General features: G+C 33.3%; 2 protein-coding genes and 2 non-coding genes across 6 annotated transcripts; 3 read left to right on the plus strand and 1 right to left on the minus strand.

Moving 5' to 3' along the window:
- The first annotated feature begins 936 nt into the window (after positions 1–936).
- LOC108450145 (uncharacterized) lies at positions 937–9,378 on the plus strand. Of its 2 annotated transcripts, XM_053028753.1 has the most exons (22): positions 937–1,072; positions 1,342–1,557; positions 1,788–1,873; positions 1,992–2,093; positions 2,945–3,051; positions 3,142–3,242; positions 3,546–3,633; positions 3,809–3,897; positions 4,123–4,262; positions 4,355–4,517; positions 4,637–4,772; positions 4,924–5,020; positions 5,115–5,244; positions 5,573–5,632; positions 5,727–5,845; positions 6,454–6,578; positions 6,960–7,184; positions 7,358–7,518; positions 8,136–8,299; positions 8,427–8,509; positions 8,599–8,684; positions 9,169–9,378. In XM_053028753.1, the coding sequence occupies exons 2-22, from the start codon at positions 1,345–1,347 to the stop codon at positions 9,310–9,312; spliced, it is 2,619 nt and encodes an 872-aa protein (XP_052884713.1). In that variant the 5' UTR covers positions 937–1,072; positions 1,342–1,344; the 3' UTR covers positions 9,313–9,378. The 2 variants fall into 2 exon arrangements, with proteins under 2 accessions (XP_052884713.1, XP_017603131.2); XM_017747642.2 differs by having other exon boundaries at positions 1,016–1,557.
- A 10,762-nt stretch (positions 9,379–20,140) lies between these two features.
- LOC108450171 (U-box domain-containing protein 6-like) lies at positions 20,141–25,033 on the plus strand. 2 transcript variants are annotated; one of them, XM_017747681.2, is made up of 6 exons: positions 20,141–20,387; positions 21,462–21,538; positions 21,850–22,035; positions 22,236–22,343; positions 22,623–23,809; positions 24,061–25,033. In XM_017747681.2, the coding sequence occupies exons 2-6, from the start codon at positions 21,488–21,490 to the stop codon at positions 24,857–24,859; spliced, it is 2,331 nt and encodes a 776-aa protein (XP_017603170.1). In that variant the 5' UTR covers positions 20,141–20,387; positions 21,462–21,487; the 3' UTR covers positions 24,860–25,033. The 2 variants fall into 2 exon arrangements, with proteins under 2 accessions (XP_017603170.1, XP_052885026.1); XM_053029066.1 differs by having other exon boundaries at positions 20,386–20,513.
- Positions 25,034–25,104: 71 nt separating this feature from the next.
- On the plus strand, positions 25,105–25,177 carry TRNAK-CUU (transfer RNA lysine (anticodon CUU)). The gene has a single exon. It is a non-coding gene; the product is annotated as a tRNA-Lys (tRNA).
- Positions 25,178–44,485: 19,308 nt separating this feature from the next.
- On the minus strand, positions 44,486–44,592 carry LOC128293378 (small nucleolar RNA R71). Its single transcript, XR_008283562.1, has one exon. It is a non-coding gene; the product is annotated as a small nucleolar RNA R71 (small nucleolar RNA).
- Between the last annotated feature and the right edge of the window lie 27,497 nt (positions 44,593–72,089).

Below are 72,089 nucleotides of genomic sequence, written 5' to 3' on the forward strand. Positions count from 1 at the left end.
ATAAGTATAACAATAATATAAGGTTAGTTGACAGTTTAGGGTTTAAGGTTATGTATCATTATTATAAAATGTCCATTATAATAACATATATGCATATACTATAGAGGGTTACACATAATTACTAATCTACTTTAATTATATAATGTTAATTGTATATACTACAATCTATAATAAAGTTAATTACATATAGGAGTAACATGGATTTGTTTCAATTAGGTTTTAGAGCTCTTTGAAGCATTCATCGTACTTTAAATTTTTTGTTTTGAATTTTTTAAAATTTTCAAGAAATTTAAATTATTTTCACTATTTTAAGTACAAAATATTTAATGTCATATAATAAAAATAAAAATAATTTATTTATAAAATAAAAAATATAATTCGGTTTGATTTCGAAAATCGTAGTTCTTAAACTTGTATTCCATAAACCGTCCAAGTACATTGATTCAAATAATCGAGTTAATCAAATAATAAAAGAATAATCACAAATCTAAAAGTTTTGTGTTTTTTTATATTATTGTTTAGTTAGATTTAGGATAAAAAATTAGATTTAAGTGAATAATTGAATAAAATATTAAAGAAAAATATTTTTCTCATAAAGAAATTAAACATGTTTAAAATTATTATTTATTATTTTAATTTTGAATAATATTTACATTTTAATAGTTTGTGTATATTATAATCAAAGTTAGATACTAGTTTTGGTTTTGGGATGGGAAAGGATGACAAATGAAAGTAGATTTTGTATAAAATGTAATAAATTAAAAACTTCAAATTCAAACCACAACTAAAATAAAATTATATTTATACAAATTAAAAAAAATATATATATATATATAGTGGGTTTTAAATGAATAAAATTCTATTATATATATATAAAAGTATTAATGTGTGGGTTTTAAATAATTATAGATAAATAAAATTTGAAAACCTAATGTAGGAAGGAATCCCTCACGTGGGGAGAAATGAAGAAGTCAGTAGTTTAGTTTAGTGACGGCTTTTCTTAAAATTGTCTCTCCTTCCCTGCTGTGCTGTGTTTACAACGTTTTACAAATGTGGAAGCAGTTTTAATAATGTAAACGGTTTACAACGTTTTCTTCAAGTTTCCTGACTCTCTCTTCTCTGCTTTGCTGTGTTGACACAATACAAACAAAACAAAACAAAACAAAACAAAACCACCCCCAGCTACCTTCTTCTACACTTTCCTATAACTTCATCCCTCTCTCTTTCCCTTCTCCATTATACACCTTTCTTTTGACTTTTCTGTGCTTTCTTTTGAGGTAAAAACAAGGGGAAGGTAATACTGCTGTGAAGTTCAGCTTTGGATTTTCTTTTTTGGTTTAGGTAATGGCGCTAAGGCTCGATGGCACAGATGTTTCGGGGTTTAAATTCCTCTTCTCATTGGCGGTCATGTATGGTCTCATGTCCATCCTTGTTCACTCCGTAATGTACAACAAGTTCATCACGCTTTTGGGGATCGACGCGCCTCTCGATCGTTTCTCTGAAGCCAGAGCTATCGAGCTTGTTCGAGTCTTAGCACATGAAATCGATGGTCGTCAAGTGCGTCGGCTTATCTCTTTTAACTTTCTTTCCATCATGTCCTGTACTTTTTTTTTTCCTTTCAATTTTACTGGATAGCTTTAAATCATTACTATTCTTATTAGTTTATTCTCACTGCTTAGATTGAAGGTAACCTCTGGGGTAGTTGAAATGGAAAAAAAAATTCAAATTTATTGCTGTGGTAGAGTAGGACTTTATGTTAGTGATTATGGGTTTTCGTTGTTCAATAGGAAGGGCGTCAGGGTTTGAGAGAAGCAGCAGAGTATATTAAGGCACAGTTGGAAAGGTTGAAGGAGAGAGCTGGGTCAAATTTCAGGTTTGTATACACTTGTTTTAAGGCTGAATTGTTTTGTTTCAAATTGGGTTTTTATATTTTTCATTAATTTTGTTCAAAATTTCTGGCTTTAACTTTATTTAATTTCCTTAATTTGCAGGATTGAGATTGAAGAGAATGTTGTTAGTGGGTCATTCAATATGATGTTTTTAGGCCATGGTATATCATTTGGTTATAGAAATCATACAAATATTTTGGTGAGGTAAATCTCTGAAACTGAATAGGGTTCCTTTGATTTTGATTTATATTGTAGTACTATGTCAATCATTCCTGGGAATGATTAGGAGATTTCTTTACCTTCCTTTTGCCTGCATCAGTTGTTGCTTATTATTGTAAGCATCCTTTGCATGAAAGTAGGGGCTACTTTCAATGACGGGTCCACTTAACAAAACAGCCATCCATTTTGTTGAATCCCTCCTAAATGTAATGATTACTGGAAGAAATAATAGTTGGGAAAATCCATGTCCTCTTTATAGTGAAAACGCTTCTTTTATAAATCAAGACTAAGCCATAGTTGTGGTTGCTTTTACTCTATTTTTCTTGAAGTACCCGTGTCCTACACTTGTTTCTAACACATATCCAGACATAGGTATGGGGATATGACCTTCAAAGGACCCTTTCTAATATATGTAAAAACCTAGAAAAATCTAAAAATACATGTTTTAGATACCTGTATTCACACAATCTCCCAAATCTGCGTAACATTGGTTGCATGTGCATGAAACCTTGTTATTTTATAAGCTTGGCTATGGATTTAAAAACTTGAACGTCATATTGGAGAGTTTTAATGTGTTTGCCTCATGAAAAATGAGGGAAAGGAGTTATTGATTGCATCGTTTAAGGAATTCTAGAAGTGGTGAGTAAATGGTGTTTCATCTCTTAGGTCAATGTTAAAGGATTGATTAGGCTTAAGATTCCCAAAATTTTGTTTGTTTTATGCTTTAATAGGCAATAAGCATTTGCATCTTTACAGTTGAACATAGTGAAGCAGTCTGTTTTAGTATGCACCTTTCTGGTGAATAACATTACCTTCTCTCTTTTATATAATGACAGGATATCCTCAATAGATTCACAAGAAACCGATCCATCAGTTTTAATGAATGCTCATTTTGATGGTCCACTTGGTTCCCCCGGTGCTGGTGATTGTGCTTCATGTGTTGGTAAGTACATTGAATATTTTTAGCTTGATTGCTGAAGCTACACTGGCTATTTTATTGAAGACATTTTCTTGATGCTTTGTGTTTTTGCAGCATCGTTGTTGGAAATTGCGAGGCTAACCATAGACTCTGGCTGGGTTCCACCTCGGCCTATAATTTTTTTATTCAATGGTGCAGAAGAAGTTTTTTTGTTGGTAAGGAATATACTAATTCTTTGTCTCAAAGTAGGGCATTATTTCAATTGAGATTGCTGCAATTTTAAAAATTCAAAAAAAAATTGTCATGAGTGATATATTATGAAACTTGAAATTCATATTTTGGGACATGTCAAAGAAGAAAATTGGTTCATTCTTTTGGAAGAATGGGAGATGTAAATCAAACTGACAAAATCAAACCGCATACTGACAGTATTTTGTTAATTTTGCTGAAAGATCCAGATCTTGTTGAATATCCTACATATAGACTTATATGAAACGTTGTTGCTTTTGATATTTTAGGGTGCACATGGTTTCATGAGGACACATAAATGGCGTGATTCCATAGGAGCTTTTATAAATGTGGAAGCATCTGGGACAGGAGGTCTTGGTAGGATATAAACCAATGTTATTGTTTTTTATTTCCTTGGGACATAAGAACATTATCATATCATTTCTTAAAATGACCTTGATCAGGATAAATATTGAAATTTTCAGTCTATAGACATTTGTGAAATTCCATTTTTATTTTCCATGCCTAAGTTACGTATTTGTTGACACTACAGATCTAGTCTGCCAATCTGGACCTGGTTCTTGGCCTTCGTCCGTCTATGCTCAATCAGCAATTTATCCCATGGCTCATAGTGCAGCCCAGGTTTTACTTCATTCTTTTATGTATCTATGCTCCAATTAGCATTTATTTTCCTGGACTACGTATATTACAGTATTCCTTTCATTTATAGTTCAAACATGTCTCCCTTTGAAGGCTGTCACATCATATTTTATTTTTGCTGACCCTGAAATTTGTGTACTCAGTTCCTATTCTGCTTATATTGATGGCGTAACTAAGACAATTATGAATTTTTCGTTATTTTTGCAGGATGTTTTCCCTGTTATTCCTGGAGATACGGATTACAGGATGTTTTCAGAAGATTATGGCAGTATTCCTGGTCTGGATATTATTTTTCTTCTTGGTGGTTATTATTACCATACTAACTATGATACAGTGGACAGACTAGTGTATGCATTACATCTGCTTCTGTGGTATAGGATTCGTTTATGGGAAATTTACATATTTTGGTATTAAGCACTTGCTTCTGCTTCCAATGCAGACCTGGTAGCATGCAAGCACGTGGAGACAATTTGTATAGTGCGGTTAAGGCCTTTGCTGAGTCTGCTAAGCTTAGAAATGCTCATCAAAGAGAATCCCTTGGTGTCAGTAATGGAAGCGATGATGGACAAGCTGTTTTCTTTGATTACTTAGCTTGGTTCATGGTAAGTTTTGTATGTGTATAATACGCTCTTTGATCGAGAATTATTTATTCCTGGATAATATTTGTCTATCATCAAGGATGGGTATATAAATTGTTTTATTTTGGTTATGAATGTTTCAGATCTTCTACTCAAGAAGGATAGCTATGGCACTTCATAGCATTCCCGTCATCATCTTTCTCGTTATGCCTTTCTTTTCACGTTTTCTTTATTCTGGGTTGTGGTGTTGTTTTGCAACCTTCTATGATTTTGTCAAAGGTAAATGACCACAGCTCATTAATCCATTTTTAATTAATTAATCAACAATTTCCTTTTAATAAGTTTTGCTTCTCAGTTCTTAATAGCATATTCTAGTTCTCTTCAAGCTATATTATAATGCCATAAAATTTTCATTTTTTTTATTCTGCAGGAATGATCCTTCATACTACTGGAATTATGCTGGCTATAATTTTCCCAGTTTTATTCTCCATCCTGAGATTACTAGTTTCTAGTTATGGAATGAACTGGTTGGTTGTACATCTTAAGCTAGAATATTAACATGGTAGTGATTGAATGATGAAATGTTTGAAATATCTGTTGATGCACTGAAATTGTATGCAGGTTTGCGAATCCTTTCTTGGCTTTCATGATGTTCATTCCCATCTCACTTGTTGGTCTATTAATTCCAAGAACGGTTTTTCATGGTTTTCCCCTCTCCCAAAATGTTTCAGTTCTCAAGGTGCCAAAGGAGGTAAACTTTGTAGATACAGATTTTGTTTAATAAGTTGACTGAGACCTAGCTTATTGCATGTTCTTCTTCTACAAAAATTTTCCACATGGTTTTGTCATGTAGGAGTTTATACTGTTATATCCCGTAAAGTTTCCCAACATTCAAGCTGAAATACCAAACATATAATTTTAAGCGGATCTGAAAGACTTGGTAATAGATTGAATCTTGCCTACTCATGTATAAATCATATGATGTCCAGTTCAGCTATGATGCACGCAACGATTTTAGTATGTTTGAGTAAAATTGTTTGTGTTTGCTGAAGAAGCATATGACTAAATGAATCTTACAGGCACTATCTGATGAGGCAAGATTCTGGGGAGCATTTGGGTTTTATGCTTCAGTAACTTTGGTACGTGGTGTGATCACTGACATTTGCTAGTTCAAATCATGGGTTTCCATTTTATTGATTTTCTCAAATTCTGTGAACAACACTAAAATTGCAGGCTTATCTTTTAGCTGGGTTAAGTGGGGGTTTCTTGACCTTTTTTACATCTGCATCTATGCTTCTTGCATGGATCTCCTTTTGCTTATCAATAAAGTTTTCTGGTCGTCAATTGGCAAGGTATTGTTTCCAATGAATTTGCAATTGCATGAACTATGAGCATATGGTAGTTTTTTTCCGAGCATTTATTCACCGGAGTTCTCAATCCCTCTCTCTTTACTCCTTCATACCTGTCATTGTCCTGCCCATGTATCTTGGTTTGCATCTCCTCTTTAGTGTCTTACTGAAAATCAAGGAAAAAATGTAATGATAAAACTGTACACTATCTCATAAATTCTTGTTCAATTTTCAAGTGCCTTCTCTTTATACCCATTTGTTAGAACAGCATTTTAGGTATGATGAAAGATAGCAATCTGTTTCAGTATTATGGAAACTAAACCTCCACGACCTATTAAGTTTGTACCTTAAATTTGTCAATAAAATTAAGTGAACTTTGGTCCAATGACTTTAAGTTATGATATGACAAAGTTCTGTTTACAATTTCATTTCTTTGAGCTTCAGATTTGGAGGTTTGACATTGTTTATTTTTATTCGTCAAAGTTTTTTCTCGTTTTCGGATGTAAAATTTGTCTTTCACTTGTCTACATATTTCTTCAGTCTTAAATTTCTATGTTGTACATCAAAAGATTATTAATATAGTAGTAAACTGATAAAGTTATTTCTTTCAGGTCATCGGTTTTCTATGTGATACCTCTAATTCCATGCCTTACATACTCTGTTTATTTTGGTGGGTTTCTTGTTCAATTTTTGATTGAGAAGATGGGTATGATGGGCTCTCTTCCACCACCTTATGGTTAGTTCTCCTCAACTATTATACTTCATACCTTATTTTGGTTATGTAAGATGCATACTGATCTAACTCTTAAATCTTCATTTTTATTGAAGTACCTGTGTCCGACTCATATACGAACATGGGTATGGAGATATGACCTTACATGTAAGACTTAGAAAAAAGTTTAGACATACCATTGCCAGATACACACCTGTGTATGACACATATCCAGAAATGGATATGGAGATATGACCTTCCAATGTATGAAAAAACTTGGAAGATATTAAACATTCCAGTGTCAGATACATATTGGCATCTAACATTCTCACCTGAGTACGAGCGACATTGATATTCATAAATCCACAATGAAAAATCCAATGATCTTCAGTGTTTTGCCTGCAGGGAATTATGTTCCTGATATCGTGGTGGCAGCGATAGTTGGTGTTGTTACCGGTTGGTGCATGGGCCCCCTAATGCCTATTTGTGGCAAATGGTTAGCCAGGTCATCCATCTTGCAATTCTTACTACATTTTAGCGTGATTGCTTTGGCTTTGTCATCTCAGTTCTTTCCGTATAGTAGAGATGCTCCTAAGAGAGTTGTTTTCCAGCATACGTTTCTGACTGCAGGTATTTAAGAATCTACAGTTGCTTTTCAGAAGCCTGTTGAAATCAGTACGAGCTAATTTGTTTTATTGGTGATGTTCATGACTTGAACTGTGGTTGATGTTTAGAACTCTAATATTCCCTATGTTGTAAAATTTTAATGCTGTGATTTCCAAACACCATTCTGGCCTTGACAGATGCAAATCAGATTGTTGATTCAAGTTATGACTTCTCCGTGGTGGATTCCAACTCTTTGCTGTTTCTTTTTAAATATGCACCTGAATTGGCAAAGGAGTTGAACATTGGTCCTGAGTTTTCTTTCGAAACCGCTAAAATGTCTAACCAACGGACTTTTTTGGTATGTCATCTTTAGTTCTCGTGCCAATATTTCTCTAAACTTCTCATTACCATAATATTTTGTCAATTAGGAAGAGAAGAAATAGCATCCCTTTTGATACTTTGATCCATATGCATGCAATGGTTAGTTCCTTACGTGCATCTTCATTACATAACTGCCTTTTGCCGCTAGCTTTCAGGGCAGTTTGGTGTCATATCATTTTCTTTTAACTTCCAGAAAGGGAAGTTCCCTGTATATCTGTTAATTTTCGACCCTAAACCAAATGATTTCTACACATTCTTTAATAATATATAGAAAGGCTCTTCAGGGCTTCCCTGAAGGTCTGTCCATAATAATGTTTACTTTCATTTCATGGCTGTCTTTATTTGATTTTCAGTTCGAGGTTTTACGTGTCCTTCATATTAGTTTCACTTGTGCTTTCATATGTTTCACTCATTAAAGTTTATTACATACAATAGTGCACTCTGAATCTTCATTTCTCTTGAAGTATTCATACCTGACACATTTGCAAAGGTGGATATGGGGATATGATCTTCTAAGTTCCCTCAAATGCATGGAAGAACTTTGAGAACACATCATATGTTTATATAACAAACGGAAATTTTGTTTCTTTGCAGACACTTTTTCCGGTCAACTTTTTGTTCTCAAGAAGTATGCAGTTCCCTGCAAGAAGTGATGAGATTTTGAAGCAATACAGACAGTTTCCTCATTTGTATACTAATAAGCCACAAACAATGTCCAGTGATGGCTCTCGGAGAGTTTATTTGGAACTTTCCTTAGGGTGAGACAAGGCTTTCAAAATCTTCAGACTGTTTTCAGTTTGAACATACATACAGTAGAAATTTGATGATGCAGATTCTTACGTTTTAATGACATTATTATTATATATTACATTTTCATCTTTGCAGTTCCTTAAAGGAAGTATGGGTTGCAGTTCTTAACATTACTGGTCCTTTATCCAGTTGGTCATTTGCTGACACTAAGCTACCAGGTATGTGAAAAGATTTTAATTCTATTTGACTTTTGCATTTAAGCTTAATCCGGTTTTCGTGATTTTCATTGTACTGATAAATTTTGCAGTTCCGGAAACCGCCGAAGGTGGTCCACCCTCATACATATGCAGACTTACTGGATCCAGTCACGAGAAATGGAACTTCTGGTTAGAGGTACAATTTCTATTTTATGAGATCTGCATCAAAGTTGATCCTCCACCACAAGCACTAAAACAAACTTAGCTAAAAGAAAACCCTAAACTATTTCACCTATACATATATAAGGTTTATTGGTATAAAGAATGCCGCTGCTTGGAAATACCGGAAGGGTTTGCAGATTTCAGGATTCGAATCCTACAACTGCAGAATTCTACCTTTTGAACTAATCTTTGTGTTCATAATCCAAAAACAGGACCAAGCAGATGGTTTCTGATCCGATTTTTATTCCTTGTTTGCACCCAAACAAGTTCTTTTCTTTTTCCAGATGAAAAGCTAAAGTAGGTAAAGAGTAAGTCCAAATGTAAGATTAAAGAATAAATTTAGATGGAAATGAACCGATTTAGGTTCCATAAAAGTGTAGGGGCTTACTTAAAGATTCATAAAACTGTAAAGTTAGAGGACTTGTTGATTAATTTAGCTGACAAACTGGGGATTGCAGGGAAGAAATGTTGAAGATATAAGGGTGGATGTGGCAGTGCTTGACCAAAATTTGGTAGAAGAAGCGAAGAAGTTGAAATCAGTATTCCCAGAATGGACAGATGTTACTGCTTATTCCAGTTTTCTGTCCACGTATGTCTTTTAGCCATTATACTCATGACCAGTGTGTGTATTTTATATCCCTATATTTATTTATTTTTATGTTTATACATATATAGCTTTCAGGCCGCCACATGCAATTTTGTTTTTTGTTTTAAATGAAAAGTGTATTTTTAATAATAAAAAATATTAAAAATAATGAGCTTGAGAGTATGGTTATGCATAATTTTATTTATTTATTTTTGGAAAAAGGATAATCTCATTTTCTAAAAAACCTAACCATGCAAAAAACTCATTAACAATAAGCACTCAAAAGAAATTTAAAATAACAATAATCTCATGGATTTTTTTAAAGAAAATTCATTATAATGATGCAAATTTGCAGCACCCTAAGGAACGAAATGGGATTTATATATTTGTTTAAAAATTATTCCTTGAAATCATTTATTCAAAATTTAACATTACTATTTTACCCAAAAACAATATTATAGCAAGTCAACGAACAATTGAAACGAAATAATTAACACCAAACTATGATCACATTAACACATCCAACAGAATAAATAAATAAATGTCAAAGGACTACCGCAATAGTTTGAGTCAATTAGTCCAGAAGTTAAATTAGAAAAGGTTTGGCTGGAAAGCTCAGCTTTCTTTTTTTTTTTTAGGTAGCTCTTAGAACTTTAAAATAATAATAATAATAATAATAATAATAATAATAATAATAATAATTAAGCCATTATTTTTTTATTTAATTAGGTACTTGAACTTTTAAAATGTATCAAAAGGCCCTCAAATTTTTTCAAAAAAAGCAATTAAGCTCCTTTTTTTTTCACTCAATTGGATATTTGAACTGTCAAAATTTATCATAAAGATCCTTTGACCGTTTAACTTTAACAATTGATTGTTAAAATTAACTGCCCCTACTTCTTTTTAGTTAAAGCTACCTGTGTAACAACTACAATGTGACATGTGGCAAAAAAATTATAAAAAATAAAAATTAATAGAAGTTATAAAATTATTAAATTTTAATAAAATATAAATAATATTTAAATTTTATTAAAAACAAGATATTTTATAAAAATCATTAAAAATATAAAATTTTATAAAAAAGCATAAAAAAGGCTCTTTAACTATTAACTTTAAATGTTGATCGTTAAAGTTAACGACCTTGTTTTTTTCAGTTAAAACCATCACATCCATCATGTGTCACAACATAACGTAACATGTGGTGAAAATGATAAAAAATAAAATAAATAAAATTTATAGAAAAATTATAAAATGTCTTTTTGGTATAATAATTTTATAATTTTTTTATGAATCTTATATTTCTTTATATTTTTATAATTTTCTTACGACTTAATAAAATTTTATAATTTTTTCTATATCTTACATATTTTATAATTTTTACGATTTTTGTAAAATTTTTAAAAAATATATAATTTTTTACAATTTTATTTTTTCTAATTTTTAATATTTTTAGTAAAATTTAATAATTTTTATAACTTTTATTAAATAACACTTCATTTAATTTTATATAAATTTTGAGTAAGATAATTATCCTAAAATTTTATTTATTTTATATATGTTATTTTTGATACAATGTCTAGAACTATTCATAGCCCCTTCCCAACCTATAAATAAGAAGATAATGTGCTTCAGTGCACTCAAATCCATGTCTTCCTGAATTGACAATAATTATCATGCCAATCGAGCTCATACTCAATCAACCACTAAAGTAATAATTAAATCTAATAAGATAGATATATTTTCTTTTTAGGGTAAATTACATCAATAGTCACGCAACTTTGGGGTAGCTGACAAAACAGCCACTCTGGTTTCAATTCAGTCACTCAACTTTAAAAAAATAACAAAACAGTCCTTTTAACCATTTTTCGTTACAGACGTAATGGAAAAGTGACAAGGCATCCTACTATGTAAACGATGTTGGAAAATTTGGACATCACATATATAATAAGGATAATTACATATTATTATTTACTATCATGATAGGTTAGCCCAAATTAAAAGTGATCCAATTTAGTTAGAATTTTATTCGGCTTTTAATTATTAAATAAAATATGGGTCAAATATGTGTAGATACTCTTCTAATCAAATTCTAATTAATGATGGGCTAATTAGAATTTGATTAGAACTAATATGCTAAGGTTATAAATATTAGGGTTATGGTCCCCAAATTATACACAAGATATCTTTTCTAATATCCCATCATTAGGAAAGAGAGAGCAGATATTCTCTGAATTTCTTGTGTGCTAATTTGGAAGATCAAATCCCCAAGTTCCAGAAAGTTTCAAGAAATCCATGGATTCAGGTACGCTTCTGCATATAGTTCTGTTTTTTATTTATTCTTGATGATTTGATATGATAGATCTTGGTTTATTAAGTTTTATTTTAGATTTATTTTATAAATTCTAACAAACGACCCCAATTTAAAACCCCAGTTCGGTTAGGCAATAAAAGGAAAAGAAGAAACAGATAAGAAGAAGAAGAATAAGAAGTTGCTGGACAGTAGACAATTTCATATTAAACTAAACAATTGCAAAGTTATACAGCAGTAAAAAGAACACTTGATTAGCTATTTTGATCTATCCCCTTGAAAAAATAAGGGGCGATTGAAGATTAGAGAACCCAAACAAGAGATTAACTATCTAACAACAAATTCAGTCAATCACCACCCTCACCGTTATTATTTGTTTTTTGGTTGTGGCTACAAATCTAACCTTAATATCCTCCTCAAGGCACTCGTAGCGACGTCATCCTTCAAAACGACCCTAATCTTCTTTGTGAAAAACGTCTGTAACGAAACATAACTTGGAGGGGGCGATGTTATAAAGGCAAACCTAGTGTAAAACGAGACCGAAACAACCTTACTTCTATTGTTTTCTAACTCGGTGAGTCGGATCTGGATTGGGACTGACCTGGGATTTGAACTCAAATAGTCAATGGAACCCAGATCTACATCAACGTTTTCCTTTACAAACCTCACATGCTTATCCGGCTTAGATTGTTTAAGATCTTTGCCGCATTTGAGGATCTTGACTTGACCCATGACGAGTTTCTTGGCCGGAGCTTTGGGGCGACTGACGGTGGGATGAGGAGGGGATGTTGGGAGAATGCTTCTTACGGTTCCCTTGTGAACGATTCGTTCAGTTAGTGTTAAGATTAGGATTATGCCAAAGGTTTTGAGGGTGGAGAAGAAAAAGTATAAATATATTGGGCCATTTACGCAAAAAAAATAAAAATATTGGGTCATTTATTTAAAAACGAAAAAGGAATGATGAAAAAAAAATAATCACTCAACTTTGTCTCATCCAACGTGGCAAGTTAACTGGCCACATCAGCAGTGACATTAAGGTAGTGACGGAAAAAAGTTAATGAGTGACTGATTTATCACTTTTTAATAATGTTAGTGATTGTTTTTGTTATTTTTCAAAAGTTGAGTGATTAAATTGAAATCAAAGTAACTGTTTTGTGAACTACCCCAATTTTGAGTAACTGTTGATATAATTTACCCTTCTTTTTACTATATCTTCTTCTTATCATAAACTATATATATATATTTTTAGTTACTAACATATCAACAACAAACTTTTTTATCACCTTTTACTTAAAATAGCCAAGACTTCATTGTATTGAGTATATTATGCTTTTTGCCTAGTTAATTTGTTATAAAACTATTTAAGTTTCTTGGTTTCATCGGAAATCTCACTTTTTTTTACGTAATTTATTATTTTGTCAGTATATTTTAATGTTAATCATACGTTCTATAGTTGTTCAATAAAAATATTGTAAAAGGTTTTCTATGGAGACTAAAAGCGTTATAAATAAATGAACATGATGTATTGAAAAAAATATAAAGTTGAAGATTAGAGTAAATTCGATAATTTTGAGTATAACGATAAATGGTGGTTGGTTAAGTGGAGAAAGGAAAATATGGTTAATGAAAAAATAATTTGAAAGAACTTTAGAGAGTTAAAATGTCAAAATGTCAAGTCTTTTTATCAGTCCTGAAAAATTATTATTTATAGTGTCCCAAAAATGAGAGTTACAAAGCTAACAATTAATAGGAGTAATGATTGATATTTTTTCAGTTACAAAGACATTAATCGCTCTTCTTATTATGAAAGGATTTTGTAAGTGATGGTGAATAGTGAATAAAAATTCACTCTTTGTCTAAAAGAAGAGAGAAAAACTACTTAATGTTACATAGAAAAAGTTAAAAAGGAAAGTTTCTTATCTCTATGTCTAATCTATCAAGGCACTTTTTGAAACATCCCAAGAATGAAGACAACCCAATAATTTTACCATATTCCAGGGTTATTTTCACTTCTTCTATTTCAGTGAAGCAGTATTATGTAAAACATTACCTTGAAAACTTTTGTTGAAATGCAAAACTATTGTTGTTCTTGAAAAAAACCTTTTTTTTTTTTTACTTGTTCTAAATGTGCGATGTTTTCAACATAGTTATTCTAAACAAGAATTACTGTGTGGTGATATTTTTCTTGATAGAGTTTGTTTTAAATATCGACTCTTCCGGAAAAAATACAATTGTTTTGAATACACATTGTTTCAAAACAATGGTTGTTCAAAATATAATTATTCTTGAAACACCATTATTTTAAATGAGAGCTGTTGTTATCAAGTAACAACTATACCAGATGATAGTTGTTTTAACTAAAGCCCAACTCTAAATATAGCTATTTTGGACATAACTATTTTTGAACAATAAATGTTCTAAACAATTGTTTCAACTGTTGCTTTAGAAAAGATATTAAGTGAAATGTTGATGCTATTTGTTCCACGCTTAGTAGTACAGTTCCCTGAAATATAATATTATTTATCTAAAGGAAGAGATAAAATATTATTAGCCAAAACTAAGCATCTACAAACATAATAATAAATTTATCGCTTAATGTTACATCTTTTGTCAATTTAACTCTTATTCTTTCTTTTTTTTTGAGATAATTTTGGCCTATGATCTTTTAAAAATATTAGAATTTGACCATCAACCTTAAAAAAAAAAAAGGAGTCAATTTGATTTTTTTAACGAAAATACTAACTAAAACATAAAAGCATGTATGACAATCCACGTGTATTTCATGCTAATTTTTTGAATTCTTATGAAATTTTTATTTTAATTTTTAATTTTGAATTTAATTTTATTTTTTAATTTTTTATAAAATTTTAATTATTTGTTGACATATAAAACAAATAATGTCATTTCAAAGATAAAGCACACATAGACTACTATGCAAGTTGCCATACCAACATCATTAAAAAATAATATTTTAGTTAGTATTTCTATAAGAGAGAAGCGATTTGATTCTTTTGAAACGTTAATGGTTAAATATAACTAAAAAATAATAATGACCAAATTGAAAAAAATATAAACATTGAGAGCTAAATTTATCTTTATGTCTTGAATATTGAATATTGTGCATTAATGTTATTTTTTACTATTATTTTTAGTAACGTGTTAATATATTTTAATAAAAGTTAAAACATGTCTTAAATTTATGTATTTTTTATAAATTTGGAATTCAATTACTATACTTTAATTTATAAGAATTTATTTTGTTTATTTTTAAATTTCAAGTTAAATAATTATTAAAATTATTTTATTATTTTATTTTAAGGAATAGATTGTTTTTATTTTTATATGTTATATCATTTATATAAAATAAAATTAAATATTTAATGCTTTATGTTTAAATTTTTAACAAAAGAAAAATATATAAAATTAATAATTAATAATTAATACAATTTTATAAAAAATTAAAATTAACTAACAATACACATGATGAGTAGGGGCAACAGTAAATGACCGACAGTTTGATTGAATACAGAAGAGAACAGACTATGATGGAGCGTGAAAAACACGGTCCTTGCAGTTAAAGCAGGTGACCATGGTAATTTTTGAACAGCACGTGGCGTGGATTGCGCGTCTGATTGGACGTCGTTGATTGGGCTGCAAGCGGTGAAAAAAATAGACATCAAGGAGTTCCGTGAATGTCGGGACTTGACTGGTCCGTAAAAAATATTGGTGGATCAGTTACATTTGATGATTCTAAAATACCCACGTGGACGCCATGGCGGACATTCCCGCCAACCACTGCTATCTCAAATAGTTTTATTTTTTAGAAAATATAAAATATAAAATTTATATATTATATATTTTTCAGGTTAAATTATGGTTTTAAGTATTTAATTCATGTGTGTTCCTCTTTGAAAGTTGATTCATGTGCTTTGATTTGGCACGATTAGGCCGACCTCCTATTATTTTTACTTTTTTAATTTAAATAATTAATATAATTATATATTTTATAAAAATTATTCAATCAAGTAATAATTTTGAATAAATTGTTCTTGATTTTTTATTAAAATTACATTTCAATCATTCAATTTTTAATAATTATATAATTATCATTATATTTATCGAAATGTTATATTTTTATCACTCATTCGTTGACTTCCATTAAGAGGATGACATGGCACGTTAATTTAAAGGTTAATAGCCAATTTAACCCCTCAACTGTAATTAAATTACCAATGTGATACCTTTAAAATTTTTCTTAATAATAATTTTAAAAAATTTAAAAGGTAAACTATTCAGATAGTCACCCAAGTTTTAACTCGTTCCTATTTTGGCCATCGATTTTTTATTATTATTTTAGTTACTTCCATTAGATTAATTGTCATTTTTAGTCCCTCCAACGTTAAAATATCTTGGTCACTTAACAAAATGCTGACGTGGTAGTCTTTTGATTGATATAATGACAAATTTAGCCCTTATCACTTTCACATTCTGTCAAGTTGGTCTTAATTCTAGAAAATTTCAACAAATTTAACCCTCAATGTTTACACATTTTGTCAATTTAGTCCAAATTCAAAAGTTTATAATTTTAAGAACTTGGAAAATATATGATTTATTATAAAATATTTAAAATATATAAAATTACATAAATGCTCGATTGCTTGGTCCTAATTCTTAAAATTTAACAAATTTTACCTTTAATGTTTGCACGTTTTGTCAATTTAGTTCAATATTTAAAATTTATAAATAAAGTATTAAAAATATAAAATATTCAAAAATAATCAATCGAAGTCCAAAATCAGAATAAGTTTTTCTTAGTTTTAATTCAAAATAATGAAAAACCCACAAAATGCCCCTACTTTTGATATATGCAACTGCACAACATTGCAATTAAAAAATTACAAAAAAAAGCAATTTCTTTTTACTGTTATTAGATTTTTTGGTCAACCAAACAAAAGAGAGAAACTTTGTAAAACGACATTTATCCCTTCATCTTATTCCCCGTTCATCTTCAAGCTTCCTTTTGTTCTCATACCCTCGCCAAAACCTCACAATTTCAAATACCATACTAAACTTTACTAGACAAACTACATCATCACTTTATCATCGAGTACTCACCATTAAACCCATCCTTAAAGTCGATTTTTTTTATAGACATACCCAAACTCAGTTTCACGTTTTCTTTGAATGAGAAAAAACCGATCAATGAAGCATTGGTTAGCCTTAAGCATTTGAGTCCTTCAAAAACCTGCAATTTGCCGCTGAAATGGAGCCAAAGATGTTTCTATAAGTAAAGGCTTTTTGGTTTGAATCCCTCAACCAACTGTTTGATCATGGTGCCAGTTGAATTTGGTAGTGATTGATTCAAAAACTTAATTAAAAGGACTCTTTTAACTCGGCGGGGTTTAAAAAAATCAGAAATATTGATTAAAAAAATTCAAGAGAAATTGATGGTTAAATTTTATTGAATCTCTAAAAGAATTATTAAAATTCAAGAAATATTTATTTGAATCCTCAACCAAATTCATATTTAAGCCTTTATGTAACTATATATATATTTTATATTTTTATAAAATTTTATAATATATTTTATCTTTTTATAATAATTTTATATATTTTGAAGTTTTTAAAATTATAATTTTTTTGCATTTGGACTAAATTGATAAAATGTACAAATATTAAGGGTTAAATTTGTTAAATTTTAGAATTAGAAACAAACTAATAGAATGTGTAAAGTGTTAAAAGGCTAAATTTATTATTATACCAATAAAAATACTGCCATGTCAACATTTGTTTAGTGACAAAGGTATTTTAATGGTGGAGTGACTAAAAATGACAATTAACTAGGGTGACTAAATTAACAAAAAAAAAAAATGGTGACCAAAATAGGAACGCATTAAAACTTGGGTGACTATCTTAGTAGTTCACCCTTTAACTTTTTTAGAATTATTATAAGAAAAATTTAAACATATGACAATGATATTTTAGGGGCTAAATTGGTTATTAACCCTTTAAATTAATATGCCAAATCATCCTCTTAACGGAAATTAACGGATGAGTGACAAAAATGTAACATTTCAATAACTTTAGTGATGATTATGTAAATTTTGAAAATTGAGTGATTGAAATGTAATTTTAATTAAAGGTTAAGGACAAATGATGTAGTTTATCTAATAATTTTTAACCAATGATTTAGACTTAAGAAATAAGATTAATAACAGTAGAAGGAATAAATTATGGTAAATTAAATTACGAAAAAAATCTCTAAATTAAGTATAATACAACGAAGCTATATTTTAACCATATTTTTAATTTTTAAAATTGTATAAACCTATTTAAGCAAAATTTTCTTTATACGTATAAAAAGTATTAATTTTTTTTCACATTTATCATGTTTTAAATTTTAAATTTTAAAATAATTATTGTTGAATCGAATTTGAGTTCAAGAAACTCGAACTATTTAATATGTTAAATTCGAGTTTTTATGTTTAACTTTAAGTTAAAGTATTTGCAAGGAGAGGTTGTTAAGAAGAGAGATTTAAAGTAAAAATAAAATGTCAATTGAGTTTGTAATGTAATGATGAAAAGAAATCATTTAAATGAATTATTGGTTGACATTATATTTAGGATTCAATTTTAAAATATTGAAACATTTTCAACATTTATATAGTATTCTAATAGTTATAAATGAAAAGTTATCAGCAACTAAAAGTTATGTCATTTGATTATTAATAAATAGTCATAATTATTCAAATAGATATTTATTGAATAATTATATTTATTGCTAAAGATAGACCATCTATTTGAAGAGTTATGCCCCTATGAAAAGACATGAGGCCTCCTATTTAAAAATAGGAGTAAAGTTTCATTTGCATGACAACCCAAAAATATATATAAAAAAAGTTTCCTTTAATCTCCCATCATCTTTTATATTCTTAGACTGTTCTATAAATTGATACCATTGCTATGCTCCTCTTAGTGCTCATTTGATTGTTTCTGTCAATACAGAACGTAAATAGTTTATTGAGATTCATTTGCCAATAATTTTTTTACACACCATAATATAGTTGAGATGAATAAAAATATTGATATACGCGTTAAAGCCTTCATTAATTTTTCAAAAATTTATTTTTATCACCACACACCTAACATTAGATATCCCTCCTCTTATAAAAAAAAAAGTAAAAATAAAATTGTTATGAAATACTTATAAACAAATGTTGTTTACTAAAGTATAGTTATATTATAAAAATAATTTATTAATATGAAAATAAAAATCAAATCTCTATTATGAACTTAAATTAGCTTTCTATTACTAACTGAAATTCAAAATTTGAAATTGTAGGTAAAAGAATTTCAAATAAATAAATAAAATTAATGGAAGAAATTTAAATTGTTAGATATTTTTATCTAATTTTAAACTTAAATTTGTTGTCATCGATTAAATGCAAAAAGGAAGAGTCAGTGAAAAAGGACAGAAAATAAAAAGAAAAAAGGAGAAATGAGTAATTTGATAGCATTTAAGGACAAAGCATGAGGTCGGCAATTGTCGGCCGGCAAACCAGGGTAGACACAAACAATGAAATTCAAACCCCAATCATTTACGTTTTCACCTTTATTACCAATTTAAAAGTTAAATGAAAATTTAATTTAATTTATACAATTTTAATTTTAATTTTAAAACTAAATATTAAATTAATTGTTTTGAATCTGATTCCAAATTAAAAGTTTTAGAATTTAGTCAAATATCAAAAGAAAAGAGAAAGGAATTTAGTCAAAATTTAAGCACTTAGTCAACATTTGATTCCAATTTATTTCATATCCATTTTTCATACAAAATTTATTTTCTCGTAATTCTATTTTTTAGACGTGTTTGATTGATATAGTTTAATTTCTTATGTCCTATTAAGTAAGATAAATTGTAATTATATAATTTATATCTTTAAAAATATTAGTTACTATAAAAATAATTTATAAGAAAGTAATGAAATTAAAATTAAATCATCGTATGTATTATATTAGTCTAAAAAGTATTTAGTAACACGATTACTAATAAAAATAGCAAGAATTAATTTATCTAATTGTTCTAATAGATATTTGTTGGGTTATTCTTTCTTTAATATTTAACATATGCTCTTTATCATCATCTATTTGTCTTTAACTAAGTTCAAAGATAAACTGGATTTGAATTTGTATTATCAAGATTATCAAGATCTTCTTTTTCATATCAATCATCTCAATTCCACCTATGATTGAAATTATTAAATATGTAATATGTTAGTACGAGCCAATCTTATTTTTATGCTATAATAAAACAATTTTTTAATATAAAAATAATTTTTAGAAAAATAAATGTTTTGTCAACTGCGTTTTAAAACTTTGAGTGTATCAAATTAAAAGAGTTGGTAAAGTGTGTATAGTATTCATTGAATAAATTAAAAGTTGTAAAAATAATTATATTTTAGTTATTTTTATTTAATTATTTATCCACCTTGAACAAATTCCTGGCAGTTACTTTTTAATCCCGCTTAAAATAAACTGTCTATTTTTAAACATTTCCAGGTATTCCTTCTTTTTTTCATTTATCCCCAGCTTTCAATAATAATCAAACAGCTTTTCTCTATACTCCGAAAAGTTCGCTGCTTTCAACAACAAATCTTTGAATCCAGAACCCCTAATTCAACGATGAGATTGCATCACCGGAACCCTAAATTCCCTCTTTGGACCTTCTTTCTCTGAAACCATCTTTTATATGAAGCCTCCTTGGCTATCTCCGTCTTTTCCTGGTATGTTCTTCTCTTTTTCTCTTTTTTTAGAATTTAAGTTCGAACCCTAACTCAGATTCGATCCCGTTTGAATTTTTCTTGAAGAAAATAGGAAGCATTTCTTTTGTTTTCGTAATTCCTTGTTTGGTGCGTTTTCTGTTTGTTTCTGTTTCTAATTCGGATTTCATTATAGATTTTGCTTGGTCTTTTAATTGTTACTGTGTTTTTGTGTTTCTGGATTTTTGCCTGTTTTTGGAATGTCGATTAAAGCTGATGGTGATTCTTGTTTCCTGTTCCGGGTAATGATCTCTGGGATTTCTTCAGGTCATTTTCCAAAGATTCTTTTGATTTAACTGTTTCTTGAATTCTGTTGAGATTCTTGAACATTTCAGTTGTTTGATGAGATGTCTAAATCAGATTTTTTTATTCCTTAATAAGAATAATAAGTGTTTTTTATTGGAAAAATAATCTTTCTTGGTTCCATCTTCCGGTGTTTGATGAAATGTCTACATCAAAATAAAAAATTTGCAAGACCCTTTTGTGTTTTCTTCCATAAAGATTTTGTTTTTCCATTTGTTTCAACATCGCAATGATGTCCAGATCAGTTGCTTATTCAAGAATGCTTATAGTGCGTGTTGTGTTTCTTATATTTGGAGGTCTTTTCATTTCCAATTTCACGTATGTGTTCTTTTATTATTATTTTTATAGTATTGCATAGCAGATGGGAAATGCTTGAAAAGTACGAACATTTTCTGAATAACATATTTATTGTTTATCTTAAAGAAAGTATCGAACTGAGACTAAATTTTCGAGGTACTTCTTTTTAGAAAACTGAAATACATAAAGCTGGATTTCATTGCAATTCAACTGAAGAGGGGTTAAGAAATTCTTTTTGGTATTCATGATGCATGGTCGGTCATAAATATTTGTTTCAAAGGGGAGGGAGGGGGAGAGAAGTTTCAGATTTTTATGTTATTTACAGGAATAGAATTTTAAAGTTATCTTTGTAACTTGAACTGTCTGCTTATTGTTTTTTTTAAATAACTTTTTTATGGTTAGTTTGTAACCATGTTCTATTTTCTTTGTGCATTTTAGTGGTTTCTTGCGGTGAATGCTAAATTATGGATATTTCTGAGGTGGAAGAGAACCTGTTTGCAGCTAGTGATGCCAAGGTATGAATTTGAAAGCGTTTGGATATGTTTAATGTAAAATATCAGAACCTTCATATTACCTGTGCTGTTTCTTTAATTCTAGTTAACTTCACTAAAATGGGGGCATGCCCGTAACTACTTAGTCTACTTTTGTATTTTGTAAATGTACTTTCTGCATGATCCTTTTGTTGGCATCAATCTATCTCCTAGGTTTATATACTTTTCAACTGTTCTTATTATCGAAGGCCTTTTGTTTTAGAGAAGCTGTAATGGTTGAATTTTGTTGCTTAAGGTTCACAGTTTTCCTACTTACATATTTTTTTCTTATGCAGTTACATGGGGATATGTGCAAGACACTTTCAGCAATTTATTGCAAAGTCTTGTCAATATTCCCTTCCTTGGAATCAGCACGGCCTAGGAGCAAATCTGGCATTCAGGCTTTATGCTCATTGCATCTAGCTCTGGAGAAGTCCAAAAATGTTCTTCAGCACTGTTCTACATGTAGTAAACTTTACTTGGTAAGAGTTTATTTTCTGCACACACACACACACAGAGGATATATGCATCCATAATTGTATATGTTTCATGTGTGATTCTTGGTATGGTGGTTTTTTACACTTGTTTGATGCATTCACTTAATGACTTTTTATTCGTTTCCCACTATTTTTCCTCTGTCGTATAGAATCTTTACTAAATTGTGGTGTTTTTTTTCATGTAGGCTATTACTGGAGATTCGGTTCTTTTAAAGTTTGGGAAGGCAAAATGTGCTCTTATTGACAGTCTTAAACGCGTTTTAGAAATAGTTCCAGAGTCCATTGGAAGTCAGGTAATAACCGCCCTCTTCTGGTTTGAGATTGCAAAGATTATTTCATTTTTTGGGTGTTAAAGCAAATAAGGGCCTTTTTTCAGCAAGCAGTTTCAACAAGATTGTTCTGCTGCTGGTATTTTTTTTATCCACATTATTTTTCTTAAAAAATTCCTAGTTCTTGTTCAAATTGAGAAGATTATTTTAGTTTTAATGGAAATCTGCCATGTCATGATGGTATTGGATTTACGTGCAGTATGATCCTTCTAATATATTTCTGATTACTTGATTGAACTTCAGATTTTAGAGATTGTAAGTCAACTTGAGGGGACTGCTTTCTCACTTGATCCGTCTGAAAAGCAAGTTGGTGATGAAATAATTAAATTACTTCAGCATGGGAGAAAATTTGATGACTGCAATGACAACAATGAGCTTGAGTCTTTTCACCAGGCTGCTATGAGGCTTGGTATCACTTCTTCTAGAGCAGCCCTAACTGAAAGAAGGGCTCTCAAGAAGGTGATAGAAAGAGCTCGTGCTGAGGAAGACAAGAGAAAGGAATCTATTGTGGCTTATCTTTTACATCTCATGAGGAAATACTCCAAGTTGTTTCGAAGTGAGGTTTCAGATGATAATGATTCGCAGGGTTCAACGCCTTGTTCCCCAACTGTTCTGGGTTCTCTTGAGGGTGGAGGGGCAAGTGGTAATGGTCAGGCATTTGAGCGGCAGCTATCGAAGCTCAGTTCTTTTAATTTCAAGCCAAATATTAGGAGATCAGGGCATATTCCCCTTCCCCCTGAAGAATTACGATGTCCAATATCATTGCAGCTTATGCATGATCCAGTCATAATAGCTTCTGGACAGACATATGAAAGGATCTGTATTGAGAAATGGTTTAGTGATGGGCATGACACCTGCCCAAAGACTCAACAGAAGCTCCCACATCTCTCTTTGACTCCTAATTACTGTGTTAAGGGTCTCATTGCTAGTTGGTGTGAACAGAATGGAGTTCCTATTCCCAATGGTCCCCCAGAGTCTCTTGATTTTAACTACTGGAGACTGGCCTTGTCTGAGTCTGAGACTGCAAATTCAAGATCAATGGATAGTGTCGGTTCATGCAACTTAAAGGGGGCTAAGGTGTTTCCTTTAGAGGAGAGTGGTAACGCTGAGGAAGTGGAAGGAAATGAAGCTGAAAATGAAAATGGGTCTCCGTGTCCACAGGAGGAAATTTCTGAGCTTAATGTGCTTGAAAGTTATCAGGATTTCCTCTCTGTTTTGAATGAAGAAGAGAACTTGCAGAAAAAGTGCAAAGTAGTGAAACAAATAAGGCTTTTGCTGAAGGATGATGAGGAGGCAAGGATTTTTATGGGGGCAAATGGCTTTGTTGAGGGATTATTGCGGTTTCTAGATTCAGCTGTGCGTGAAGGAAATGCAATGGCTCAGGAAATGGGTGCAATGGCTCTCTTTAACCTTGCTGTCAACAATAACAGGTTTGTTACTCATGTTTAATGCCTTTTCTTAGTTAAATCCGGACATGGATATTTGCGAGCAACTGCTGCTACCCTTTCATTCATTAATGGATGCACCAAACGTGTCAAATTAATAGGAGGGAAAGAGCATCTTAACATCTTTCATATATAATGCTGTTATTCCTTGTGATTGATTGTCATTTTATATGTAATTGCTAAGGTGAATCTCATATAGTTTTCTTTCTCCATATGTTTTCAATAACAAAAATTAGGAACAAGGAATCGATGTTAGCATCTGGAGTGATTAAATTGCTGGAGAATATGATTTCCAACTCTGATGCTCATGAACCAGCAGCTGCTCTCTATCTTAATCTCTCTTGCCTCGAGCAAGCCAAGTCTGTCATTGGCTCAAGCAAGGCTGTGCCATTCTTAGTCCGGCTACTGGGCAGTGAAACCGATCAACAATCCAAGCTTGATGCCCTTCATACTCTTTATAACCTTTCTACCGTGCAGTCCAACATTCCGAGTCTTCTTGCAGCTGGCATAGTTAGTGCCCTCCAGTCACTCCTGGTCTTGGGCGACCATACCTGGACGGAGAAATCCATTGCAGTTTTGATAAATTTAGCTTCAAGTCCAGCAGGAAGAGACGAGATGGTATCAGCCTGTGGTGTCATAAGTGGTCTGGCAACAGTCCTTGATGCAGGTGAATTGATTGAGCAAGAGCAAGCTGTTTCGTGCCTTCTAGTTCTTTGTAATGGAGATGAGAAATGCAGTCAAATGGTCCTACAAGAAGGTGTGATACCTGCATTGGTGTCGATTTCAGTAAATGGGACAACAAGAGCGAGGGAGAAGTCACAAAAGCTTCTGATGCTATTCCGGGAACAACGGCAGCGAGATCATCCGCCTGCTGCTGAGAAAGTCAAACAAGTTGAAATCAATGAAGATCTCATGCCCGCTCTTGCCTCAGCTCCGGAATCGAAGCCGTTCCTTAAATCGGTATCGAGAAGAAAAATAGGTAAAGCATTTAGCTTTCTAAAGAAGAGCAAGAGCTACACAGTTTATCAGTGTTGAAAAGAGGCAAAAGAAAAAAATGCCAATGTAAATGCTTTTGTTGTATTTTCTTTTTCTTTGGTCATCACAGAGAAGCAGAAAATGTACAGGCCCTTTGTAACCTATATATGGACATTTTGTCTTCCTTATTTACCTTTTCTAGTTTATAACTAATTAACCGATCATTAATAATAAGCCAGAAGAAGTGGTGTAAATCGTTGAACTGACTGATTTTCTAAAAATAAACCAGCGAAATCCATTAAATAGCCCGTCTAGCTCAGTCGGTAGAGCGCAAGGCTCTTAACCTTGTGGTCGTGGGTTCGAGCGCCACGGTGGGCGTCGGAGTCTGCACTATATGTATATTTTTATATTTTTCATTGAAGACCATTTAATACTTACGGAGGATGATTAGAAAAGAATAAAAATGTGAATTTATTTTAATATTATCTAACGCAGAAAACATGTAAAAATGTGGGAAATTTAAATGAAATATGCTGAACGCTGAAAGCCGATAAATCATTTATATTATAATATGCAGAGGTTTAAAGAATTAAGAGTATACATATTTTTGGTGAGAAAGTTACATTATTGGATAACTTTAAATTTTGCATTGATAATACCTACCTACATATTTTAAGGTTAAAGTTTGATTTTAAGGAAAAAAAATAGTTAATTTTTTTAAATTAAACCAAAAACAAAATTAGATTTATTTAACAAATTTTATTATATTTAGATATTAAGGTTTCATCAACTTGTAATTATTAACAATTTTAACATTTTACACATTGTAATTTTAGTTTGATAATTTTATTTTTAAATCAAAATGAATGACAAGATCTGTCCTGTAACAGACATTTTCATCCCATCAAAGACATCTTCTTCACGCACTCCATAATGATGGCTAAATGACAAGTCCAACACATTAACACCATCTTACATGGGACCCTGCCTATAAATACCTCCAGGAACAACAAGGAGGGGATCTACTCTTCAATAATACCAAACTTATGCTCTATCAACATACCTTTAGCTCCAAACCTTCGCATTCTCCTGGCCTTCACTATCCATAACCTCCAGCCTTTTGCCCTGATTGGGTGATCCAACCTCTGCAGTAATCACCACTACCTTTTCTATACTCTTTCCTTATTGTATCATTGTATCCACAATTAGTGCGGTGAGTGTGGACAACTCACAATACCAAAGTGGCATCCCCGCTATTCAAATCAACTATACCAACAATCCTATCAACCAAGTCAACTCTTCCATCCCACTTATCACCCCCATTTCACCAGCCTCAAGAACTCCCACTGGCTTAAACTTTACCTAGATTCCTTCTCTTTCTACCCTTGCAGGAACCCTTCTACTGTATGCAAACATCCTCCTCCTCACCTTAGAGTAGCTAGTGAAGGCCCTGAGGGATCCTCTAGCCACTAATTTTGTGACCTTTGCTACACTAACAAGTACTACACGCTAAACTGCCTTGATTCCCCTGATTACCATGGAACACCAACCGTTTGTTGCTGTGTCTTCTCTTGGGTCATTTGACCACATACCTCACTGTTTTGAAGAAGCTATAACCTGTCTCACAATTATGCCTCTCTCACAAGCTGTAACTTTTGTCCCGCTAGACCAAGGCTATAACACCCCTCACTTATCTCTGTCATCAGAATAGGGTTACAGAAAGTTACAAAAAATAACAAAACAAACATAAAATATTTCAATTTAAAAGTTTACTTTTAAAACAATCATCAATAGTTTCATTCAATAAACTTGTCATTCAAACATTAACAAGACTTAATTTGAGCTTACAAGGCATAAAAAATATTTAGAAACAATTTGGGATTAACTTGAATCAAAACATAAAAATAGAGTAAAAACTGAAAATAGGGGTCACACGATCGTGTGGTACAGATACATTGCCATGAGGCCAGACCATGTGGAAAGGTAAAGACCGTGTAGGAGGAGACATATGGTCGTGTCCCCAGACCGTGTACAATTCAAATATAGGGTTACACAGCCGTGTAACTCTTTGAGACCTTGTGAATAATCAGTGTTGAGATTTGTGTAGAGTCCAATCCCTTGAAAAGATTGTCTTCGGTTTCTTGATTGTCTTGCATCAACTTCATTTACCTTCGTATTGCTTTTATGTGATTGAGCTTGGGTTGACTGCAAATTTGCACAACATATTTCATAGCTTGGGTTGGTTAATTTTATGTCACAATGCAATTCAAATGCCAATTTGCATTTAGTTATACCTGTTGAGGGACTTTTCTGTTGTTGGTTTGATCGGACCTTCTAGCAGTAACATTTGAATAAGATTGGGATCTCTGCAAAATGTTGGGAGATAATAATTAGTAGAAAGTATCAATTAAAAACAATGTTTATTCAATTTTAATAACCCAATACATTTTCACCAACTCAAGGTTTAGGACATGCTTTCTTTTTGTGACTTACTTGCCCACAATTTTTACAAGTCATCCTAATCCCTTTCTTATTGAGATGTCCAGACATTGGTTTCTTATGTTCATCTTTTGACTTCATTGTTATTTCTAAAAAGAAATTTTTTTTATATTATCTGATAGAAAAACTGAAATATCATGAGAACCAAACAAAGAACTAAGAAGAAACAAAAAATATACAAGGTTCTATTGTTCTAGAATGAAGCTTCCCATTTTCTCGGCACAAAGCCATTGTAGAACCAAATAGAGTATGTCATTACAGAACCAAACGCGAAAACACTCAATCGCTCACACGTACAAAGATAAAAAAAATTACAGTATCACCTTAAACAATTGATAGTGGTTGTGGCTTGTGGGACCGTGGTCGTGGGATCAAACAAGAAGCCAAAAATGGGTAAACAATTGAAAGTGGGGGCATCAGGTGTGGGGAAGGAATCAAAGCTTTTAAGTAAAAGAGAAAGGGAAACTGGTGGGTAGATTTGGAACTACGGGAAGCAAAGTAAGGCTGATGGATTAAAAATCTTAATTTAAGATTTATCAAAATGAAGTAATTTTTCCTTTTCTTATTCAGATTTTTGGATAACTCCAATTGTGTAATTCATATTTGAGTTACACTGAAAAAATTAATTTTTTAATTGAGTTGATCCAAATAACTTGAATAACTCGAACTATTTAATTTAAAATTTGAAATTTTTATTCAGTTTTTTGAATCTAATTGGATTTTGCTTACCCCTAGCCATTAAGGTTTAGAAAAAGGAAAATGGATGTTGTGATCATGGATTAATACGATGGCTTGAAATCCAACATAAGTTGTGGATTTTTTGAAGCTAGTGTTAGTAGCATCGTACTAAACTAGTGTCATCAAACCTAATTTTAAGCTAGTGTTAGCAACCCGAATATGTCAACTTGTATAAAAAAATGGGTGTTGTGATTAGGAATTAATTCGATGACTGGAGATCCAACATATGTTGCGGATCCCTTAAAGCTAGTGTTAGCATATTCGAACTAAGCTAGTGTTAGCAACCCAGATCCGAAGCTAGTGTTAGTTGCCTGATAATGTCAACATATGTAATCATTTCAGTCTTGTGTATCCCAGTTCAAATTACTTTAGTTCTTCGGGTGAAAAATAGAAATGGAAATGGTACTAAATGGAATCGATATGTTTGAAATAAATATATATGTATATGAATAAAATTATATGTGTTACAAATTGAATATGATTTGGTAAGTATATGTGATATAATGGATTATTATTTCAATATATGAATGCCTTTTAAGCTTATGACACATAATCAGACTAACTTATTTGATGTATTTTTGAAAGTATATGAATGTGCAAAATGCTAAAGGATTGCTATGTTTGTACCAATGCATTTTAATTTCTAAATTAGTGAAATTCCAAGTTAAGTAGCTTTTATATGGGCTTACTAAGCATACAAAATTCTTACCCATTGTTTCACTTTGCCTTGTATATTTTCGGGTTGCGAAAAACTCATTGATCGAATCAACTTGAAGATCACACTATTCCATAATCGCCTTGGTAGTCTTGTGGCTCATTTTAATCTTGATTATGTGGCATGTATTTAGGGTTAATATATGGTGGTCGGGGGAAATGTGCCCATATTGTAGTAAACATGCAATTGTTTTCTATGTGTTTGAACGATGAATAAATAAAATTAATTTCACATTTCACTAGTATGTCTTTTGTATTTGTTTTTCATATTTTGCATGCTTAGCGAAATTGTGACAATCAAATATTAGTTCATTGATTGCCTAAGTTGAAACTGATGATAAGTGACATTGTAAGAACATTTACATTGCGAGAAAGACATTCAGTAGATAATCTAAACGAGTTAGTAGTCCTGTAAAGGAATCAAAGCGAGCATTTGATTCAAATACTTAGAATGATTATTATGTCATCTACAATTCCAATTGGGGAGATGGCTAGTCTTGGCTATAGGAGCAGTTGACTCTACAGGTAGAGACATAAATGTATTTATTGAAAGAATGATACATTGGACTGGATCCAAGATGAATTAATTCTAAATCCGTTATTGAATTAATTCACTTGTGACATTCATAGTGTGATTTACCTAAATCCTAAGTTAGTCACTGACCATGTGTAACTACCCGATTTTGGGCCTAGTCGGAACAGTGGTTTCGGAACCACAAAACTGACGAGTAAAAAAATTATTTTCATTATATTTTTATGGTCTATGATTTCACAGAATGATTTCATAAAAATTTCATTCAAAAATTTCGACGTTTGGGCACTCAATTTAGTCAAAAGGACTAAATTGTAAAAAGTGCAAAAGTTGAGTTCTACATGTTAGAGGTGTTCAATTGTTATGAAATTTTAAACTGGAGGTCCTTAAATGGTAATTAGACCATTGGTTAATTTTTTGGACAAAAATGGATATGAAATAGTTGAAATAGAATATTTTTAAGTTAGAGTTATTTAGTAATTAAAATGAATTAAAAACAAAATTAAAAGCTAATTTTGTCCATATTCAACCCCATGACCTAATTTCACAAGGGGAAACCATGGATAGGGGTTCAAGCTTTCAAGCTCAATTGTAAGTCCGTTCTAGCCCCGTTTTTAATGATTTTTACATTTTTGAGATCCTCGTAACTCGGTTTAGCTATTTCTACCATTATTTTGAGCTAGGGTTTGTGTTTAAAATTTACCCATGGATGACATACATGTCTTTTGATGTTTTATGGAAGAATATGAAAGTTTGGAGTGTGATAAACAACTTTTACTAAGTGATTTTTGATGAAATTTCATAAAAGGACCTATTTGTAAAAGTTGTAAAATATGTGTAGGAAATGTGATTTAGTGAAAAATGTGGGCAACTATAAGAGGGAATATGAATTTTCTAGGCTTGGGTATTGAGAAAAATAGATACATTTCATTTTATGAGCCTAGGGGCAAATTTGTAAATATGTGAAATTTTAGGGGCAAAAATGTAATTTTCCATAATATGATTTTTGGACTGATTTTAATAGTATAATAATTTAATAAGTCGAATTTAATATTATAGATCAAGAAAAATGAAGTTTGGACTTAGAACGGAGGAAAAACGAGTATTGGACGATTTGGTCCTTTTTTCAATTTTAGGTCGAGACAAGTTCGTATGTTAATAAATGTTATTGATTTGTGTTAATTATGCAATATTATTATATATTTGATTAAATTGTGAAAATTAAAGTAAACTTTCGAATTGAGTAAAAACGCAGGATCGATCACGATCGTTGCGTAGTGAAATATGAATTGACGGTAAAAGACCATTGTTAGACCATGACAATTTGCTAAGTGAAATAAGTGATTTGCATGTAAGACCATATCTAGGATATGACATTGTGCTAAGTGGAATAAGACCATGACATCTAAGTGAAATAAGTCTATGGCAATGTGCTAAGTGAAATAAGTCCATGGCATTGTGCTCAGTGAGAAATTTCCCGGTTGAACCTTAGGAATAAAATAACTTTGGAAACAAGTGTGATACTATGTGAAGGCCACTTTGTGAATAAAATAGCTTTGGCTACAAGGGTGGTACTATGTGAAGGCCACTGTGTATCCATTATTATACTGATGTGTTCAACGGGAAATGACTAAGTGTAAACGAATATGTAACACCCCGTACCCGAGACCGTTGCCGGAGTCGAACACGAGGTGCTAACGGACTTAATTCCTTACTTAAACAGCTCATACAATTCATTTTTTTTTAAATTTTCCAGACGAACTGGCTAACTGCATCACAGTCACTCTAAAAATTATATCTCGAGTTCCAAAACTCAAAATCCAATTCCGTAAATTTTTCCCGAAACTATACTCATGCATATATTTACTAATTTTTTTCTAGAATTTTTTGATCGGGCCAATTAGTACAGTTTATTAGTTAAAGTCTCCCCTGTTTCAGGGTTTGACTACTCTGACCTTCATGCATTACGACTTAGATATCTCCCTGTACAGGGCTTCAATACTTACGCCGTTTATTTCTAATGAAACTAGACTCAAAAAGGAATTTGTACATATAAAGAATGACTTCTAATTATCTCTGGTTAATTTATGGTGAATTTCCAAAGTCAAAACAGGGGATCTAGAAATCGCTCTGGCCCTATTTCACGAAAACTTAAACGTCTCATAAAATACGACTCATATGGTCGTTTCGTTTCTTTCATATGAAATTAGACTCATCAAGATTCGATTAAATAATTTATTCATTATTTAATTCCATTTCTAATATTTTTAGTGATTTTTCAAATTCACATCACTGCTGGTGTCAGCATCTATTTTAAGGTAATTTTTTTTTTTACCTATTTCATAGTTTTCCATGAATCAACTAGTAATTTGACATACATTATTTCCAAGTATAATCACGATTAGCCATGACATACGTAGCACCAATAGGACCATGATTGGCTTCCACTTCCACACCACTTAATAACCAAATCATAAGACCATATATACAAAATGATCATAATGTTATACTCAAAATATACAAGCCATTTTCGCATGGCTATACGAATATACATTACCAAAAGATACTTAATCAACAACAAGGGTCAGCCCTATACATGCCATTATCAAGTTCAACTGAAGAGTACCAAAAAGGGGCTTAGATAGTGTGGATGACTTTGACTTTGACGCTTAGAGTCCGATGGTGATTTAATAAAATCTATAAAAGCAGAGAATTAAAGCAAAAGAATAAGCATTTCGATGCCTAGTAAGTTTTAAATAATGAAATCATTTAAAAGGATGGCATAATAATATCTAAGTTTGTTTGTTTCATCCTTTGGCCGAATAGAAAATAACTAAGGTACTACTTTTATCTTTCATATCACAAAGGTGGAAGCAATATATATATCCAACTAAATTCATTCTATAGCCGAATACGTTCCTCTCACATTTCCGTGTCAATCTCATGCATATACACCTATATCTCACATTTGTGAAGTTGAACTCTCTAATTCGGAACTCATACATCATAATCAGATCATAAACGTTCGAATGATTTTAAACAATGGTCTAAGCATCCCTACCAATTTCAAAGTCATAATTTATCATAATCATATTCTCAACGAGAGTAAATTACTTACCTAGTTATCTTACTGTAAGTAGCACATTTGTTTAAAATTATTTCAACATGTATTATATGATTTCTCATACGAATATTTACGAGTTTTCAACTCAGATTATGCCACAGACGCCTTCGAACCAAGCGACTCTTAGCGCCGACTCAAAAGCCCTTCGAGACCAAGCTCGGATTATGACATTGGCCCGAAGGCCCTTCGAAACTAGGTTCGGTTATGACACTGGCTTAAAAGCCCTTCGAGACCAAGCTCGGATTATGACATTGGCTCAAAAGCCCTTCGAGACCAAGCTCGGATTTAAACCCCAATTAACATTCACACATATATGCATATATATATAATTGCTTTATCAAATCATAAGCTAAGTTCCATTACTTAAAGACTTACCTCGGATGTTGTCGAACGATTTCAACGGCTATTCGATTTCTTTTTCCTTTCCCTTATCCAACTTTGATCCTCTAAGCTCTTGAGCTAAATCAAACAATTTACTTCCCAATCAAACACAATCATACGGCATCCATATACAGTTTAGAACCAATTCATTTGAATCAATTTACCACTTAAGTCTATCACCATTTCGCTTTCAAATTTGTGTACTTGGTAAGTCACATTAAACAACTACAAATATAACTTTAATACATATTTATTTTCGAATGTCCCCATGACACAAGATGTATACATAAGGCACTAACATACATATAAGTATATATATATACTTATGAAATTTTCATATTTTAGTCGATTACTTAAGTTATGCACAATCACGTACTTATATACACTCTCATATTCATTATTATAATTATTGCCGAATACTTAACACAACTAAACTAAGAATTTACCCAATATCATCTTAATTAATTTCTACTTATACATCAAAATTTCCAATACAAAGTATTTAGCACCTATGCACTTAAACCGGATTAACAAACACCCGTAGACCATGACCGAATGTCATCTAAACACAAGTCAACAAAATCTCATGATTTCAAATCAAACTCTTAACAAGAATGCACAATGCCGAACTCTTAGATGATTGAACATCTAATTTAGACAATCTAGAGCACCTAAACGACACTTGTTCAAAACCTTAAACAACTACATGTTCGGCTATTGCCATAAGTGCAATAAAAATTTATACTATCAATAAGCTCAACTTCTTGCAACAACAATTTCTTCCTCAAAGTTTAAAGGCTAAAATCAAATTATTTCCTCATTAACCATAACCGAATGTGCCATTCATCCATCAAGATTCAATTTTTTTTTTTTGGCATGGGCTAAGTAAGAAACAAGATGATTAACCTACAACAAGCTTAAATTTCAAAAATCCAATACCTTTCACTAACCTTTCTTGTCCTTCAATGACCGAAAGTCTCCTTTCTCCCCAACTCTTCTTCTCTTTCGGTTTTTTGGAAAGAAACAAGGTGAGTACTTTTTTTTTTTTTTGTTTTCATCCACCTACTATTTTATTACATTCATCCATGATAATATGGCATCTAGCTAATTAAAGTTAATAGAAAATTCATATTTGATTATATAATTTGTAGCATGGCCGGCCACTACCTATAGTTTGGCTAATTTGACATGCAAGTACAAGCACTTTCCAACATATATTAAAAGGCCACTTTAGCATTTGCCTAGCACATTTCTAAATTTTCTCATACAAGTCCTATTTAATAAATTTCACATACTATATACAAAATTTAAGCATGAATTTTTTCACACATGCATATTCATATATAATAAGCATCAAATATGACTGTTAATTATTTTTATGACTTGGTTTCGTGGTCCCGAAACCACTTTCCGACTAGGGTCAAATTAGGGCATCACAACTCTCCCCACATAAGATATTTTCGTCCCAAAAATCTTACCAAAGAACAAGTTAGGATATCGTTCTTTCATAGAGTTCTCGAGTTCCCAAGTAGCTTCTTCCATCCCGTGCGCTTGCCATAACACTTTTACTAAAGGAACCTTTTTGTTTCGTAATTCTTTCACTTCACGAGCTAGGATACGAATCGGTTCTTCTTCATAACTCATATCGGATTGAATTTCAACCTCTGATAGATTAATTATGTGCGAAGGATCAGATCTATAACGTCGAAGCATTGAAACATGAAAAACGTTGTGAATCTTTTCAAGTTCATGGGGTAAAATCAATCTATATGCAACTGGACCAACTCGTTTGGATATTTCATACGGCCCAATGAACCTCGGACTCAATTTGCCCTTACGGCCAAATCTGAGTATCTTTTTCCAAGGTGAAACTTTAAGAAACACTTTATCTCCCACCTAATACTCAATGTCGTTTCGTTTCAAATCCGCGTACGACTTCTGACGATCTGCAGCTGCTTTCAGACTTTCCCTGATTACTTTTACTTTCTGCTCAGCATCTTTAATCAAATCAACCCCGAAGATTTTTCTTTCCTTAAGCTCGGTCCAAAACAACGGTGTACGGCATTTACGACCATACAAAGCCTCGTAAGGTGCCATCTTAATACTTGATTGAAAACTATTGTTGTAGGCGAATTCAATCAAAGGTAAATACCGTTCCCATGAACCACTAAACTCAAGGATGCAACATCTCAACATGTCCTCGAGTATCTGAATTATCCACTAAGGTTAACCATCAGTCTGGGGGTGAAAAGCGGTGCTAAAATGCAACTTGGTACCCAAAGCTTCTTGCAATTTCTTCCAAAATAGTGAGGTGAATCTCGGATCTCTATCCGACACAATAGAAATAGGTACCCCGTGTAATCTTACAATCTGAGAAACATACAATTCAGCCAATTTATCCAGTGAATAATCCGTACGTACGGGAATAAAATGAGTCGACTTAGTCAGTCTATCAACAACAACCCAAATCGCATCTTTCTTACTTACCGACAATGGCAACCCAGATACAAAATCCATCGTAACTCGATCCCATTTCCATTCAGGTACCATGATTGGCTGAAGTAAACCTGTAGGCACTTGATGTTCCGCTTTCACTTGTTGACATATTAAACACTTCGAAAAAAAATCGGATATGTCTCGTTTCATACCATGCCACCAAAACTGACGTCTCAGATCGTTGTACATTTTCGTACTCCCCGGGTGAATTGACATTCGGCTACAATGAGCTTTGTTCAGAATCGTCGAGATAAGTTCTGAATTTCTTGGAACACACAAACGACTTCTGAACCTCAAACAATCGTCATCATCAATTTGAAACTTTGATTCCATATTCGAAGCACATTCAGCCCGTTTTGCAACCAATTCATCATCAATTTTCTGAGCTTCACGAATTTGATGAATCAACAATGGTTCGGCCTTTAATTCTACTACTAACACATTATCGGATAGAATGGACAAGTGTACATTCATCGCTCGTAAAGCAAACAGTAATTTACGACTTAAAGTATCCGCAACCACATTAGCCTTTCCCGGGTGATAGTCAATGACAAGCTCATAATCTTTTAACAACTCAAGCCAACGTCTTTGTCGCAGATTTAAATCTCTTTGAGTCATCAAATATTTGAGACTTTTGTGATCCGAAAATACATGGCACTTCTCACCAAATAAGTAATGTCGCCATATTTTCAAAGCGAATACGATGGCAGCTAGTTTGAGATCATGGGTTGGATAATTTTTCTCATGTGGCTTCAATTGCCTCGATGCATAAGCTACAACTCGACCTTCTTGCATCAATACACAACCCAACCCAAGTAAGGATGCATCACTGTAAATGACAAACTCTTTGCACGATTCGGCCGCACTAGTCTTTGAGCTTCATCAAATAAGTTTTAGTTGATCGAAACTTTTCGACATTTTTCGTCCATTCAAACTTAACATCTTTCGAAGTAAGCCGTCATTGGTGTGGCTATCATCGAGAAACCCTTTACAAACCGTCTGTAGTAACCGACAAGTCCCAAAAAGCTCGAACCTCAAGAATATTTCTGAGGCTTCCAGTTAAGTATGGCTGAAATTTTGCTCGGATCAACTCGAATACCGATGCAGATACCACATGACCCAAACAATTAACTTCTCTCAACCGAACTCACATTTATGAACTTAGCATATAACTGCTTATCCCGTAAAATCTGCAACACTAATCTCAGGTGCTCAGCATGTTCGGTTTCATCTCTCGAATAGACCAAAATGTCATCAATAAACACAACTACAAACCGATCCAGATACTGTCTGAAGATCCGATTCATCAAATCCATAAATACTGCAGGGGCATTAGTGAGTCCAAACAACATCACTAAGAACTCATAGTGACCGTATCTCGTTCTAAAAGTGATTTTGGGTATATCTGAATTTCGAACCCACAACTGATAATATCCCGATCTCAAATCTATCTTTGAAAACACTGAGGCTCCCTTTAGTTGATCAAACAAATCATCAATACGCGGTAACGGATATTTATTCTTTATTGTCACTTTATTCAGCTGACGATAGTCAATGCACAACCTCATGGTTCCATCCTTCTTTTTCACAAACAATACTGGTGCACCCCAAGGTGAGAAACTCGGTCGAGCGAAACCTCTATCCATCAACTCTTGCAACTGAGCTTTCAATTCCTTTAATTCCGTCGGTGCCATACGATACGAAGCTATCGAAATCGGTGTAGTCCCAGGTACAAGTTCGATGCCAAACTCTACCTTTCGAACAGATGGTAACCCTGTAATTCTTCGGGAAAAACATCCGGATATTCACAAACCACTGGTACCGATTCAAGTTTCTTTTCTGATTCTTTATTATCAAGTACGTATGCAAGATACGCTTCACCCCTTTCTCACATATTTTGAGCTAACATCGAGGATATTATTGTTGGTAATCCGTTCCAATTAGTAGACTCAACTCGGATTATCTCATTATTTGCACATCTCAAATCGATGGTCTTACTTTTGCAATTTACAATTGCATCATGTACGATCAACCAATCCATCCCGAGGATAAAATCAAATTCCTCAAACGGTAAAAGCATCAAATCGGTAGGAAAAGCAGAACCTCGAATTACTAGGGACATTTCTTACACACCTTATCAACAAGCACATAATGACCCAAGGATTCGACACTCTAATAACGAACTCAAGAGACTCAACAGGTAAAGTCTTCTTTGGATGCTAAAGTCTCACATATATAAGAATGAGTAGAACCAGGGTCAATCAAAGCAATCACATCAGTATCAAAGAGAGTGAATGTACCGGTAATAACATCAGGTGAAGAAGCATCCTCGCGTACACGTATAGCATAAGCTCTAGCAGGAGCACGAGCCTCAGATCTGGTGGTAACATCTCTAGATCCTCTCTGACCGCCACTAGCATTCCCCGCATTTTTAGATGGTCTACCTCGAGCAGTAGTAGCACCCGGTTTCCCACTCTGATTTACATTCTGTTCAGACAGTCTCAGGCAATCCTTGATAAAGTGGTCAGCTGATCCGCACTTATAACAAGGAGCAGTCATGGAATCTATAACTCCCTGAATGCCATTTACCGCAATACTGGCACTCCGTCCTGTCCCGACGATCATTTCCAACACTGGAAACCGAAGTGACTCACGTACTCACAAGGGGTCGATCACGATCTCGTCTGGAAAAGCCCAAAGTGTCTTTAGATCGGCCTGGATCACTTTTAAATTTCTTTGATGATTGTTGAAAGGGCTTTCCCGAAGACCTCTTACGAAATTCTCTTACTTCCACTTCAGCTTTTCTTTTCTCCTTATTGAGCTCTTCGGCTTTGCAAGCTCATTCGACAAGTACTACAAATTCTCTAATTTCAAGAATGCCAACATACAGTTTTATATCTTCGTTCAACCCGTCCTCGAAGCGTTTACACATGATAGCCTCAGACGAAACACATTCCCGAGCGTATCTACTAAGTCTGACAAACTTTCGCTCATAATCAGTAACTGACATAGAACCCTGCTTAAGCTCAAGAAATTCTTTCCGTTTCGATCGATGAATCTTTGATGATATATTTCTTGCGAACTCGGTTTGAAAGAATTCCCAAGTAACCCGTTCTCTCGACGCGACGAAACCAAAGTATTCCACCAATAGTAGGCGTAATCACGTAATGAGATATAGCACATTTTAAACATTCATCGTGTGCACGATAATTCATCGAACACACGAACGGTATTATCAAGCCAAAACTCACCGCTTCAAAGCATCATCATCATCGGTAGCCTTGAACTCGGTAGCCCCATGCTTCAATCCTATCAACCGGGGGCTTGTTCAACCTCGACGGGTCAACTCCAGGAGATATTACAAGTGCAGGGTTTGTATTAGTCGGGGGTGGGGGTTGTGGGACAGCCGTATTAGTTTGAATATACTGATTGAACCAATCATTCATCATGCTATAAAAAGCCTGCCTAGCTTCATCATTCTGATTACTAGCAATAGGTTGAGAGTCTACCGGCCCCGTCTCATGTGCGAGAGCAGGCGCTACACTCTCAACATCATCAGCTACCGCTCGGTTGGGATCAGGATCCATTACTATAAATAAACATATTTTTAGCTGTCAGAAATCACCACACTATCAGATAAACACATAATGGCATGTATAGCTATTCCCCTACGTATTACGGTAGTCCTAGAATCGACTAAACCGTAGCTCTGATACCAATTAAATGTAACACCCCGTACCCGAGACCGTTGCCGGAGTCGAACACGAGGTGCTAACGGACTTAATTCCTTACTTAAACAGCTCATACAATTCATTTTTTTTTAAATTTTCTAGACGAGCTGGCTAACTGTATCATAGTCACTCTAAAAATCATATCTCGAGTTCCAAAACTCGAAATCCAATTCCGTAAATTTTTCCTGAAACTAGACTCATGCATATATTTACTAATTTTTTTCTAGAATTTTTGATCTGGCCAATTAGTACAGGTTATTAGTTAAATTCTCCCCTGTTTCAGGGTTTGACTACTCTGACCTTCATGCATTACGACTTAGATATCTCCCTGTACAAGGCTTCAATACTTACGCCGTTTGTTTCTAATGAAATTAGACTCAAAAAGGAATATGTAAATATAAAGAATGACTTCTAATTATCTCTGGTTAATTTATGGTGAATTTCCAAAATCAGAATAGGGGATCCAGAAATTTCTCTGGCCCTATTTCACGAAAACTTAAACGTCTCATAAAATACGGCTCATATGGTCGTTTCGTTTCTTTCATATGAAATTAGACTCATCAAGATTCGATTAAATAATTTATTCATTATTTAATTCCATTTATACTATTTTTAGTGATTTTCAAATTCACATCACTTCTTCTTTGTCAAGCATCTATTTTAAGGTAAATTTTTTTACCTATTTCATAGTTTTCCATGAATCAACTAGTAATTTGACATACATTATTTCCAAGTATAATCACGATTAGCCATGACATACGTAGCACCAATAGGACCATGATTGGCCATTCCACTTCCACACCACTTAATAACCAAATCATAAGACCATATATACAAAATGATCATAATGTTATACTCAAAATATACAAGCCATTTTCGCATGGCTATACGAATATACATTACCAAAAGATACTTAATTAACAACAAGGGTCAGCCCTATACATGCCATTATCAAGTTCAACTGAAGAGTACCAAAAAGGGGCTTAGATAGTGTGGATGACTTCGACTTTGACGCTTCCGAGTCCGATAGCTGACGAACAAAATCTATAAAACAGAGAATTAAAGCAAAAGAATAAGCATTTCGATGCTTAGTAAGTTTTAAAACAAAATCTATAATAATATCTAAGTTTGTTTGTTTCATCCTTTGGCCGAATAGAAAATAACTAAGGTACTACTTTTATCATTCATATCACAAAGGTGGAAGCAATATATTTATCCAACTAAATTCATTCTATAGCCGAATACGTTCCTCTCACATTTCCGTGTCAATCTCATGCATATACACCTATATCTCACATTTGTGAAGTTGAACTCTCTAATTCGGAACTCATACATCATAATCAGATCATAAACGTTCGAATGATTTTAAACAATGGTCTAAGCATCCCTACCAATTTCAAAGTCATAATTTATCATAATCATATTCTCAACGAGAGTAAATTACTTACCTAGTTATCTTACTGTAAGTAGCACATTTGTTTAAAATTGTTTCAACATGTATTATATGATTTCTCGTAAGAATATTTACGAGTTTTCAACTCAGATATTATCTTTATCACAGACGCCCTTCTAACCAAGCCCGATTTTTAGCGCCGACTCAAAAAGCCCTTCGAGACCAAGCTCGGATTATGACATTGGCCGAAGGCCCTTGAAACTAGGTTCGGTTATGACACTGGCTTAAAAGCCCTTCGAGACCAAGCTCAGATTATGACATTGGCTCAAAAGCCCTTCGAGACCAAGCTCGGATTTAAACCCCGATTAACATTCACACATATATGCATATATATATAATTGCTTTATCAAATCATAAGCTAAGTTCCATTACTTAAAGACTTACCTCGGATGTTGTCGAACGATTTCAACGGCTATTTGATTTCTTTTTCCTTTCCCTTATCCAACTTTGATCCTCTAAGCTCTTGAGCTAAATCAAACAATTTACTTCCCAATCAAACACAATCATACGGCATCCATATACAGTTTAGAACCAATTCATTTGAATCAATTTACCACTTAAGTCTATCACCATTTCACTTTCAAATTTGTGTACTTGGTAAGTCACATTAAACAACTACAAATATAACTTTAATACATATTTATTTTCGAATGTCCCCATGACACAAGATGTATACATAAGGTACTAACATACATATAAGTATATATATATACTTATGAAAATTTCATATTTTAGTCGATTACTTAAGTTATGCACAATCACGTATTTATATACACTCTCATATTCATTATTATAATTATTGCCGAATACTTAACACAACTAAACTAAGAATTTACCCAATATCGTCTTAATTAATTTCTACTTATACATCAAAATTTCCAATACAAAGTATTTAGCACCTATGCACTTAAACCGGATTAACAAACACCCGTAGACCATGACCGAATGTCATCTAAACACAAGTCAACAAAATCTCATGATTTCAAATCAAACTCTTAACAAGAATGCACAATGCCGAACTCTTAGATGATTGAACATCTAATTTAGACAATCTAGAGCACCTAAACGGCACTTGTTCAAAACCTTAAACAACTACATGTTCGGCTATTACCATAAGTGCAATAAAAATTTATACTATCAATAAGCTCAACTTCTTGCAACAACAATTTCTTCCTTAAAGTTTAAAGGCTAAAATCAAATTATTTCCTTATTAACCATAACCGAATGTTCCATTCATCCATCAAGATTCAATTTTTTTTTTGGCATGGGCTAAGTAAGAAACAAGATGATTAACCTACAACAAGCTTAAATTTCAAAAATCCAATACCTTTCACTAACCTTTCTTGTCCTTCAATGACCGAAAGTCTCCTTTCTCCCCAACTCTTCTTCTCTTTCGGTTTTTTGGAAAGAAACAAGGTGAGTACTTTTTTTTTTTGTTTTCACCCATCTACTATTTTATTACATTCATATGATAATATGGCATCTAGCTAATTAAAGTTAATAGAAAATTCATATTTGATTATATAATTTGTAGCATGGCCGGCCACTACCTATAGTTTGGCTAATTTGACATGCAAGTACAAGCACTTTCCAACATATATTAATAGGCCACTTTAGCATTTGCCTAGCACATTTCTAAATTTTCTCATACAAGTCCTATTTAATAAATTTCACATACTATATACAAAATTTAAGCATGATTTTTTTTCACACATGCATATTCATATATTATAAGCATCAAATATGACTGTTAATTATTTTTATGACTCGGTTTCGTGGTCCCGAAACCACTTTCCGACTAGGGTCAAATTAGGGCTGTCACAGAATATGACTGAATGTAAAACTTATTCTGAGCGGAAATAATTTCAATTTTTCGATCCCCCCACTTAAGATGAACAATGTCCTCGTTGTTAAAAGTGAATAGATAGTATACACCAGGTAGAAGTCTAGAAAAGAGGAGGTGAGTCAATTTGACTGCTTAAGTACCAAGCTCTCTCAACATCCAATCCTAGACATGTGTATATCTATTGCCACACTTTATATTTTGCGACTTGTTCATTTTTATTAATGATTTCCTAATTAAACTTAATCCTAAAATAACCTAAGAACAAAAATAAAATAAAGTCAAGATTATTTTTTTACAGATTCGTCTGAATTCGACTTATCTTTTGTTCCATCATGTTTGTTTTTGTATGAATCGCTTCACTCCTTTTTCAATATTGGACTCTATGGTTCGAATATGAAATCTAGAAACTCAGGCACAAAAATAACCGGGTCATTGTATATTTTTGTAAGAGCGCTTCTCATTGAGTTATCCCTTATTTTTGAATATCTCCAGTAAGCTTGTTGCTGCCATTGCATATGTTGCATTATATCCATGAACTTTGACAGCTCATCTTGAAGATCTGGGTAAGGTGATAGAGTTCTGAACATTGAAGTTGTGTCGTCAGGTTCAGCTTTTGGTTCCATTGGTTCTGCCTATCAGGGATTTCAGCTGATTGCATCGGTTCGATCTTTATGGATCTTCTTCTTCTTCTTCGAGATCCTCACTTTTTTCAACTCGTTGCTATAGAACGAAGTTTCCAGCTATTCGATAGAGGTTCCAATATTTGATAGTGCCCTAGCTATAACCTGCCTTCTTTACGTTTGCCAGAATTTTAGCTTTCAAGCACAAAATTGTTATCGTAAAAAGGAAGTAAACTGGGCCAAAACGTCTAGCGGTACAATTTTACATTTCTCTTAAGATGATTTTTCCCACATCAATGGTCTTTCCAGTTAAAATTGAGTATAATAAGACCATTCGCTCTAATGAAATTCTAGTTCCATGTGAAATATGCATAAGGCTGGTTTAAATGAAATAGAACTACATCTTCGAGTATGGTGTCAAATATTCTCTTCGACAAGTGTGAATTCCTTGTTTTGACATAATCTACTTAGAACTTGGAACTGTAAGTTCCTCGAGAATTTCTTGCAGATTTTCAGGCTCAATATTGCTCATCAAGGAAGAATATTCGTCGTTTTCAAAATCAGGTAATTCAAAGAATTCATTAATAACGTTTGAGGTTATTGGTACCTTGATTCTGCGAACAGGAACTTTCGTCAATTCACTTGAGATTAAATTCGCATAGAACTCACGAACTAATTCCTCATCCATACTAGGTCTTTTCTCACAAAACAACTCCCAATTGAGAGTTTTCGCAACCTAACGAATACTCGCAATGAAATCAATGTAATTGCTTTCTTTCAATGTAAAGCCTTTTTCTGGATGCATTCATCAAGTTTTTGGCACCGTTGCCAGGGACTAAGATATTTGGAACGCTTGAATTTTATGACTTTAGCCATTTTTTCTTATTTTTATTGCAAATTACTTTTTTTTAATTTAATTTTTACTTCTATTCTAATCTCCCTGTTATTTGCTCCTGACAGGAATCTCTAGTTTATGACTAGAAAGAACCAGTCAGGACCGTTGCTATTTGGTAGTGAGATAGAAAGCAGAGCTCGCAGAAATCGAAGAGAAATAAGATGAAACCTACAGTATATAGAGGAAGAGCAATAGGATGTGACCGATATACCCGAAGAGATGGCGGACAATCTGAATAATCTGCTACCTCTTGTAGTTGCTGCAAATTCAGTAAATCAGAATCCTGCTCCTTGTACTATGTATGATTGTGCTAAGCATACTTTAACAGGAACTAAATTGAGTATTGTTAGACTTGCTATTTTTGCAAATAATTTTGAACTGAAACCTAACACGATTCAAATGATACAACAGTTTGTTCAGTTTGATGGTTTGCAGGACGAGGATCCAAACACTCATTTAGCAAATTTTTTGGAATTCTGCTACACCTTTAAGATCAATGGCATTTCTGATGATGCCATTCGCCTTTGGTTGTTTCTCTTTTCAGTACAGAATAAGGCTAAACAGTGGTTAAACTCGTTACCACGAGGGTCAATCACTACTTGGGAACAAATGACCGAAAATTTTTTGCTTAAATATTTTCCACCGGCCAAAATGGCTAAATTGAGGAATGATATCTCTTCTTTTGTGCAGATGGATTTAGAAACGCTTTATGATGCATGGGAGAGATACAAGGATTTATTGAGAAGGTGCCTTCACTATGGGTTACCTTTATGGTTACAGGTTCAGACCTTCTACAACGGTGTAAACCCCTCAACAAGGCAACTGATTAATGCAACCGCCGGTGGAACCTTGAACAACAAAAAATTTGAAGAGGCTTACGAATTTATTGAAGAGATGTCACTAAACAACTATCAGTGGCAAGTCATGACAACGAAGCCGACAAAAGCAGCTGGTGTTTTCATCCTCAACGCGGTCACTATGCTATCTAACCAGGTAGAACTATTGAATAAAAAGATTGATGGTTTGTATGATTCTACTCAGGTACATCCAGTGATGAGGTGTAATTCAAATGGAGGAGGGATACACAACACAGATTATCCATCCTTCAACCCTAGCACTGAGGGAGAACAAGTCCACTATATGGGTAACAATTCTAGACCTCAGAATAACCCTTATAGTAACACTTACAATGCAGGTTAGAAGAACCATCCCAATTTTTCGTGGGATGGTAAAAGGAATCAAAGGCCACAACACCCTCCAGGTTTTCAACAACCATCGTACCTACAGGAGAAAAAGCCGAACCTTAAGGAGATGCTTACAAAATTTATCTCAGTGTCAGAAACTCGTTTTCAGGATATTAAGATAGCACTTAAAAATCAGCAAGCGTCAATTCAAGGGCTCGAAACTCAAATAATTCAACTTGCTAAGTTGATCTCTAAACGACCGTAAGGTGGCTTTCCTAGTAATACAGAAACTAACCCAAGGGAGCAACTCTATGCCATCACTGTGCGCGACAAAGAAGGGTTAGCTGAATCTAAATCTGAAACGAGGCAAGAAGCTGTTGTAAGCAATGGTAAGGTTGAGGTGAGTTATGGTACACAAAAGCCGGTAAGCAAAGAATATAGACCTCGTTGCCATACCCCAATGCGACAAGGAAAGACCATATAGATGAACATTCCATAAATTCCTTAAATTACTTAAAAAATTACACATTAACTTACCGTTTATTGAAGCTCTTTCACAGATGCTAAATGCAGTTAAATTTTTAAAGGAGCTTTTAGCAAACAAATGAAAGTTAGATAAGTCATTGCATCTGGAGTTAAATGCAGTTTGCTTAGCTATTTTGCAAAACAAGCTACCCAACAAACTGAAAGATCCAGGGAGTTTTACGATTCCTTGTCTAATTGGTAGTTTGAATGTTAATAATGCTTTAGCTGATTTAGGGGCAAGTATTAATGTCATGCCCTACAAGATGTTTAAGCAGATAAGACTAGGGAAACCCAAACAAACTAGGATAAGCATACAATTAGTTGATAAAACTATTAGATTTCCTACGGGTATCATTATAGATGTGCTTGTTAAAATTGAAAAATTCATATTCCCAGTCGATTTCGTTGTCTTAGACATGGATGAAGATAGTGACGTACCCTTAATTCTAGGCAGACCCTTTTTAGCAACTGCTAGATCTATCATTGATGTTGGAACAGGTGAACTCACACTTTAGGTAGGCGATAACATGATTAAACTTCAAGCTCGTGATTTTGACAGAAAGACTAGTGATCGAGATGATTACACAAGTTCTTTTAATGTGAGTAACCTTGTTGCTCAACCCTCTTTACAGGAAAAACTTTCGAGAAGTACAAATGAGCTATGTTCCAGTCCATGTAATAACAAGACTATCCATGAAGAGCAAAGGCTACAGATCGAGGAACTAGATGAATGGCGAACACAGGTTAAGGAGAAACTGAGAATATACGATGAATCAAGGCAGTGTCGTGACAAACTTAAAGAGGAATCGAATCAACTTAAGGTTGGAGACAAAGTACTGTTAGATGAAGCATACCCTTGTGTTGCCACTTCTGAACCTAATGGAGCTATACCTTTTCCGGTACTCAATGTTTTCCCATACGGTACAGTCGAGGTAACTCATTTCAAATTCAGCACTTTTAAGGTAAATAGTACTCGTCTAAAACATTATTTTGATAAGATTGATAGTAAGAATGATGAGTTTAACTCCTTGAACCACCATGACCGTGCAAATATGAGGTGAGTTGAGCTTAAACTTTAAATAAGCACTCCTCGGGAGGCAACCCGAGCACTAACACTACTAACCCGTCTATTTTATTTATTTTTCGTGTTTTTTTTATGTAGGTACAGTGACCCATACGGCCTGGACACACGGGCGTGTCCTAGGCCATGTGAAACCTGGAGTTTAATTTTTCGAATTTTAACAAGTCAGAAAGTTACACGAGTAAAGCCCACAGCTGTGTGCAAGATACAGTCGATCTACACGGGCGTGTGGTAGGTTACACAGGTGTGTGGGTGAGCCACACGGGCATGGAAGAAGAGAAAAACATAGAACACGACCATGCAACACGACCGTGTGAACCACACGGCCTGAACACACGGGGGTGTCCAAGGCCGTGTGACGAAAGGTCATAAAATTTTTGTGATGAACATGGGCTAGATTTGAGCTACACGGGCGTGTGACACACCCGTGTAGCCAACACGTGGCCGTTATACGACCGTGTCACCATAAAAAAAAACCTTAGCCCCTTTCTTCATTCTTTTCTGTTCTCTCCCAAATTCCCCTAAACCCTAGCCGCTGCAACTCCATTCTCCCCTCTGTCCGACTACTGTTGGAGCCAGCTAGCCTCGCTATGTACTCCTCAACCCTTTGCGCATACACTTTCATCCCTTTTTCCCATTCCTTACTTATCCCTTCACCACCGACCAACATCACCTCAAGCTTCTATCCCCATAACCCAGCCCCACCGTCACATGCCTATCCCTTCCTCTCGCCACGGCCACCACTGCTCGTACCATCTAGCCCTGCTCCGATGCCCGTGTGACTCTGCCGACTACCAACCTTACCGTCGGTCACCCTTCTCAAACCTTGTTATTGTCATCCATTATTATTATTAGTTGAATTATTATTTTGTATTTTGTTTCTTTATTTTATTTCTCTTTGTCGCTACTGATTTTATTTACTCCTTTGTTCTTAATTAGTTAGTTAATTCCTTGATGTTAATCTTGTATTTTTGCTTCATTAAATTCTGCATATCTTCTATTTTCATTGCTGTTCTTAGTTTTATAATTTCATTTTTTTTGCTCTGTTGCTTCATGGATTGGTCTTAGGTTTCTCTTAATAGGCATGCTGTTTCTTAGCCCCATTATATTCTATGTTTATTTTCGTCCAATTTTGGAGCTTCGTTTAAATTTTTATTCTATCCTTACATACCGCTATTAAATGTGTTCATTCATTCTAAAACATTTTGCAGGCCCATTATGACGAACACACGAGGTAAGTCAAAAGTGGCCGTCCCCACTTTTAAAAAGCAGAAGGACCCAGGAGCAACCTTCTCGAGCGCTTCGGCCGTAACTCGCCGCCCTTTCCTCCAATTTATATCAGCTTCTCGGAGTACGACCCCTCGGTGTAGGTTGTTGCATTGATTGGGCCGTGCTAGAGCAGGTCCGTTTGGTTGCTGATGTGCGCGCGGTTATTACCACAGCCTCGTGGGATAGGTTCTTCACCATCATCGAGCCCACCTACTCGGAGCTCACCTTAGAGTTTGGCGTCACATTTTTAGTCCAGCAGGTCATGTCAGTGTGACAGCCCAAAATTGACCCTAGTCGGGAAGTGGTTTCGGGACCACAAAACCGAGGCATAAAATAATTTAATATTCATTTTGATGCCTATGATATGTGTTAATTTGTGTGTGACATTTTTGATGATTTGATTTAGGGTCATAAATGTGAATTTCACTAAAAAGGACCTAGTAGTAAACTTTGAAAGTAGGATAGGAAAATGTGTGATGACTAATTAAAGCATGCATGCAAAACAATGGTCTTGCATGTCAAATACCCCCCTTTTTATAAGTGGTGGCCGGCCATGATAAGGGAGGATGGGCAAAACATGTCATAGACATGTTTTGTTGGTGCAATATGGGAGGAAAAATTAAACTAAGGTGAGGAATAAAGAATTGAAAAAAAAAGGGAGAGAAGGTGTGATTCCCCCCATTGCCGTGAGTTGAAGGGAAAGAAAGAAAAAAATTTGTTCATCCTTTCTTTGAGCCAAAACTAGGAAGAAAATACAAAGAAGAAAAAAGAAATGTGTGTGTTCATCCTTGAACATCTTTTGGCCGAAAATTGAAGGAAAAAGGGAAGAAGGGGTGAAGCATTCGGCTATCCTAGGTCACTATTAAGGTAAGTTTGATGTTTTGCCATGAGATTCATGTATATTTTAGTAGTTAGCTTGAGTTCTAACTAGCCATGGTTCAAATCCTTACTATGTCATGGAGATGATATTCGCTAAGGTGAGATTGTGTTGATATCATTTGCATGCTAAAAGTGAAGCTTTGTAATGGTGCATGTGATGGTGGATTGATGATTATTGAATATTCTTTTAGCACTTTTGAGTGAGAGTTTGATAGATACTATGAGGTTAAACTTCATGACATTGTAAGCTTGTAAGTTGGATGATGAAATTCATGCTTTGTGAAGGTAAATGGTGTAGAAGGAGCATTCGCCATAATGAAAATATATGAGATAGTCATAATCAGCCTTATGATTCGGCTCTTGCATATATATATATATGTTTGCACATGATGTATTGGTATGACATATATACTATCTCAAGGCATATAATTACATATGATGGTGTTTCGGTTATGAAGTAAATGATTGATGCGTATTGAGTTACAATATGGAATCGTTAGTTAGTAAAATGTATGTTGTTTTGTGTGGTATTAAGTGTATAATTGGCCTCAACATGGACATGCATATTCGCCACATGAGGGAATTGGTGTGCATGCATTCGGTTAGAGACAAGCATATTGATGCCTATTCTTGGCTTAGAAAATTCGCTAAGAGGAATATTAACTAATGTGTTGAGTTCGATTCATGATTTCGTACATATGTGACTTTGATGCCTAATGAGTATATATATTGGCTAAGTACCTTGAATTCCTCTTCGATGCTCAAATGATTAAATCAATTTATTTGTTAAATTAAGCTCAAGAGCAAAGGGAGCTAAATCCGATAAAGGGAAGGAAAAAGTAGTCGAGTAGCCATCGAAATCGCTCGACCACGTCCGAGGTAAGTCTTGAGTAATGACCCTACTTGAATTATATTGAAATGATTTGTCATATTATGGCGAATAAATTAATGTGCGTGGGGACTAAGTTATAAAGTTAATTGAAATCATGCTCTTTGTGTGTGGCTATTGAGCCGAAATTGGAAAGGTTTGATAAATATTTTGTGTTTGAGCCTTAGTAACGAAAATGAAATATGGATGTGTCGTGATTATTGATATATGTGTACATGAGCATTTGAATGATACCCGGGCTAAGTCCCGAAGGCATTTATGCTAGTGAATATATCCGGGCTAAGTCCCGAAGGCATTTACGCTAGTGATTATATCCGGGCTAAGACCCGAAGGCATTCGTGCGAGTTGTTATATCCGGGCTAAGACCCGAAGGCATTTGTGCAAGATACCAAATCCGGGTTAAGACCCGAAGGCAATTGTGCTTGTGGTTATATCCGGCTAAATTCCGAAGAAGCTCGGTTTGAAGGTGAGCGTTTTGGTGCTGTAATAAATACAATTAATACGCTCGAAAAACCCATACGGTAAGGTATGTTTACATGTGCATCGGAAAAGTCGATTCGTTTGAAATAGTGTTCGTTCGATCGACTAACGAACTTTCGGCTCTTAGATAGGTTGATACCTTGTGTGTGTATATGATTATGAGAATGTGTATTACTAAAGTGATTCATTTAGCTATGTGAACGTAATACTTTAGTCAAAGCTGATTTCATTACTTGAGACTTACTAAGCATTAAAATGCTTACCCCGTTGCTTTGGCTCTCTGTTTTATAGATTTTGCTCGTTAGCTATCGGATTCGGGATCATTGAAGTCGAAGTCATCCACACTATCAAAGCCCCCTTTTTGGTACAAATTTTGGTTGAACTTTGAAATGGCATGTATAGGACTACTCTTTCGTTTGTTGGTCATAGACCCTTTGATTTTGTATAAACCGGGTAGCCATGCGAAAATGGCTAGTAGAAGTGGACTATGGCATTAGACCATTTGTGTTTATGTATGTATATATGGTTTCATGATGTGACTTTGGACTGGAATGGAAGTGTTGGGCAATGATCAGCCCTTGAAATGGCTAAATATGATCATATGTGGACCTATGTATGACAAAACTCTAGTTGGTCCATGGAAACCACGAAATAGGTAAAGTTTACCTTGAAAACAGATGCTGACAGCAGCAGTGATGTGGGTTTGAAAAATAACTAAAATTTGTAGGAATGGTATTAAATAGTTAATAAATTATGTAAATGAACCTTGATGAATCTACTTTCATATGGAAGAAACAAAATGGTCATATGAGTTATATGTTAAGAGATATTAAAGTTCTCGTGAAACAGGGCCAGAACGGTTTCTGGATCCCCTGTTCCGACTTTGGAAATTCATTATAAATTAACCAGAGATGATTAGGAGTCATGCCATATATGTATAGATTCCTCTTTGAGTCTAATTTCTAAAGAAACAAAAGACATCAGTATTGAAGACCTGTACCGGAAGATATCCAATTCGTAATGTATAAAGGTCAGTGTAGTCGAACCCTGGAATAGGGGAGACTTTAACTAATAAACTGTACTAATTGGCTCGACCAAAAATTCTATAAAAAAATCTGTAGATGCACATATGAGTCTAGTTTCAGGGAAAAATTACGAAACTGATTTTCGAGTTTTGAAACTCAAGATATGATTTTTAAGGCGACAGTGATGCAGTAACCAGCTTGTCTGGAAAATTTTTTTATGGACTGTGAAAACAATTAAGTTAAGTCTGTGTGCACCTTGTGTTCGACTCCGGTAACGGACTCGGGAACGGGGTGTTACAGTCAGTCCATGACGAGCCCGATACTATCACCTTTTGCCTTGGTGGGCTAGTGCGACACATGAGCGTCCCAGAGTTTGGTGTTGCTTTGGGACTTTACACAGAAGAGTTCATGAGCGCCGAGGACTTTCTTCAGATTCATAAACATATTCATTACTCACCTTCACAATGTTGGACTGAGTTCACAGACGGCCTAAATAACTATGACGCGAGTCGCTCAAAGGCGACGCACCTCTTTCCAGCCTTGTGGTATATTCACGCCCTACTAGCTCACTCTTTGACAGGTCGGAGAGAGAACACATGAGTGGTTAGTACTTATGACACCTATTTCCCCTGGAACATGACTACCAGACATGTGTTTGATTTGGCGTATTTCATCGCACTCACTTGTCGCAACCAAACTAAATGCCATAAAAATGGCCCTATCTTTCTCGGCCCTTACGTGACTCATCTCGCTCGACATTTCGATCTCCTCGACACGCCAGAGATGTCATCGACACTCACACTAGTAGGCCTGATGTCTCCTCAAGAAATTTCTAGTATAATCCACATGAGGATGATCGAGTGACGTCATGGATTCGATCCCTCTTAGTATCGGTTAGCTGGTTCTGATGGTTAGGATAATCCAGAGGACATTACTGATGATGTGCCTCCCCTTCATGAGGACCTGCCTCCACCGCCATCACAGAGTCACCACCCCACTGCAGCCACTTTGACAGATATATCCGAGCGACTCACTCACTTTGAGCAGCAGTGTTTTGAGCGGTTCGACAGCATCGATGCCACTCTTTGACAGATTTGCCACCACCTTCACATCTCTCCTTCAGCACCGTCGACCCACGAGGCATCCGATAATGAGGACCTTTGAGTCTATTTATTTTATTATTATTATTATTAATTTTAATTTTAATTTTCTTTTATTTATTTTTGAAGACTTATGTTTTATATTTTATGTTTATCTTTATGGTTATTATCGAGTAATCCTTAATTCTCTTCCACAGTTGTGTTTATTTTCTTATTAGTAACTCAGAATCATGCCTTTCATTGGCCTTATCTACAATTCTAGCTTTCGCTATTCCAAGGATTTCATCCAAAAATTCAGAGTAGTTTCGCTTCTCTCCCTCTCTTCTGATATTATGCTTATATTGTTACTATATATTTTTGTACATTGAGGACAATGTACATCTTAAGTGTGGGGAGGTTATTTATATGATTATCAGAAAATCCCTAAATTTCTATCTCGTTCTCAAGTAATTTTCTCATATTACTATTAGAATGAATTTTGATTGACTTATTATTTTTATTTATGTATTTTAGATTAAATCATAGGTAATCGTGCATTGATTGTTTAAACTTTAAGACATTAGAGAATCAAGCATGATAAGTTGATTTTTGAGAATTAAAAATTTTTAGGTTGTTTCCCCAAAGTTAGGTATTATCTTGAAGTTTGAAATTCACAGGATTGACATCAAAAGCCATAATTTTGTGAGATTTTGAGCCTTTAGAGCATATATCCCTTCTTGCTCACTTTTATTGTTGCTTATGAGTGTGTCAATACTAATTTATTATTCTAGAACTTGCTTCGATTATACATGTCGAGACCACATATTTGATTTGATATACTGAGATGATAAAGGCACTTAGGTTTTAACCCACTCACTCCTTAAAAGGCTTACCTTCATAATTAACCCTTAGTGAACCCTCTTGAGCTTAAAACCTCCCTCTTAATTCACCCTTAACATTAACCCTTTAACCTCTTTTTGATTCCTTGAGAATTTTCCCTATTTAATTTGATCCTCATTTTGTCGAGATTTGATTTGAATAATTGCCTTGCTATGTTTTCCTATTCAATCAGTAGTTCTAAATATTTGAATTGTTCTTATTCTTACAAATAAAAAAAAAATAAAAAAAAATGTGTATATATATTTATGTTGATTCTTATTAGTTCTTTGTTATGAGCTAAGTATTTAATTCCATATTCTGAGAAGAAGCTTATGTTTCTCGTTAATAAATTTGATTGATGTAATTATTTAGTGTTAGTTTTTCTAGCTAGGTAATTTATCAATTCAATCTCGATTCTAACCTTCTTTTTTAGCCTTTATCCACACCTTTAACCCAAGCCCCATTATTACCTTGTCAAAGTCCTTTTGATTTGTGTATCATCTCATTTAAAGTGGTAGATATTTGATTTTCATGGAAGTCTATGGTAATAATTTTTCATGTTTGACTAATTGAGCGCTTATTTTTGAACCTTAAACACCTTGAGTGATTTAAGTGAATCTTTAGTGAGGATGCCAACTCTGTGTGATTTTGAATTAAAGGTAAATACTTAGATAAAGGGAATACCTATATTTTTGTGATAAAATGCTCAACTTGGATTGTTTGAAAAGTTAATGATCTTTTAGTTAAACTCCCAATTTATGATTACTTGTGGATTAATTTGAAACATTATTGATGAGAATTATAAGTTGAGAATAATTTATTTTAATTGTGAGTTGAGGATTTTGCTTGAGGACAAGCAAATGCTTAAGTGTGGGGATATTTGATAAACCGTAATATATACATATTTTTATCCCATGCTTGGCATATTTATGGATGAGTTATCACTAGTTTTATTGAATTCGATACTTCTAATCCTTTAATTTCATGTTTTATACTCAAGAGAGCATAGAAAAGTGAAAAGAGTAAGAAACGAGCCAAAAACGGACAAAATAGGTTGATTTCAGTGTTCCACATGGCCTAGGCACTTCCACACGGGTAATCCACACGCCCGTGTTAGACACACGTGCAGGCCACACGCTCATGTGTCATGGCCACATCGACTAAAACCAACTCAAAATTTCACACGGCCTGAGCACCCTCACACGGACGTGTCATACGGCTATGTCCTTGTCGAGCCCAAGTTTAATTCTATTCAGAAAAGGCAAATTTTGGGCTATTTTGGGCATTCCAAAGTCTATATAAACACTCTAGAAGAGGATCACAAGGGACATAGAGAATAGAAGACAGAAAATACTCGAAGACAGCCATTGGAATCAGTTCGGAAGTAGGATTTACTTTAAGACTGAAGATCTCCATTCAATTTCGACCAAATTTTTTGGGCTTCTTTATGTTTTGTAGTTTTCCCAATTTTGAGATGTTTTCCCTCATTTTTATGAACTAAATTCCCTAAATACCTAGGGAAGATGAAACCTAAGACAAATCTTATTACAATTTGAATTATATGATAAATACTTGTTCTTATTCTTAATTATGTGTTCTTAATTCTTGCTTTAATATTTCAGGATATTAATTCAAGTCTGATGTGCTTATTCAGTGGAGCAAAAGTCCCTGTTTAAGAGTAGGTCTAGTATAATTAAGCGGAGTTGATTGCAATCCTAGAGATAGAATGACATAAATCTGCCCGATTAGAGTCAAATCTAATAAGGGAATCCATAAATCGAGTTAATGCGACAATATGGGTTTTAATTAGAAAGAGATTTCAATTAATAAACCTAGAGTCAGTTGTTTTTAGTCTTGAGAGAGATATTAACATAAACTAGGGATTTCTACGGATTAAGTCAAGTGAATAAATCGTCTAATTCAGAAATGATAAGTGAAGTCTAGGTGGATTCTTCCTTGGGTATTATCTTCTCCATCGGTTTTCTAAAAGTATTTTCCAACTTTTATCTCTATCGTGTTCTTAGTTAATTAAATAGTTAATCTTAGTTAAAAAACATCCCTTTAATTCTTGGGCTAGAAAATAAAAAGATAGTAATTACTAGTACTTTTAGTCCTTGTGGATATGATATTTCCGGTCTCACAACAACTATACTACTGTTCGATAGGTGCGCTTGCCTTAGTCGAATTTTTAGTTAGTTTAGCGATCATCATTAACCTTTAGCTACCTTAGATGATTAAACATGCACTGATTAAGTATCGTGTCAATTAATTACAATTTCAATCCGTTTAAATAATTAATTCATTAGTTACCTTACAATTGTAATGCAAGAATAACCTAGTCATGGTTTGACTTAATCAAACATCTTACGAGGCCTATAACAACACAAACACAATTTTAATAAATTAAGAAGACGAAATGTAATCAACCTAACACAAATTAAATTTAAGCCATATTAATGAAATAAATCATATCAACATAAATATTCATAGACATGTTCATCATAACAACAACAGAATTTAAAAAGATAGGGAACAAGAAGAAAATCTGGTGTTTCTCCGTCGTTTGGCTGGGTTGTTCCACTCTTCCTTCTTCACTTGTTCTTGTCGAACCAAGGCTTCTATGAACACTTGAATGCTTCTCCAAATGATGGATGAACGACTCTTTTTCAAGAGGTGAAATCGGCAAGAGGACAAAGGAAAACAGATGGAAAAATAAAGAGAGAAAGTTGAGAGAGAAGAGAAGAGATGAGAAAGTTGTGGTGTGGTGAAATGAGTAGCCAAAGGGGGTTTTTATAGGCTGAGAGGGCAGCTAAAAATAGCCAAAATCAGCAGCCAAAGAGCCGTCCCATGGCCGGCCACACATGTGGCAAGTTTGAAGACGAAGTCTTCAAGGGCCTTTTTGCTAGCCAATTAATCAGCCAAGCAAGCTGATTGGGTCAGCTTGCTGGACGGTTTTGGGCTGCCCAAAGCTTGACTAGTTCGGTTCTCTCGGTTCAGCTCAACTGGGCAACTTTTCATAATTTAATTAAAAATAATTTATTTAATCCAAATTAAATTGGATTAAAATTAAATTGTAATTATATTATGAATTAATACACATAATTTGGACCGTCTTTAGCTGAAAAATTCATTTGTCTCGAGGCTTCAAAAATCGCTTCTCGATTTTGCCCTTCTAGCAGTTTCTATCGAGCCAATTTTCGCCCTTCATGCAAATTTTTCGACAATGATAAAAATTTATTATAAAATTATTTAAAATTAATTATGTTAATAATTTAAGTCCAAAATAATTATTTTATAATAATTATATAATTTTCGACAATAATTTTACCGAAACTGCATGAATTTGAGTTAAAGTGGCATGAAAAAGTGTGTATATTTTTGTGTTTCCAGTTAGCAACCCTGATTTGAAGCTAGTGCTAGTAGCTCGAATATGTCTACTTGTATAAAAAATTGGGTGTTGTAATTGGGAATTAATTCGATGACTGGATATCCAACATATGTTGCGGATCCTTTGAAGCTAGTGTTAGCAAATTCAAACTAAACTAGTGTTAGCAACCTGGATTAGAAGCTAAGGTTAACAACTCGACAATGTCAACATATGTAATCATATCAGTCTTGTGTATCTCAGTTCAATTTATTTTAGTTATTCGGGTGAAAAACATAAATGAAAATGGTACTAAATGGAATCAAGATGTTCGACATAAATATATATATGTATATGAATGAAATTATATATGTGTTACAAATTGAATGTGATTTGGTAAGTATATGTGATATGATGGATTGTTATTTCACTATATGAATGTGTTTTAAGCTTATGACACGTAATCAGACTAACTTATTTGATGTATTTGTGAAAGTATATGAATGTGCAAGAAACTAAAGGATTGCTATATTTGTACCAATGCATTTTAATTTCTAAATTAGTCTAATGCCAATTAAACTTTCATATGGACTTACAAAGCATCCAAAATTCTTACCCATTGTCTCGCTTTGCCTTATAGATTTTCGGGTTGCGACACTTATCTATTGAATCAACTTAAAGATCACACTATTTCATAATCTTGTCGGTAGTCTTTTGGCTCATTTTAATCTTGGTTATGTGGAATGTATGTAGGGTTAATATATGAGTTTACTTGAGATAATAGTGATTGGAACTATGGTTGATCCTTGAATATGAATTTGTTAATGTTTAAGTATATAAATGAATGTTTGATAACATGTTCAACTTTTGTTAAAGTTTGTAAATGGCCTAGTTGGAAATGAAATGGTTTGTTTGAGTTTTGAAAATCGTTATATGAAAATGATTATATGATGGTAGTTTGCTAATTGGCGTAAGTTTCACTTGAATTGTAAATTTGGTGGTAATTTGAAATTTACTAGTAGTTGTTAGGTAACCTTATAATGTTAATGATGCGTCGTTGAGAGCACCAAATATATTTTATCCCTATAAAATAATGAAAATAATAGTATAAGGGAAGTAGGGTCAAATCCTTAGGGATTGGATTTTCACAAGTTCCTGTTCCTCGAGATCCTGGATAGAGTCGTGCTCAAGAAAATCTGCGTACCTGAAAAAAAAAACAAAATTAAAAGTTTGATTGAATTGAAATTGTGAAAATTAAAATTAAAATCGTAAAAATAAATAGAGTTGAGGAAAAAGAGTTTTTATGGAGAGATTCCAGCCTCCAGTTGACTCGATCCGCCTTGGGTTCAATCCTCGGCTTTTAGGTGATCCTTCTCAAACAGAATAAGCTAGTTATAGTGGAAAAGGACGCCTACGGCCACTAGCCCCAAGATTTTAGACTTACGATTTAGAAGAACCTAACTCTAGCCAACAATTGCTTTTGTGGGACCATTTTATGCTAGATCTTCACTTCTCAATGACGAATGCGATGCCATTTTGTCTCTTGGGCTCGCTAACCTCTGACTTAGTAAGCTAAAGAATCGACTGTGTAACCTTCCCAAAACATACAAAGCGGCCGCCTTTGCACAAGATAAAAAGATCACTTTTGAAGGGACATGGATGGAAGCGCCAGTTCCGTAGTGCGGAGAAGCGATGAACACTCATTGAGAAGGCTAAGCACAGATCCTAAGCCTCATGAACCCTTTTGGGGGAATTTCGACAACCTTTGGTTAGATAAGTTTAGTGGCTCATGATTTTTGGGTAAAAAGAAATAAATGTAATGAAAATATAATTTTTATTGAATAATATGAAAGGAAATAAGGCTAAGCTTTTTGGAAGAGGGAGTGTTTACAAAAAATATGAGTTAAATTTGTGTCACCCCATTCCCTATTTATTGTACTAGGAAACCTAGTTTATTCCTAATTAAATTCTAAAAAATAAATACAAATAAATAAAGATAATTAAAGATAAATAAATATAAAAGCTAAAATTAAATCTAAATAATAATATTTAACAATTATCCTAATATAATTAAAAATTAAATAGAGTCTTTGTTTATAAAATCTCTTCTTTGCACTTTTGCCCTCAAGTCTTCCATAATTTGCATTTTCGGCACCACTTCTCTCCTACTTCTCATGCTGGCCCATTTTATCTTTAAATTTATGCTTTTTGCCCCTAAATTTCCTTTTGCTTTTAATTTATTCCCAACAAGATAAAAAGCCATAAATAGCTCAAATTAGTAGGATCATACTCAAAATAAATATGTAATTAATACATAAATATATGTCATTCTAGAATATTATCAGTTAAGATGGTTTGAAACCTTAATTGCTAATAAACTTGAGTAGTAAATGACAATTGATATATATATATATATATATACATGTATTTAGTTTATGAAGTGTTATGTGTGAATGGTAAATGAAGATGTGAGCTTGAATGAAATTTGAATTGAGAAATGAATAGTTGGTATGTTGTAATGGTATTAGTAGTTTTGATGTGAAAATGGTGTCGTTTGAAGCATTGGATATTTGGATGATAATGTGTTTTAATGTTATGTTTGGAACGTGTTTGGACTTGAACCTATGCAAGTGATGTGGTACATTGAACATCAAATGGTTTGTGGAATGTTTAGCTAAGTGAAATTGATGTTAAATGACCTATTTTTGCATAAAGCAGGTTCCTCATCCCAGACTTTGATTTACCTTCGTCGCAACATTGGCCAACAGTTTGTGATGTCTCAATGTCAAGTGGTACAACATCGTTACGTAACATACTGTTTTGACTATGTCACAACATGTAGGAAGTCAAATCAGGTTGTCGATCCTGTATTTTTGAAAAAAAATTCAAATATATTTATGTGCTATAACATGGAATTTGATATACTATAACAATATTTTTATTTAACATGTTTAATTTTTTAAATTTAACTCGAACAATTTCACTCGATTTGAGTAATAAAATTTTGAGTTAATCGAGTTCGCGAGTCCTATTTATTATCCTAAATCAATTTAAATTTTTTTCGAATCAAATAGAGTGAAATAAAATTCGAGTCGAGTATAATCGAATCAAGTGAGATTCAAAAATTAAACATGTTAAATAAAAATATTGTTAGAGTATAACTAACTCCGTATTATAGCATATAAAAATATTTGAAGTTTTTAAAGCAAAACAATAAAAATAAGATACCGAGTATGATAAATTAGAATCATGAAATAGGTCCCACAATTATTATTTTAGAAAATTTTAAAATTTTAACATTTTTATATATTTTTTAAATTTTTTAAAATTTTAAAAATATTTAAAATATAAATTTTGAATTTTTCAAAAATTATTTTTAGACCAATCTGCTTACTGTCAAAGTTGATAGGGACTAAAAAGGTATTTACACTAATCTATCATTCGAATTAACTCAAATAACTCGAATCGATTAACTCAAAATTTAAATTTTTTGTCAATTTTTTTGAATTGATCCGAATTTTGCTTACTTGTAAAGGTAACCTAGTTAGTTTATAAAAATTTTGGTATTACAAATTTATGGTGTTGGCAATTGGCTTGAATGCCATGAAGACAAATTATTTAGTTGATTTACGCTGCCATTGATTTAATTTTAGTTAAAGAGAGAGTAATAAGCAAGACAAAAAGTAAAAAGAGCCTTTGGGCATACATTTTATGCTTATCTATATGATAAGCAAATATACATGAGGCCTTTGAAAGAGAGATTTAGTTACTGTTGCTAAAGACAAAGAGACAAGATAACATCAGATTTTTACATTTTTTTCTTGTTGGAGTTATGTAATAAAGTAATAGATATATATGTTTTGATTCAAGTAATACTAGTATTTAATATCATAAATTACTTCATAACTTCAATTATATATTTTTTGGAGTTAAATTAACTTAGAGTTGTTTAAGTGCAAAGCATAAAGTTGAGTTGACTCGGAATGACCAGAGTTGAACAAGATTTTCAACTTTAAGTCTGTTGTTCCTTATAATAGAATTCCAAAATGTCATAAGAATATACATTGTATTTTTGTGCATATCCCACCATTTAAAGTTGATTTCAGTTTCCTCTATTGATGATTCCACCGAGCACGCTTTAATGGCTTCTTTGTTCTTCAAACGCTTAACCTCAGATATATTGAGAAACCTATGGAATTTGACTTGTGAAAACGGTATCAACAATCGACTCGCTTGAAGGTTTACATAAGAGAAAAGCAATTTTTTAAAATCACCTTAATGCAATTTGACCTGCCCATGTTTTCAACAATAAGTCGTTTCAAGTCTTTAGGCAACGGTGGCTTGAGTGGATAAGAGGTAACAGGTCTCTTGTTCTTGATATTTTCTCCTTGGATTCGACGTTTCCTTTTCAATTGGCCATTCTTCTTCTTCTTCACAAAGATTCGCTCTTGCATTTTTTCCTGCTCGACTCTCAAAACTTCTAACAAACAAGCTATAGCTGTCCATTCAGGTTCGGTCCTTATGTTCTTGAAATCTTCAGAACTAAGAAGCTCTATTTTTGTTTTAGATAATCATATGGCTATTAGGGTAGAAGTATAAATATATAGACATGAGAGCTGAACAGTTTGTGTAGAGTTGTTTTTTTTTTTAATATTAAATTAATCCAAATACAAATAAAAATAGGATTTGAATTAATCCAAATCCTTAACCATAGAACGATCCTAATAGCCCCCAATGCTCAGCCGCATTCGAATACATCATGCGATGGAGCTGCTAAAGCCAAACCAGTCCTTGCAAGCAGCGGGGGAGTATTGAGGGACTCCAATGACAGTCATTAATTGATAGATCAACAAAAACCAAAGGAACACCAACATTGAAAACCAAAAATAGCAACTATAAGGAGAAATAAACACCAATTTGTAACAGGAAGTTACCGCACCCAAGTAAAGGTTGTTACAATTGGCCACAGGTCGAGGAAAGGCTACTGATTCTCGACACACAACAGGTTTCTCCAAACTATCAGCTACACGCTGGGAATGATGCAGCCAATTTGACATATAAGGATCTGAGAATTCACCCTAATCTTCTAACTTGAATAGAGTCAGATTTAAGATAAAGTAAACCTCTTTTAACAAGCTTAAATTTTATTCTTACAAGTTGCATCACCCACCGGAAATATGGAAAACATTTTATCCAAAACAAAAAAAAACTTATGATTGGTTTTAAGAAAGAACATAGAAATACAGTGTCTGATTCAGGTATTTCATCAAACAACCAAGATTCTCAACACAAATCCAAGAAACTATTACAATCAAAACAACCACTAGAAAATGCTTGAACCCATTTTCCCAAAAACCGACAAATATGTATCCAGGAACCTATGACAGAAACTCCATTTTTTCTACGGAGATTGATAGAACCAGAACCAAATAGGAATTCTAAACAAAGAATTACAAATATATATATGGTTCCGATTTTCTTGAAATATATATATGCTTTTTCAAAGATTTAGGGAAGCAAAAAAAAATTCAAACAGGGAATCCGTCGGAGTAAACCGAAATATGAGCAGAGAGAGGCTTAGTTACCGTTACTGATAATATCTATTTCAAAAATATCGTTTGAGTTACTTGAGTTGAAAGTAAAAAAGCTCACACACTCTCTGTATATTTGTACTTTTCACCAAACTCAACTCTTTATACTTGTAGAGTATCAGTTGTTTGATTACCTAAGGAAAAAAGATGATGGAACTCCTTGGGTTTGAAGATTTCAAGGACACAAACGTCGATCCTAAATGGACTGCTTTCGATTACTTGTTAGAGGTTACGTGATTCGATCAAGAGAAATCGCAACAACGAAGCTTCAAAATCAGAAAAGTTGGAAACAAAAGTCCTGGTTTTGGGTGTTTAGGCTCCATGCAAGAGAAGAACGGATTGAAAAGGAAGCATCAATTCAAGGAAGAGAATAGCAAGAACAAGAGACCCATTGTCTCTTATCCACCGACTTTGTTGCCCCACAGTTTGAAACAACATATCGTTGAAAAATTGGGTGGATCCGATTGTGTTTTGGTGATCTAAAAGAAATTATTCTTCTCCAACGTAAACTTTTAAGCAAGTCGATTCTTGATACGGTTTTCACAACTCAAATCTTATGAGCTCCTCAACGAATTCAAGATTAAGCATTTGAAGACCAAATCTTATGTGCTCCTCAACGAATTCAAGATTAAGCATTTGAAGACCAAAAAAGATGTCATTAAAGCTCATTTGTGGAACCATTGTGGAAATTAAAATCAACTTTAATAAGTGAGTTATGAGCAATAGTTCAATGTACATCGTTACAACTTCTTGGAATTCTATCGTGAAAAACAATTAACTCGAGGTTGATAATGTTGTGCAACTATAGTCATTCCAAGTCAACTCAACTTTATGCTTTGCATTTCGAAAACTTTAAATTTTAGGCCGGGCAAAGAAATTAATATGTAGATATAAAGTTAGCAGGTAGTTAATGGGGTTATATTTGATATTATGTTGTTGCAGGAATAGTAAATAATAGGGGGTTATGTAATAAACCAAGGTGCTGATAGATAAACAGAATTGATTCAAGTAATATAAATGTTTTGTACTTTACATGTTTTTGATTCAATTAATAATAAAATTTAACCTTAAAGGTGGTGCAGTTTTACATGGTTTGAAATCTCATATTGTTAAAAAAAAAAGCCATTTAATTCCCATACCCACGTACCAGATCCAGCTGGTGTCGTCATTGGAAGCACCTATAACTTCAAGCTTCGAACGACAACCAGACAGACGTCTCCCAGCAGAATCACCAATAATTGAATAAGAATGCCCACCACAAAATTCAGCCAAGCTTTCATCAAATTTAACTTAACAAAATTTCAGCACTCTACATTGCCTTGTATATAGTAGCATGCATGCATCCATACGTGGACACAATAATGTATTTTGATGAAAACATAATTTATTGAAGTAATAAGTATTGTGTTCTATAAGATACTTGAGTATGATAAATTTAAATTATTAATTAGGTCCCATAATTATTATTTTAGAAAATTTTAAAATTTTAACTTTTTTATATTTATTAGAATTTTTAAAATATAAAATTTGAGTTTTTTTAAATTATTTTGAATTTTTGAAAATTATTTTAATTTTTATTATAATTTTGTTGTGAGACTGATCAATTTATTTATTTTCAAAGCTGACAGGGACTACAAGAGTATTTACACCAATCTATTATTCGAATTTTGAAATTCAACTCGAATCGAGTTAATCAAGTTGACTCGAATAATTCGAATAACTCGAATCGATTAACTCGAAATTCAAAATTTTTTTCGATTTTTTTAATCTAATCGAGTTTTACTTATCCCTAAAGATAACCTAGCTACTTTATACAGATGTTGGTGTTACAAATTTATGATGTTGGCTGTTGGTTTGAATGGCATGGAGATAAATTATTTAGTTGATTTACGCTACCATTTATTTAATTTTAGTTAAAGAGAGAGTAATAAGCGAGACAAAAAGTAAAAAGGGCCTTTGGGTCTACATTTTATGCTTCCCTGTATGATAAGCAAATATACACAAGGCCTTTGAAAGAAATATTTAGTTACTGTTTCTAAAGGCAAAGAGACAAGATAACATTAGGATTTTTACATTGTTTTTTTTGGGGGGTTATGTAATAAAGCAATAGGTATATATGTTTTGATTCAAGTAATACTAATATTTAACATCATAAACTACTTCATAACTTTAATTATACATTTTTTTAGGGTTAAATTAACTCAGAGTTTTTGAAGTGCAAAGTTTAAAGTTGAGTTGACTTGGAACGACTAGAATTGAACAAGATCTTCACCTATGAGTTAGTTATTCTTTATAATAGAATTCTAAAATGTCGTAAGGATATACATTGAATTTTTGCGCATATCTCATCATTTAAAGTTGATTTAGTTTCTTCCATTGATGGTTCCATCAAGCAAGCTTTAATGGCTTCTTTATTCTTCAAACGCTCAACCTCGGATTCGTTGAGGAACTCATGGGATTCGACTTGTGAAAATGGTATGAACAATTGACTCGCTTGGGGGTTCACATTGGAGAAAAACAGTTGTTTTTGGATCACCAAAATGCAATTTTATTCGCCCATGTTTTCAACAATATGTCGTTTCAAGATTTCAGGCAACAATGGCTTAGGTGGATAAGAGGTAATGGGTCTCTTGTTCTTGTTATTTTCTTCCTGGATTCGATGTTTCCTTTTCAATTGGTCATTCTTCTTCTCCTTCATGAAGATTTGTTCTTGCATTTTTTCCCACTCAACTCTCACAATTTCTAACAAATAATCTATAGCTGTTTTGTTTTAGATAATCATATAGCTATTGGGGTGGAAGTATAAATATATAGACATGAGAGCTGAATAGTTCGTATAGAGTTAGGTTTTTTTTATTTTTATTTTGAAAAAGATTAAATTAATCCAAATACAAATAAAAATAGGATTATTGAATTTAAATACAAATAAGATTTGAATTAATTCAAATCCAAATCTAAATCCAAATCCAAATCCAAATCCAAACAACGGTCCTAATAGCCCCCAATGCTCAGCTGCATTCGAATACATCATGCGATGGAACCGCTAAAGCCAAATTAGTCCCTGCAGGCAGTGGGGGAGTATTAAGGGACTCCAATGAAACCCATTGATTGATAGTTCAACAAAGACCAGAGGAACACCAACATTGAAAACCAAAAATAGCAACTACAAGGAGAAATAAGCCCCAATTTGAAACAGGAAGTTACCACACCTAGAGCCCAGTAAAGGTTGCTACAATTGGCCACATGTCAAGGAAAGGTTGCTAATTCTCGACACACAACAGGTTTCTCCAAACTATCGGCCACACGCTGGGAATGATGTAGCCAAGTTGACATATAAGGATCTGAGAATTCACCCTCATCTTCTAACTTGAATAGAGTCACCCACCAGAAATATGGAAAACATTTTATCCAAAAAAAAAAAAACTTGTGATTGGTTTTAAGAAAGAAAATAGAAATACAGTGTCTGATTCAGGCATTTCATCAAATGACCAAGATTCTCAACACAAATCCAAGAAACTATTACAATAAAAACAACAACCGGAAAATGCTTTAACCCATTTTCCCAAAAATTGGCAAATATGTATCTTGAAACCTATGACAAAAACTCAATTTTTTCTACCGAGATTGACAGAACGAAACAAAGAATTACAAATATATATATATGGTTCTGATTTTCTTGAAGTATATATACAATATGCTCTTTCAAAGATTTAGAGAGAGGAAAAAATTCATAACAGGGAATCTGTCGGAGGAAACCGAAATATGAACAGAGAGAGGCTTAGTTACCGTTGGTGATAATATATCTTTCAAATATATCGTTTGAGCTACTTGACTTTGAAGTATAGAAGCTCAGACTCTCTCTAAATATTCATACATGTGCAACACTATGGTACTTATCTGGGAACCAAAATGAGCATTTGTGCACTTGCTACCACAAGGACACCTACCTAAGATTTTGCACTTATCCAATGCAACCAATAAATGGTAACCATGATTGGCCAAAGACTGGGATTCAGCATGTACTTCCTCCTATTGAGAGAACTATGCCAGGGAGGCTAAAGAATAATCGGAGGAAGTCAAAAGATGAACCTAAGAAACCAAGGTCTGGAATAGGAAAGGGATGAGGATGACTTGTAAAAATTGTGGGGAAGTAGCTCATGACAAGAAAGCATGTCCTAAACCTTTAGTTGGTGAAAAGGTATTGGGATATTAAAATTGAATAAAGACTATTTTTAATTGATATTTTCTACTAATTATCATTTCCTAACATTTTGCAGAGATCCCAATCTTCTTCAAATGCTACTGCTAGAAGGTCCGACCAAACCAACAATAGAAAAGCCCCTCAACAGGTATAACTAAATGCAAATTGGTAATTGAATTGCATTGTGACATAAAATTAATCAACCCAAACTACAAAATATGTTGTGCAAATTTGCAGTCAACCCAAGCTCAATCACATAAAGGCAAGGACAAGGTAAATGAAGTTGATGCAAGACAATCCTTTCAAGGGATTGCACAAATCTCAACACTGGAGAGCAAACCTTCTATGCACTTAATCTGAACATACTGATTTCCTACTAACACAAAGACAATGAGATAAGTTTTTTGCACTGACTTTATATTTATCTATTGTTGCAGTTTGGTTCAAGCACTAGGGCAAGGTCATATAATGCACCTCGGAAAATTGGTGGAGATTCCTCAATGCTATCTAAACCCACAAGCAACAAGAGGAAAGCTAATGGAGACCCTTTAGGAACACAAGGGTCAGTAGCACCTGTCAAGATGAATGCACCAAGGAGCAACAACTCACCAAGGAAGACAAAACCAGCAAACAAGTGATGTTTGTAGAAGTGAATGATGACATTTTTTGTTTTCGTTTTTGTTTTTGTTTTCGTGCGTGTTTGGTATAGTTGATTTCTTGTAAATATAGTATGGTTTGCAAAGGCACTACGATAACAAAACTAAAATTGGTTGAGGCAAGTGATACATATATAGATTGACTATTTTTGTATAGCCAAGGGAAATGGTATACCAAAAATGTATTGGTTGGTTTATTTTGTTAGAAAGAACAAGTTGTTTGATTTTGTTAGAAGGAACACGTTATATGCTTAGGCTCAGTTGCATATTTTGTAACTACACATTATTTCTAATTAACTTAATTCAGTTTGATGGATCAATTTGATCAAATGAATATACATATAATATAATTAATATTTATGGAATTATGTTTTATATTTGATTTTTTTTTTATCAGTTTCATCATCCCAAGCTAAACCCAACCTAACCCTTACAAGTCTTTGATTATCTTCAATATAAATGTGAAACTAAAATTGAACCAATTTCAATGTAATACAACATTTCATTTACATCCTTGCATTCCCCAAAAATTATATATTCATTGTGGTAATTTGAATAAGGTTTTACCACATATATCCCTATCAAAATCCAGATATTGAAAATTACATTAAAAATAAGCATTGTCTTAGACAAATATCCCTCCTTAATTAATTTCTTTTTTGCTTCATGCTCTTAATCTGCTTCAATAATAAAGCTAGTTTCAACCCACTAAACCCACTTTGCACACTCATACTTTCAGAGTAAGAAACCTTGTCACTTTTTACCTCCACCGTTACTCCCATTATCACTCCCATAATTCCTAACTTGTATCCTTCGTCTCATATTCTCCCTTGCTAGCTTTCGTTCACCATCCCGTAATTCTCGTAATAATTCAGTAGCATGATTACACATTCGATCATCATACTACTGGAAAAATATGTATTAATAGGTATTTAGTTAAGGAAGATCTTGTTGTCAGCCCTAAATTGTAAAAAGAAAATTGCAGTTGTTGATGAATAGAATTAATTTTTTTTAAAAAAAAAGGATGAATAACATAATAGCTTTATATTGTAAAATTTGAATATGTTTATGAGCATACATTTATTTGATTTGAGTTTGAACAGTGTTACTCTCATCCTCACCTTTAATTTTAATATTATATAAAAAATTAAGAGTATAATATATAAATAGTATAAATCAGTTATATAATTAACATATGAGAAAATTTAGCACTTAATCAATCAAATTATTAATTAAGAAATGTAATTATGTGTTTAGATTTTATAAAATAAAAAATATATATACGTAGCCAACTTCAATATATATTAATTAATTTTAATTGTACAAATTTATATTCATTAGAAGTATTAATTTTGAGTTGGAAAAGTGTCACTGCAACTTACGTATTGGTACATTTAAAGATGTATGAGCACAATTAAAGAATGTATTAAACATCTAAGCGATGTATCAAGACATCTCCTTTTAAGGTTGTAATTTGGTTAATGACATGCAATGTTCGGAAACCTAGATTCTTAATATCAATACAAAATACCAACATGCTTTAAAAACATTTACAACACCTTGGAATATTTTGGTATTGATTTAAAATTTAAAATTTAAAAACATTATATGCTATTATTAAATTTTAAAAATATAAAAATTTTGAGAAAAATTACAAACAAATTATTTAAAAAAAGGTTTCTAAATCTTAAAAAAATATGATTTTTGAATTTTTAATAGTATTTTAAAAACTTTTATAGAAAAACTTTCAATTGGGACTTGTTATTAACTTTTAGGAACTTATTTTTTTAAACTATAAGAATATTATATATATATATTTGAATTTTTTTTTAAATTTACATATCTTGTCTATTTCTTCTTTTGGAATTCTTCAATCCCTCCAAACCCTAATTAGGTGAATTTGATTTTTTTTCCCAGTACTGGATTATAGGTTTGAACATAAAAAAAAGAAGAAGAAGAAGAAGAGTGAAAATGGTTTTATTTGAAGTAATTAATAGTTTGGTTCTTTAATTTCAGTTAACAAAGGTGGAGGCGAATCCATGACAGAAACCCAGATGCTTTTATTAAAATTACGTGCAATTAATTATTTAATTGTAATTTCTATAAAAAAAATCTAATTAATCTATTCTTCGTGGACTCGATATTTTGGGCTGTAGAGGTAAACAATTTTTTTTTTTAATAAAAAAAGTATATGCATATAATTAATTATTGACAAAAAATGGGCAATGGTTATTATGTTGTATTACCAGACAAGAGATCTATTGCCTCTTATCAAACGATACATTGTTGAAAACATGGGCGGATTAAATTGTGTTTTGTTGATTCAAAAACAACTATTTATCACCGATGTGAATCCTTAAGCAAGTCGGTTGTTGATATCATTTTCGCAAGTCGAATCCCATGAGTTCTTCAACGAATTCGAGGCTGAGTGTTTGAAGAATAAAGAAGCCATTAAAACTTGCTTGGTGGAACCATCAATGGAGGAAACTGAAACAAACTTTAAATGGTGGGATATGCACAAAAATTCAATATATGTCATTACGATATATCGGAATTCTATTGTAAAGAGCAACAAACTCAAAGTTGAAGATGTTGTTCAACTCTAGTCATTCTGAATCAACTCAACTTTATGCTTTGCATCAGTGGCAAACTCGGGGGTGGCAAGGCCACCGACCCCCCTAGTCTCTTGTGCCATAAACTAGCTGTGTCAGTGGCACTAGTATAGGCCTTCTTTTCTAACTAATTTACATTCAGCATAAAACATCTACCAGTCATAGCCACTGTAACCAATACTTGACCAAATGTATCCTCAACAACACAGGAGTTATTCTTGAAAACCAGTGAATAGCCCTTCTCAATTAGTTGACCAACACTAAGTAGGTTTTGGTCTATGTTAGGCACATAAAGTATATCAGAAATAACTTTGTTACCTGAATGTGTGTTGATCACTGCATCTCCTTTGCCTCTGGCCTCAATAAGGTTACGATTTCCAACTCTGACTTTAGAAGTAAACCTTCTGTTAAGATCCTTGAATAGCCTTTCCTCCGAAGTCATATGGTGAGAACAACCACTGTCAACTAACCAGTTCTTACTAATTTTGTTTGAGGTTGCATAACAGGATGAAGAGAAAACATGCTCCTCCTAAGCTTGAAGGTCTTCAGCAGCCTTAACTTGTATTTGCTGCTGACCTTGTACCTTCCTTTTGTTCTTGCACACCTTCTCAACATGACCAAACTGTTTGCATCTCCTGCACTGGACATTTGGCCTGTACCAGCAATAGTTCTCCAAGTGTGTAGTCTTTTTGCAGTGAATGCATAGTGGAAAGTTCTTTTCTTCAACATCCCTTTTTAATTTCTCCCTTTTGTCAAGCCATGGTTTCTTGCCTTTGTGGCTTGAACTTGAGTTTTCTTTGGTCTTTGCTTGGAAAGCTCCTTCAGGGTGCTCTTCCTGCCTATTGGCCCTCATTTGTTCAAGTGCATATAGGGAATTTACCAACTCAGACAATGAAATGGTTGATAAATCCCTTGAGTCCTCCAATGAAGATATTTTTGACTCAAATTTTTCAGGAGAGTTGTAATGACCTTTTCAACAACTCTACTCTCACTGAAATCATCACCAAGGAGCCTAATGTTGTTGACTATGACCATTATTCTATCAGAGTATTGCTTGATGGTTTTTGACTCTTTCATCTTCAAGTTCTCAAAATCTCTCCTGAGATTGATCAGTTGTTACTGCCTTCTCTTGTTTGACCCCATAAACTCCTCCTTTAGCTTCTCCCATGCTTGCTTTGGTGAGTCACAACCCGTTATCCTAGTAAAAATCATATCGGATATTCCATTTTACAGGCAAGCCATAACCTTATGCTTCTTGGCACAATCTTCACTATGTTGCCTTATCTGTGCAATGGTGGGATTGGCCCTCAGTAGAGGTGGTTCAACATTATTCTCTACAACATTCCACAAATCGTGTGCTTGGAGATATGTCTTCATCTTCACTACCCAGATGTGGTAGTTCTCTCCAACAAACACAGGTGGTGTTGTAAAAATCATCTTGCAGTAACAAAAACAACAACTTCAACTTCTTCCTCTTTAAGTTTTCTCCACAAAGAAAAATACCAACAATAGAGGCCCTCAAAGATGACAGGCTCTGATACCATGTTGAGGTTTTTTTTACACAGGAAGAAAAACAGAACCAAGTAATCCGAATGAAGTATGAAGCTCTGTCTGGAAATAGAGTAACAAAGTAATAAACTTGGATAAAGTATGAAAGAATCTTGAGCTTCAAAGACTTGAGACTTGCAAAGAGAATACGACCACAAAACAAAAGCAAAAAAAAAATTTGAAGAAGAAATGAAATTCTCTTACTTTCCATTTCATCCAGCAAAAGTATATATGTTGATACAATAAAAAATGATAGTTACCTAATGTCTAACTGCTACCACTAATACATGACTTAAGTTAAGCTAAAATTACACACAAAAGGAAGTTGGTATACCAGCTATTACATCACTTTCAAATCTTCAACAAATCCTACTAACTTTAAATCACATTACAAAGTAACTAAGAAAGTTACAAATGAACAAAATAAACAAGATCTTGTTGCTCCACTGGTTCAACTTCAATGCTGGTCTGATGTTGCATTGCAGGCCAAAGTTTAACAGTTTCTTAGATTTGTGTTGAGAATCTTGGTTGTTTGATGAAATGCCTGAATCATACACTGTATTTCTATTTTCTTTCTTAAAACCAATCATAAGGTTTTTTTTTTTGGATAAAATGTTTTCCATATTTCCGATGGGTGATACAACTTGTAAGAACAAAATTTAAGCTTGTTAAAAGAGGTTTACTTTATCTTAAATCTGACTCTATTCAAGTTAGAAGATGAGGGTAAATTATCAGATCCTTATATGTCAACTTGGCTGCATCATTCCTAGCGTGTATAATGACATTGCCGATAGTTTGGAGAAACCTATTGCGTGTCGAGAATCAACAGTCTTTCCTTGACCTATGGCCAATTGTAGCAACCTTTAATTGGCTCCTAGTGTGGTAATTTCCTATTCTAAATTGGTGCTTATTTCTCCTTGTAGTTGATATTTTTGGTTTTCAATGTTGGTGTTCCTCTGGTTTTTGTTGAACTATCGATCAATGTCTGTCATTGGAGTC

This window comes from Gossypium arboreum, chromosome 5 (assembly GCF_025698485.1).
Source record: "Gossypium arboreum isolate Shixiya-1 chromosome 5, ASM2569848v2, whole genome shotgun sequence".
In the NCBI taxonomy this organism is placed as follows: domain Eukaryota; kingdom Viridiplantae; phylum Streptophyta; class Magnoliopsida; order Malvales; family Malvaceae; genus Gossypium; species Gossypium arboreum.

What these genes read in the sequence shown, in the direction of transcription:
- LOC108450145 (XM_053028753.1), top strand. Translation starts at nt 1,345, where the DNA reads ATGGCGCTAAGGCTCGATGGCACAGATGTTTCGGGGTTTAAATTCCTC. An exon ending in AGAGCTGGGTCAAATTTCAG is followed by an intron (nt 1,874 to 1,991) that starts GTTTGTATACAC and finishes CTTAATTTGCAG; the next exon opens with GATTGAGATTGAAGAGAATG. An exon ending in CATACAAATATTTTGGTGAG is followed by an intron (nt 2,094 to 2,944) that starts GTAAATCTCTGA and finishes ATATAATGACAG; the next exon opens with GATATCCTCAATAGATTCAC.
- LOC108450171 (XM_017747681.2), top strand. Translation starts at nt 21,488, where the DNA reads ATGGATATTTCTGAGGTGGAAGAGAACCTGTTTGCAGCTAGTGATGCC. An exon ending in TTGCAGCTAGTGATGCCAAG is followed by an intron (nt 21,539 to 21,849) that starts GTATGAATTTGA and finishes TTTCTTATGCAG; the next exon opens with TTACATGGGGATATGTGCAA. An exon ending in CTTGCTGTCAACAATAACAG is followed by an intron (nt 23,810 to 24,060) that starts GTTTGTTACTCA and finishes AACAAAAATTAG; the next exon opens with GAACAAGGAATCGATGTTAG.